At 36.4% G+C, this 72,089-nt stretch overlaps 5 protein-coding genes and 1 pseudogene across 5 annotated transcripts; 3 read left to right on the top strand and 3 right to left on the bottom strand.

The window, feature by feature from the left end:
• Positions 1 to 3,075: 3,075 nt before the first annotated feature.
• Positions 3,076 to 4,011, top strand: LOC113899458 (olfactory receptor 4F6-like). The gene has a single exon (XM_027552811.1). It carries the CDS (start codon positions 3,076 to 3,078, stop codon positions 4,009 to 4,011), a length of 936 nt encoding a protein of 311 aa, XP_027408612.1.
• An 18,591-nt stretch (positions 4,012 to 22,602) lies between these two features.
• Positions 22,603 to 23,589, top strand: LOC113899604 (olfactory receptor 4F6-like). Its single transcript, XM_027552863.1, has one exon. The coding sequence runs from the start codon at positions 22,603 to 22,605 to the stop codon at positions 23,587 to 23,589; it is 987 nt and encodes a 328-aa protein (XP_027408664.1).
• A 3,814-nt stretch (positions 23,590 to 27,403) lies between these two features.
• LOC113899603 lies at positions 27,404 to 41,102 on the bottom strand (annotated as a pseudogene).
• Positions 41,103 to 42,345: 1,243 nt separating this feature from the next.
• Positions 42,346 to 43,284, top strand: LOC113899455 (olfactory receptor 4F6-like). Its single transcript, XM_027552810.1, has one exon. It carries the CDS (start codon positions 42,346 to 42,348, stop codon positions 43,282 to 43,284), a length of 939 nt encoding a protein of 312 aa, XP_027408611.1.
• Positions 43,285 to 46,545: 3,261 nt separating this feature from the next.
• LOC113899454 (olfactory receptor 4K3-like) lies at positions 46,546 to 47,451 on the bottom strand. The gene has a single exon (XM_027552809.1). The coding sequence runs from the start codon at positions 47,449 to 47,451 to the stop codon at positions 46,546 to 46,548; it is 906 nt and encodes a 301-aa protein (XP_027408610.1).
• A 17,572-nt stretch (positions 47,452 to 65,023) lies between these two features.
• LOC113899453 (olfactory receptor 4K14-like) lies at positions 65,024 to 65,965 on the bottom strand. The gene has a single exon (XM_027552808.1). The coding sequence runs from the start codon at positions 65,960 to 65,962 to the stop codon at positions 65,024 to 65,026; it is 939 nt and encodes a 312-aa protein (XP_027408609.1). The 5' UTR covers positions 65,963 to 65,965.
• Between the last annotated feature and the right edge of the window lie 6,124 nt (positions 65,966 to 72,089).

Genomic DNA, 72,089 nt, shown 5'->3' with positions numbered 1-72,089 from the left:
AAGAACTATGAATATTTAATTCATATCATTTAACTATGAATATATTCAAGGCTGTTGCTTCCTGACATGACTGAGTGACTGAACTGAACTGAACTGATAGTGAAGGCTATGGTTTTTCCAGTAGTCATGTATGGATGTGACAGTTGGACTATGAAGAAAGCTGAGCGCCGAAGAATCGATGCTTTTGAACTGTGGTGTTGGAGAAGACTCTTGAGAGTCCGTTGGACTGCAAGGAGATCCAACCAGTCCATCCTAAAGGAAATTAGTCCTGAATATTCATTGGAAGGACTGATGTTGAACCTGAAACTCCAATACTTTGGCCACCTGATGCGAAGAGCTGACTCATTTGAAAAGACCCTGATGCTGGAAAGATTGAGGGCAGGAGGCGAAGGGGACCACAGAGGATGAGATGGTTGGATGGCAATCACCAACTCAATGGACATGAATTTGGGCAGGCTCTGGGAGTTGGTGGTGGATAGAGAGGCCTGATATGCTGCAGTTCATGAGGTCACAAAGGGTTGGACATGACTGAGTGACTGAACTGAACTGAACTGATTATCCATTGCAGACCCTAATGTCATTTCTAATTTTTCTTTTGGAAATTTTTTTCATTAATGCCCCTTGTAACTTAACTGTGAACTTATCTAGTTCCAATATCCTAAGAAAATTTTCCTTTTTTATTGAAGCATAGTTGATAGTTTTGTGTGTTTTAAGTATACAGTAAAGTGGTTAAAAGTGAAAGTGAAGTCACTCAGTTTTGTCCGAATCTTTGCGACCCCATGGACTGTAGCCCACCAGGATCCTAGGTCCATGAAATTTTCCAGGTAAGAGTACTGGAGTGGGTTGCCATTTCCTTCTCCAGGGGATCTTCCTGACCCAGGGATTGAACCTGGGTCAATCTCCCACGTTGCAGGCAGACGCTTTACCATTTGAGCCACAAGGGAAGCAAAGTGGTTAATTCATATATATATATATATATTTATATTTATATATGTAACTCTCTCTATATATATATTCTTTTTCAGATTCTTTTCCATTAGAAATTATTACAAGATATTAAGTACAGTTGGCTGTGCTATAGAATAGTTCCTTGCTATTTGTCTATTTTATATATAGTAGTGTGTATATGTTTTTACTTGACTTGAGATTCTTAGTCATAAGTAGGGAAAATTTTGAAGTTTAGTTATCTGTCTCTAAAGTATCTTCTAAACAAATTGAATTTCTTTTCTCTTTATCAGTGCATTTTATTCATAGCCTCATCCATGATTTCATCAATTTTTTAAACCTTTGAAATTAGTTAATACAGAATAGCACTCAACGCAATCTTCATAACATTTTTTTGATTACTAGTGAGAATTTTACTTTTTATAGGATTATCAGCTGTTAGGACATCTTCTGTGTCAGTAGTCTTATATTTTTTTCTCATTTTAAAATTGGTATACCACACTTATTTTCTTTATCTATCTGGAGGAACTAATTTCATAATAGAAATACTAGTCATCTGTCTGATATTTTATAACTTATTTTTCAGTGTGCTTTCAGTTTTTATTTTATTGTGCTTGTATTTCAATATAAGAGATCTCTATGTAGAAAGTGAAAATGAAGTTGCTTAGTCATGTCCGACTCTTTGCGAGCCAGTGAACTGTAGCCACCAGGTTCCTCTATCCATGGGATTTTCAAGGCAAGAGTATTGGAGTGTGTTGCCATTTCCTTCTCCAGGGGATCTTCCTGACTCAGGGATGGAACTTGGGTCTCCTGATTTGCAGGCAGACTCTTTACCATCTGAGCCACCAGGGAATCCCCATCTACATGTAGATATTTATACAAAACTAGATATAGGTAGCTCAGAGGTTAAAGCGTCTGCCTGCAATGCAGGAGACCTGGGTTCGATCCCTGGGTCAGGAAGATCCCTGGAGAAGGAAATGACAACCCACTCCAGTATTCTTTCTTGCCTGGAGAATCCCATGGACGGAGGAGCCTGGTGGGCTACAGTCCACGGGATCGCAAAGAGTCGGACACAACTGAGCGACTTCACTTTCACTTTCAGGAATATATCTGTATCTAAGTATAGTAAGAACTGAATATTGTGAATATATATTTCCTTACTCATTTGTTAATTAGAGATATTCTTTGAAAGAATTTTCTATCTTAAACATTTGCTTAAATGTTGTTTTTCTCTCTTTTGGTTTGTTGCCCTTTTAGATGTTTAAATATCCTTTTGAAACTTTATTGAGTTTATGGTGAGAGGCAATAATCTATGTATTTACAAGTTTATCTGTTATGCCAACACCATTGACTGAATAATTCACCCTCTCCACATTGATGTGATTTGATTCTTCAATAGTCTCTTGAGGTCACTCTATGTTTATTCTGGCCCTCTCCTTCCATTCTTTACATTAAGGCTTTTATAACTGTCTGAAAGCAGAGATATGATAAGCTGGAGCTGAATATCCCCACAGATTTTCTACTGCTCTTAGGGTAAAAAGCAAAATTCTTATCATGGATCCAAGATTTCATCCTGTTTGGCCTATTTCTCCAGCCTGATCTCAGTCATTCACATTCTTGCTTTTGTGTCTCAGGGCCTTTGCATATGGCCTTTCCAAAGTCTGGACTATTCTACTTACTTTCAGTGGTAACTCCTATTTTGAAGAGTCTGAAGAAGCATGATGGTGATGTGTCACATTGTAATCATAGCCCTCTGATATTTCCTTCAAATTAGTTGTCAGAGATGTATCTATAATTGAAATTATTTAATATCAATATCTACCTGTATCTACCCATCTAGATCTAGCCTGTAAAGTTTCAAAAGTCAGAATTATTGTTTCACCTCAGAACTTGACATTGGACTTAGAATATAGTGAATACTCATTAGTATATCAGTTACACTCATTAGTTGTGTTACTTGAAAAAATAAATGCATGATATTTTCATAACATATTAATGGCTTTTAGTGAAGATTTTTTCTTCATAAAATTGAATTTGATAAAAGCTTAAATCTGTTTCTTTAAATATTGACATTTGATAAATTCTTTGGATATTTTGTTTCTGGATTTTAGGTATCATCAGAAAAAGCCAATGTATGAAAGAAATGACTCTTCTGTGTCTGAATTTGTTTTCCTGGGACTTTCTGCCTCTAGACCAGTGCAGCATTTCCTCCTTGCCTTCTCTACAGTGTTTTATGTCACAATTGTTCTGGGGAATCTCCTTGTTGTGTTTACAGTGACCTTTGACCCTCATCTACATTCCCCCATGTACTTCCTTTTAGCCAACCTCTCATCTATTGATTTGTGTTTTTCTACCTTAACAGTGCCTAAGATGATCTCTGACCTGTACTCTGGGCACAAAACCATATCCTTCCAGGGGTGCGTCATCCAGATATTTGTCCTTCACACGCTGGGTGGATCTGAGATGGTGCTGCTCACTGCCATGGCCTTTGACCGCTATGTGGCCATATGTAAGCCCCTGCATTACCTGACCATCATGAGCCCACGGGTGTGCCTTTTGCTTCTGTGTGGTGCTTGGGCTATTGGCCTCATTCACTCAGTGGTCCAGTTAGCCTTTGTGATCCATTTGCCTTTCTGTGGTCCTAATGAAATCGACAGCTTTTACTGTGACCTTCCTTGGTTTATCAAACTTGCCTGTGTAGATTCCTACAGAATGGAATTCATGGTCACTGCCATCAGTGGGCTCATATCCATGGGCACTTTCTTCTTGTTGATCATCTCCTATGTTTTCATTCTGGTCACAATGTGGAAACGCTCTTCAGGTGGTTTGCACAAGGCCCTCTCTACTCTGTCAGCACACATCACTGTGGTGGTTTTGTTCTTTGGACCCTGCATCTTTGTTTACATGTGGCCATTTCCCACGGTGCCAGTGGATAAGTTTCTTGCCATTTTAGACTTTTTGGTTACACCCATCCTGAATCCTGCCATTTACACACTGAGGAACAAAGACATGAAGATGGCAATGAGGAGACTGAGTTGTCAGCTCTTGAGTTTGAAGATCTCTTAAGTAACTCATGGGTGCACAAGTTACTTCAGACAACTTCGTGTAATACAAATGGTTAAATAAATATACAAAATTTGGGGCTCTTTTTTTCTGAAGTTAAGCTGGATTAAAACTCAGCATTCAAAAGACTATGATCATGACATCTGGTCCCATCACTTCATGGTGAAAAGGTGAAACAACGCAAACAGTGACAGACTTTATTTTCTTGGGCCCCAAAATTACTGTGGATGGTGACTGCAGCCATGAAATTAAAAGACATTTGCACCTTGGAAGAAAAGCAATGTCCAACCAAGATGACATATTAAAAGCAGAGACATTACTTAGCCGACAGCAGTCCATCTAGTCAAAGCTATGGTTTTTCCAGTAGTCATGTATGGATAAGTCATGTATTGGCCCATAAAGAAAGCTGAGTGCCAAAGAATTGATGCTTTTGAACTGTGAGTTTGGAGAAGACCCTTGAGAGTCCCTTGGACTGCAAGGAGATCAAACCAGCCAGTCCTAAAGTAAATCAGTCTCCTGAATATTCATTGGAAGGATTGATGCTGAAGCTGAAGTTCCAATACTTTGGCCACCTGATGTGAAGAACTGACTAATTGAAAAAGACCTTGATTCTGGAAAAGATTGAAGACAGGAGGAGAAGGGGATGACAGAGGATGAGATGGTTGGAAGGCAACACTAACTCTTTGGGCATGAGTTTGAGCATTCTCTGGGAGCTAGTGATGGACAGGGAAGCCTGGCATGCTGCAGTCCATGTGGTTGCAGAGTCAGCCATGACAGAACGACTGAACTGAACTGAACTGACCATTTTATAATATTTAGACTAGACCATTGGTTATGAGGTTACATTCAATTATCTTGTTAAATCTCTAGATAATGATTTGTTTGTCAGCCAAATTGAAGTCCCAGGAAATATTTGGACAGTTTTGGAAAAGCAGTGATTATAGACTTAGTGTTTACTGAAAGTATGGCCTTACACATCAGACTGCCTGTATTCAACTAATCAACTGAATTTTATTAATTAAATGAATTAATTAGCGTAGAAATAATATATGCAAACTTTTCAGAAAACTATGAAATATCTTTTTTTTGATTTAAGTACTGGATATGAATAATTACATTTTCTTTCTTTCTGAAAGACAAAAATATGTATGAGGGAATATTTATGGCCCAGAAATAAAAACAGAGGGTGAGAATTGGAGTAGAAGGAAAACAGAACATATACTATAATAGAGATTGACAGTAGGAAGGAAAACAAAAAGGAGAGTCTCACAAACAGTATATTTTATGAGTTTGAAATACACTTTCTTGTTTGTCTCAATTCCAGTGGACTCAAATCATTCTCCAATTGACTTAGGACAGGGAAATTTATGTATGTGTTGGTATTTCACAGTTTTTGAAACTGTGACTTAATTTATCAATGAATATTCCTCAAACATCAGAATGTATTGATCTGATCATGGACTAGATGTTATTATTAATATACAAAAACTATTCTTTCCAAATTGTTGCTGACTATTTTCTATAGTAACTCATCTTATCTAACTCTGCTGCTGCTACTGCTGCTAAGTCGCTTCAGTCGTGTCCGACTCTGTGCAACCCCATAGACGGCAGCCCACCAGGCTCCTCTGTCCATGGGATTCTCCAGGCTAGAACACTGGAGTGGGTTGCCATTTCCTCCTCCAATGCATGATAGTGAAAAGTCAAAGTGAAGTCGCTCAGTCATGTCTGACTCCTAGCGACCCCACGGACTGCAGCCCACCAGGCTCCTCCGTCCATGGGATTTTCCAGGCAAGAGTACTGGAGTGAGATGCCATTATCTAACTCTACTGTGTCTCAAAACATGGGTTTCAAATATGTGTTAGTGTGTATGGTCTGTGTTAATTATAAAACCTATTTAATTTATAGCCGGCTTTGACAACTAGAAGACTGAGTCAGGTTCACTGTGAAGCTATGAAAGGACCCTATGTCCTGAGTATTTGTGATCCACAATTCTTTCAGGATTATGCAATCAGTTTGTAATTTTATATTTTTCCTGTTCACGATTATTTCATTGTTTTGATTTATACTTTTAGTGGATTCTTGTTAGCTACATTAAATTAGGAAGTACAATATAAAGCCAGAACTCTGAGGAATTTGCCAAAAGTATTTGAAAGTAGCAGAAGAATGGAGAAGACTGAAGTTCTAAGTTCAAAAGTTCTGAAGGCAATACTGAATTACCTGAATCTGTCAGACTGAGGAGATAAAGATCTATTAGAATCATAAGCCAAATGTGGAAGGGTTATATCCATGGCACAGGATCAAACCTGAAGTGTATCAAGTCTTCTAAAAACTACAATGCAGATTTGAATAGAGTCAGTACTTGATTGGATTGAAGGCATTATGCCTTAACATTTTATGCCTCATAGAGGAAAAGAGTAGATTATTTCTGAAGAATTTATTATATCAGAGGTACATGATCTTTTATATACATGTATAAAATAGAAAAAAGTAACTATGGAATATGCAAGAAGTGAGTACATGTGATTGATAATTAGAAGGAAATGTGTAAAGAGAAGCAGACCAAATATGGCTCAATTTGTGAAATCAGAAGAGAGCATAAAATAATTGATGTAGTTAAAAGAGACATTAAGAAGTTGAAAAATTGAAAAAATAATTATGCAGAGAAACAGAATATCTAAGAAAGAACCAATTGATTTTAGAAGTGAAAAAGAAATGTATAATATTATGAATTTAAGAAGGCTTAAAAATGGACTGAAGCCTACCTTGGAGAATTTTGAGCATTACTTTACTAGCATGTGAGATTGAGTGCAGTTGTGCAGTAGTTTGAGCATTCTTTGGCATTGCCTTTCTTTGGGATTGGAATGAAAACTGACCTTTTCCAGTCCTGTGGCCACTGCTGAGTTTTCCAAATTTGCTGGCATATTGAGTGCAGCACTTTCACAGCATCATCTTTCAGGATTTGAAATAGCCCAACTGGAATTCTATCACCTCCACTAGCTTTGTTCGTAGTGATGCTTTCTACGGGCCACTTGACTTCACATTCCAGGATGTCTGGCTCTAGGTCCGGGATCACACCATCGTGATTATCTGGGTCATGAAGATCTTTTTTATACAGTTCTTCTGTGTATTCTTGCCATCTCTTCTTAATATCTTCTGCTTCTGTTAGGTCCATACCATTTCTGTCCTTTATCGAGCCCATTTTTGCATGAAATGTTCCCTTCTACTGCTACTGCTAAGTCGCTTCAGTCGTGTCCGACTCTGTGAGACCCCATAGACGGCAGCCCACCAGGCTCCCCTGTCCCTGGGATTCTCCAGGCAAGAATACTGGAGTGGATTGCTATTTCCTTCTCCAACGCGTGAAGGTGAACAGTGAAAGTGAAGTAGCTCAGTCCTGTCCGACTCTGAGCGACCCCATGGGCTGCAGCCTACAGGGCTCCTCCATCCACGGGATTTTCCAGGCAAGAGTACTGGAGTGGGCTGCCATCGCCTTCTCCAAATGTTCCCTCGGTATCTCTAATTTTCTTGAAGAGATCTCTAGTCTTTCCCTTTCTCTTGTTTTCCTCTATTTCTTGGCATTGATCGCTGAGGAAGGCTTTCTTATCTCTTATTGCTATTCTTTGGAACGCTGTATTCAGATGCTTATATCTTTCCTTTTCTCCCTTGCTTTTCGCTTCTCTTCTTTTCACAGCTATTTGTAAGGCCTTCCCAGGCAGCTGTTTTGCTTTTTTGCATTTCTTTTCCATGGGGATGGTCTTGATCCCTGTCTCCTGTACAATGTCACGAACCTCATTCCATAGTTCATCAGGCACTCTGTCTATCAAATCTAGTCCCTTAAATCTATTTCTCACTTCCACTGTATAATCATAAGGGATTTGATTTAGGTCATACCTGAATGGTCTAGTGGTTTTCCCTACTTTCTTCAATTTCTGTCTGAATTTGGTAATAAGGAGTTCATGATCTGAGCCACAGTCAGCTCCTGTTCTTGGTTTTGTTGACTGTATAGAGCTTCTCCATCTTTGGCTGCAAAGAATATAATCAATCTGATTTCGGTGTTGACCATCTGGTGATGTCCATGTGTAGAGTCTTCTCTTGTGTTGTTGGAAGAGGGTGTTTACTATGACCAGTGCATTTTCTTGGCAAAACTCTATTAGTCTTTGCCTGCTTCATTCTGTATTCCAAGGCCAAATTTGCCTGTTACTCCAGGTGTTTCTTGACTTCCTACTTTTGCATTCCAGTCCCCTATAATGAAAAAGACATCTTTTTGGGGTTTTAGTTCTAAAAGGTCTTGTAGGTTTTCACAGAACTATTCAACTTTAGCTTCTTCAGTGTTACTGGTTTGAGCATAGACTTGGATTACTGTGATATTGAATGGTTTGCCTTGGAAATGAACAGAGATCATTCTGTCATTTTTGAGACTGCATCCAAGTACTGCATTTCTGACTCTTTTACATCTAGTTCTGCTTTATTGACTATGCCAAAGCCTTTGACTGTGTAGATCACAATAAACTGTGGTAAATTCTGAAAGAGATGGGAATACCAGACCACTTGACATGCCTCTTGAGAAATCTGTATGCAGGTTAGGAAGCAACAGTTAGAACTGGACATGGAACAACAGACTGTTTCCAAATAGGAAAAGGAGTATGTGAAGGCTGTATATTGTCACCCTGCTTATTTAACTTATATGCAGAGTACATCATGAGAAACGCTGGACTGGAAGAAACACAAGTTGGAATCAAGATTGCTGGGAGAAATGTCAATAACCTCAGATATGAGATGACACGACTCTTATGGCAGAAAGTGAAGAGGAACTAAAAAACCTCTTGATGGAAGTGAAAGTGGAGAATGAAAAAGTTGGCTTAAAGCTCAACATTCAGATAACGAAGATCATGGCATCCAGTCCCATCACTTCATGGGAAATAGATGGGGAAACAGTGGAAACAGTGTCACATTTTATTTTGGGGGCTCAAAAATCACTGCAGATGGTGACTGCAGCCAGTCCAGGTTCGATGCAGGATACTGGATGCTTGGGGCTGGTGCACTGGGATGACCCAGAGGGAGGGTATGGGGAGGGAGGAGGGAGGAGGGTTCAGGATGGGGAACACATGTATGCCTGTGGCGGATTCATTTTGATATTTGGCAAAACTAATACAATTATGTAAAGTTTAAAAATAAAATAAAATTTAAAAAAAAGAACAAGTAAAAAAAAAATAATGAAAAAAAAAGGAAAGTTATGACCAACCTAGATAGCATATTCAAAAGCAGAGACATTACTTTGCCAATAAAGGTTCATCTAGTCAAGGCTATGGTTTTTCCTGTGGTCATGTATGGATGTGAGAGTTGGACTGTGAAGAAAGCTGAGCGCCAAAGAATTGATGCTTTTGAACTGTGGTGTTGGAGAAGACTCTTGAGAGTCCCATGGACTGCAAGGAGATCCAACCAGTCCATTCTGAAGGAGATCAGCCCTGGGGTTTCTTTGGAAGGAATGGTGCTAAAGCTGAAACTCCAGTACTTTGGCCACCTCATGCAAAGAGTTGACTCATTGGAATAGACTCTGATGCAGGGAGGGATTGGGGGCAGGAGGAGAAGGGGATGACAGAGGATGAGATGGCTGGATGGCATCACTGACTGGATGGACGTGAGTCTGAGTGAACTCCGGGAGTTGGTGATGGACAGGGCGGCCTGGCATGTTGCGATTCATGGGGTCGCAAAGAGTCAGATACGACTGAACAACTGAACTGAACTGAACTGAGAAATGGACTGGACACAGCAGCAGAAAAAAAATCAATGGATTCAAGACAAATCAATAGATATTATCCAAAGTGAATACAAATATGTAAAAGAATAAGAATATCAGAATATATGTGCATATATACATACACATATGAAAATAGCAGTTATTTTATTTAAGATTTATTCCTGAGATTCTTTATTGGAAATGTTACAAACTACACAGGACTATGTCATCTTTAGAAAGTAATATGGAATTGGTAGTATATCTAGATCCATGGATTTTATATAAATGGATATAAACTTGTATAACATTTTGAGGAAGATTTCTGAAGAAAAGTTTTGTTTTGTTTAATGTAGTAATGAATAATTTGCAAACTTTAAACATAATCTAGTTCTTACAGGCTATTTGAACACTTCAGTGAATTAAAGGATTGCTGATTCCAGAGCTACTTTTTGACCTACCTGTATGATGAACTGCCTAACCCATTTATGAATAGGAAGGGAAAACAAATTCTCCAAAGGTTGTTAATATAGACATCTTTGTGTTTAATATGTATCTTTTAAAGAAATTACATTTTTGCATATGACTAAAACATGATATTGAGGGAACAAGTCTCTCTCCAGATTATGATTATGATTCAACTTTCTTTCTGAATATGATTAGGAATACTTAGATTACTTTTGTAGATATGTCTACAGAAGGTAATAGAATGTTAACTAATTGATAGACTAATTTATCATTTTGTATAGATAAATATAGCAATATAATGCACTAACTTATTAAAGAAAACTTTAGAGAAGTCTATGTGAAATGCTCTACTAAAAGAAATGCATAGAATAGTAAAAAATTTTCAGATATGGTGTCAGTGTTGAAGTAACCAAAGAAGAGTAGTAATTAATGTTAAAATTCTTATTAATTTAAAGTCATTCTTGAGAACAATAAAAATAATACTTATAAAGACTGGCCAAACTTCCCAAACAAAAACTCATTTTGACAATTCTGGAATACTAAAGAATTGACACAAAACTGTCATCAAGAGATATACAAGATTTCCATATGTGCATTGGGGAATTCTTCCCAGTCTTAAGTAACAGAATAGGTGTGACTAAAGAACTCACAGAAAACATTCTGATAATTTGAGATGATGAAATACCAACAGAAATCCACAGTCTGTCATACTCTCTTAATGGCATTTCTAATCTCTTTATTTCTGAAAGTATAAATGATTGGATTTAGTAGTGATATGATGATCTCATAAAGTACAGCAAGGAACTTGCCCACCCAAGTAGTGCTGAGTGGAAACAGATAGATGAAGATGCAAGGCCCAAAAATAACACAACCACCGTGATGTGGGTAGTGCAAGTGGAGACAGCCTTGGATGCCCTGTGCATTGATTGATGCAGACAGTAAGCAGAATAGAAGAGTAAAAGATCAGCAAAGAATGGAGCAGATGGTGGCCAAGTACCCCACTGTCAGCATTTATCAACATTTCAAGAATATCAGTGCCCATGCAAGCTAGCTTGATCACCAAATATTATAGAAAAAACTATCCAATTCTCTGGGTCCACAGAAAGGCAATTGTATAATTATAGCTAGTTGGCTTATTGAATGCACAAAGCCAATGATCCATGGTGTCATCACTAGCTGAATGCACATTTGTGTGTTCATGATGCTAGAGTACTGGAGTGGCTTTCAGATGGCCACATAATGGTCATAGGCCATAGACGCAAGCAGCAACCCCCTCCCACCCCCGCCAAAAAAAAAAAGAGGAACAAAAACAATGTGACACATGCATGCTCTAAAGGAGATGGTCTTGTTTCCTTTGAGAAAGTTTGAGATCAGTTTAGGAGTAATTACTGTTGAAAGCCATAAATCAATGAAAAAAAAGCTTGACTAACAGGAAGTACATTGAGGAGTGGAGATGAAGGTCAGCAGTAATTAGGAAAACAAGAAGATGTTGCCCAAAATGGTGATTAAATAAAGTGAAGAAAATATCTCTAGGAGGAAGGCCTAAAGTTGTCATGAGTCACACAGCCCGAGAAAAATAAATTCAGACACCACAAATTGGTTATTTCTTCCATTTATTCAATTTATTCTAATTTTATCTGAAGAAAAGACATAAAAATATTTTTTTCTGAATCAAGCAAGTTTCTTATTTATTGGTGATGGAAGCTTATTCTTACATAATCACTTTGGAAAAAAATTTGTGCTTTTCTAATAAAGCTCAATACTCACACATCCTATGGTCCAGCAATTTCAGTCCTATGTGTATGCTTGAGATAAATTCTTACAACTGCACGTATAGAGATATTTATAATTATGCATATAAACAGGACAATGAAATATTATTCAGAATCATAGCATATAAGATACAACTATATAAAATGACAGATATATAGCTTTTTGATACACCATAATGAAGAAAAAAGAAGTTAGCAAAATTTTTGTAAAGTAAACAGCAATATAAAAATGCTGTATTTTGTGGGAACTTCTATATATAACTATTAAAAATGATGTAAGTAATTCTAACTGTGGGAGGCTAAGGATAAGGAAGAGTATGCACACATTATTAGCTATATTATTAACTGTTTAGGTCATATATTAGTCATGTTTTTATAGATATAGTTTTATTATTGAATAAACAAGCATAAAAATTCAAAATCACCATTGAAAAAGATGTTGAATATACTATGAATCAAGAATTATGATCAATTCAGTGCTGTGGACCTGAGGTTTAGTCTGGGTTTACCCTCCCTGTTGTCTGTAACTGAAGCTATTGATGAGACTGTTTTTGTTTAAATCCAGAGTTATCAGGTACCAAGGATAAAAATAAAAATAGAATTAGAAAGCTATAGATGTAGGAGGGGCTTTTAATTTTTTCCAGTGTGGTAAACAGAAATTTATTGAATATTTTCTTACTATGAACTGTGATCACTTTTGCACACTTCAGTGAAAAAGAAATAGATTGTAGGTGGTGTATGCTATATCAAAGAATAAAAGCATATGCCTGCTTTTTCACCTAATACTAGCTTAATAGGCTGTCAATGTTATTTTAGTTAAATTAGAAAGGGCAACATATTGCTGCTATATAAAACTATATTAATAATACTGTTAAAATAATTATATAAAATAAGTATGTAATTTTTAACTCTAAGTAAAAGAAGTAAGCCTAAATATTCTAAGAGTATAGCTGTAAAATCAAATGAGTTAGAGCAGAACTCACAAAATAATCAAAAGTTAGGAAAATTAAAAATAAGAATTGAAAAAAAATTCATTTTATTCTTTGAACTGCTAATTTTAGGGCCATGGGAAAACTAAACATCCCTGTTTCTTTATATCTCCCTGTCACTCTCTCTCTGAATACCTCTCATATGATAGAAATTTTCACCTACATTGTCTAAAATAATCTTCACAATAACTAAATGAAATAAGTTAAATATTCTTACTATTCTGAGTTTGGCTCTCAGTGCAATCTGTTGGAGTTTCAGAGTGAGAAATAGCATGACTAAAGTGTAATCTGAATGTTCTCTGATGCCAGGCCTTCATCTATGTTGTCATTCTTTCTCTCCTGTTCAGTTCCAAGAGTATAATTCCATTTCCAGGGTAACTATTAATTATTATAGGCTTTGAGAGATTTCTCTCCATAATCTCTATCAGATTCTTTCCAGAGTTAAATTAATAACCATCACTTTTCTAAATATTTAGAAATTTCTATTAATTACAGTTATATATCTGTATCCAGAACACAGTTTTCCTTAACTTAAAGAAAACTGTAGACCCTGATGATTGTGGCTCTGTGACTACCTGAATATTACCTCAAAGAGGGCACCTCTGTAGCTGTAAGACTCTGTAGGAGTTACTCTTTTTGATGCTGTAGGGAGTCCAGAAATTTCAAAATGTACCTTGGAGAAGAAACCCTTGATATTTCTGAAAGTTATGCAAAAATTCTAAACCATTCTAATTAGTGTGCATGGAAATATAGCATTAAAAGATTGTCTTAAATATGACAGAGAAAGAGAACCAAGGGATAAGTTAAGAAGTTTACAAAATGTAGTATAGAGTGTATCTTCTTACCAGAGAGAAACCACGGGGTCACAAAGAGTCAGACACAAGTGAGCGTACATGTACGCAAAGGCAATATTATCGATATTCTTCAAAATATTTTAAGGGAAGCTTACCTTTTATTTTCATTTATACAAATTATATGATTTAGTTAAGGACAAGAATCCAATACTTTAGTGATATGAGAAGGAAATATGATAACATGTGTCTATCTGCCCATGGCTGTTACATTTTTTTCATCAGAATAAAATTATTCACATATTGGTGTTTATGGTTTCAGTTTGTTTTCTATGCAGTTACATACTTACATGTGCACATCTCTCTCTCTCTCTCTCTATATATATATATATATGCATACACACATATATATATATACATGTATGGTGGAGTTTTTTCCTTTGAGATATAGAGTATGGGAGGATATTTTAAATTCAACTAATTTAAAATAATATTATGCTTAAATATATTTCATTCAATGCAAATGGCTGTTTTAGACAAATAGAGAGAAATTAGAGAAAATTTATGCAACTTCACATTTTTAGAGTTCTCTTTGCACTTTGGGAATGAATGGCAGGGTTTGGAAAGCAGGCATGAAAAGAATGAAGTAGAAGAGTGGGATTATTACACTTGACATTAACTATGTGGATAGTGTCAGTGATGTCAATCCACCACTAGTCAACTCAGCTGATGATCAGGCATAGGAGGGTCTTCTATCTTGACACACTGGAGACAGTGAAAAGTTAGGTGCTTGTCAGGGGATCATGAATTCATGAGGATGAATGAATATGTGAAGCACAGGAGATTTTAGTGTAATGAAATTTTTTATGATAACTGTAATTAAGAATATATTGTCTTAGGCATTTTCTATGTCTTCTGTGAGGGCCTAAATGCAATGGCATTCTAGAAACAATGAGCACGTTTATTTCTAATTCCATTATCCGTAAATGGAATCAGGGATCTTTGGAGATAGGGCTATTGTTGGAATAGGAAATTAAGATACAAGATAATCTGGGAGCATCTTTTAGTCCCAGAGAATAGAATGCTCAAACATACATAAACTCACAAAATTTGATGTGGCTATACATCAAAGAGGCTTCAGAGCCAAATGAAAATATTCCCAATAGCAGTGTTTGATTATAATCCAGATTATAAAATAAATATCCATGATTTCATACTAATATAAATGATTGAATAAATTAGTACATGGGGTAGCAAAGTATGCAGGAGAATTAGAGATAAATTGCGTAGCACGCTACCCTAATCAAGGGGAGCATAGCTACTCATTCCTTAAATGTGGGCTGAGTATAGTGACTTTTCTCAAAATACAGTGCGGATAGTACGGAAAGTAAATCTACAGTGAGGGAAGCTGACATTTCAGGCAAATGATCAAGGTCAACATCAGCAGACATAAATCATGGTGATGGTATAGACACTTGATGCTGCTAAGTCACTTCAGTCGTGTCTGACTCTGTGCGGCCCCATAGATGGTAGCCCACCAGGCTCCCCTGTCCCTGGGATTTTCCAGGCAAGAACACTGGAGTGGGTTGCCATGTCCTTCTCCAATGCATGAAAGTGAAAAGTGAAAGTGAAGTCGCTCAGTCATGTCCGACTCTTAGCGACCCCATGGACTGCAGCCTACCAGGCTCCTCCATCCATGGGATTTTCCAGGCAAGAGTACTGGAGTGGGGTGCCATCCCCTTCTCTGGTGTAAAAAATGGCAGATCACCTGTGGTGTGCATCCCCTGAACCCCTAACTTTGGTTTAATCATGAGAAAATGCCAAATACATTTTAGTGGGGTGATAACCTTCCTACTTTGCCCTTCCTCACAAAGTTAAACAGAATTATCATAAAACTCATCAATTCTGCTCCTAGTCTATAACCCCAAAGAATTAAAAACAAGTATTAAAATCTCGTAATGAGTATTTAGAACTATTCACAATGGGCAAAGGTGTTCATCCACATGTTCATCCACTGATGAATGGATTGACAAATGTGGTAATCCATACAGAGGAATACCATTCAGACACAGACACATATCAGATACACATTTCAACATGGATGAAAATAGTCTGGGACTAAGTCAAAGTGATGATCCCACAATATAATGAATGCCTAAATGCCATTGGTTTGTAGCTCTCAAATGGTTGATTTTACATTATGTTAATTTATCTTAATAACATAAAATGTAGCACTAAAAAGATAAACTAGTAAATATTATTTTCCACTATGAATTAAGATTTTAGTTATCAACTTTTTTTAGCTTATTTAAAAAAAAAACATACTTGGATAATGTGTATTTTTGATGTAAAAGAGAATGCTACAATTCTAACACTAAAATTTCGTTCATTTCTTTCTAGGCTGAATGTTATGTAGAAATTAGTCTAAATTTTTGTAAAATGAGAATAATAGCAGTTTAATAAAAAGAATTTTAGTATAATATGTTGAAATGTAGCTCTTATAATAATGTTAAATTTTATAAGAATGGTGATATTTGATCTTCTGTGTGTACACATTGCTTTTCTGAGCAGTATTATAGAGTTAGAGATATTCGGTATTAGTATTAGAATTAGTTAATGAATAAAAAAATCACAGTGCTGAATGCCAAGGTACACAAATTATTTCCCCTTAACTGTGAAGTCACAGTCTTATTTCTTATCAGGTGAGGAAGAATATGGGATTTCCATTTCACTGTTTGGTTAGACATAATAAATGAGATCGTATAGGTATTATACTCAGAAAAGTGCAAAGCTTAATACACTTGTGAACTTCTCTTTAATACATCATGGCATTGATCTAAAAAATAAGCAGCATAGCTAGGGAATGAATTCATAAACTTCGAGATCAGAATATTTTTTCACTTGAATATTCATTTTGATTTTAGTATTCTGACCTTTGCCAACATATTTATTTCTGTTTTTAAGATATTATCATGGCCAAAATGGGATTGGTAATTATATTAATGAGGTAAAAGCAGGGATAGGGTTTCTAGGAATATTGCATGAATATGTTTCCATTAGAATTTGAAATAATTTTTACTAATGAGTGTGTTAATAGGCATTCCTTTTTCACTAGTATTGGGCTAAATGATATTGATCAGTAGGTATTAAAATATTAGGAGATAAGTTTCCTTGAATATATTTTGCTGTCACAGTTTATTAATCATAGCTTCCTTTTATTCACATTTACTTTTTAAATCAAGCTTCTAATATTTTTTTTTCTCTTAATGGCATGGGAATTCAGGTAGAAATCTCATAATAAACGGCCTGGGGACTCAGGTCACTGAGTCATCAAATGGCCACCCAAAACTGTTGTTAGAGCTGGACTAGTTGTAAGGAGTACTAACCACGGAGATCAAAGAGGGAAACACTTCTTAAGAGGTTCATTTATAGTGAAAACATTGTTTTCTGGGGCCTTTTTTCGGGAAGTGAGGTCAGGTAAGTGAGGACAGTATAATTTAAGTGAATAGCCTGTTAAAATTATCAGCTGCTTTCCCTCTATGGGCAAAGTATAGCAACTCTGCTACAACATTTCAAAAATTCTCCCCTCTCCACCCCACCACTTTGCCTCCCACTCTCTCTAATCTCTATTTCTGGTTTTCAATTCAACATACATTTTTTGGAACTTGTTGAACCTATACAAGTGCCAGTCTTTCCAAGGGGAAGTTTTACTTTTCAGATTGCAAGAAGCTCTTCATGTGCCTGGATTGTATCTGAATTTACAGGGAAATTTTTAGATCTGGATTATATTTCACTTAAACTAGGAAGGACCTTGGGAATTGGTTTTGATGTGAATCATCTTTGACCTGTCATTTTTTTCATGGCAATTTCTAGAATGAAAATTGCTTTTTAATTCTACTGGCATCAGTTTTCAATGAGAATAATAAAAAAAACCAGTGTGTTTACCAATAAACTGTTATCAATTTTCAAGGTATATGTACATGCATGCCCACAGACATCCAACCCCTTGTCTTCTCTCCCAAATTCACATGATTTCGTCCCTGCTCTCAAGAAGCTCATACCCTTTGCAGAGGAGACAGAGAAACTAGTCAATTGTAAATTATACTGTCATGAAAAAGTTATCATGAGAACTTCACAAGTAAGATGTGATAGCAGGGTGGAGGAATATCTCATGCAGACTGGAGGAAAGAGAGGGGTATCACTGAGAAATAACTGACAGAAATTTTAGAACAAGAATTAATCAGCCAAGGGACAAATGTAGAGAAAACTATAGGGCAGAACAAAAGTATGAGTAACCCTCATATCAATGAAAGAACAATTGTCTTAGTAGTTCAAGTGATTTGTGAGGTGGAGTTGTGAGATCAGAGGCTGGGAAAATGGGTTGTAGGCTGTTGCATTATGTGCCTTGCTGAGACTTTGTATTGAGAGAAGTTACTGAGAGTTTGTAATTGGTGAGCAGGCAAAAAAGACTCAGGAACCACTCCTAAGGTATGCTGTTCTGACTGCTTCCTTTTTAATTGTTATGCTATTCCTTCTTGCTTGCTTCTATTCTTTCCTTTTTCTTTTGACTACTGTGCCTGTGTCTTCTGTCTCCTCTCTTTTCATCTCATTCCTTACTAATATCAATCAACTAAATGATAGATAAATTTTACAGCCCTAGCAGTAGACTGCCACAAAGAGATTTTTTTCTTGGCCGTTGATTTCTTATGGACAACACTCTCTGTTAAGGAGCTATTGTGATTTTCTATGAGTAAACAGTTGTTGACACACTTGTAAAACTTTATTTCAGTTTTTAAATGCTTGATTAAGTGGTACTACCGTCATGGCTCAGAGGGTAAAGCATCTGCCTGCAGTGCGGGAGATCGATCCCTGGGTCGGGAAGATCCCCTGGAGAAGGAAATGGCAACCCACTCCAGTATTCTTGCCTGGAGAGTCCCATGGATGGAGGAGCCTGGTAGGCTACAGTCCACGGGATTGCAAAGAGTTGGACACGACTGAGCGACTTCACTTCACTTCACCATCACTACAATCTGAATTTGAAGGTTATACATCTGGGACTCTTATTCTGTATTTTCACAATAAATTTCATTTTTAAGTCAAAAGCCAATACCAGGTTGTTTTAGACCATTTGAATAATACAGAAATGTAGGTCTTAGGAGATGAAAGCCACGTGCATCCTATTTTGAGGATTCACTATTTGTAATATTTGGTGTGCAGTTTTGGAACTTTTTTCAAGTACAAACATATTTCATAAAAAGAATTCTGTTTTTGCCATTAGAGGCTCTTGATTTAATCCAGTATTTGGATGGTTGTTTTAGTTGTTTCCAGTTATTTGCTGCTGCTGCTGCTGCTGCTAAGTCGCTTCAGTCGAGTCCGACTCTGTGCGACCCCATAGATGGCAACCTACCAGGCTTCCCCGTCCCTGGGATTCTCCAGGCAAGAACACCAGAGTGGGTTGCCATTTCCAATTATTTAAATACGCATAAAAAACTGCCATCAGCATTTTACCAATTTAAGACACAGTATTGATCATCATGTAACGATTTTTACAGGAATTAATACTTGGCTATGAATATACATACCCAAATATCTTACTCTAACACTTTTGACTTCACATCTAGATGATGATAACCTTATGATTACTCATGAGAACAGTACCTGAATTTTCATGTACCATCAAATTTAACTATGTTTCTGAATTGTATGATGCCTCATGTACGATAGCATGCAGTGTTTTGCTTTCTGTGACTGGCTTATTTCACTTTCTCTATGTTTAATCGCAAGTTGCTCTTGTGCTTTTTGGAAACGGCAGGAAATTTTTGTTCTTTTAAGTTGAATATTATGTTGGTGTTTGTGTGCTGTGTGTGTGTATCACATTTGCTTTATCCATTCATTGACAAAGAGAAAAACAGGAAAAAATAATCACCTAATTTTCTTACTACTACCAACAATTTTTAATTACTACTTTTTAAAAAACTAACCTTTTATTGGTCTTTGAAACAGTTTTAAATATTTTTTACATATGAAAACAAAGTAAATACACATTGTTTTGTACACCAATGTATATTTTAAAATCTACATATTGCATGATCATAGCCTTTAGATAGAGATTTGATTATAGCCCCTTTGAAATGTCACACCCACTGCAGTTAACTCTGATGATTGTCCTGTTCATTCTCCCTTGTTCTGTCCATATCTATTTTTTTCCCAGTTATTGGCTATAAAATCCTCCATCCACTGCCCCTGTATCAGGGCCTCCTGGCAGCACCCCTGCAGTGTTTCCTTTTGGTTGCAAGACCCACTTCACAACCATTACCCTCACAATGTCCTTCCTCACTGGCCTGGCTGCCTACTTGTCTCTTCTTGGCTATAACAGTTTCAAGGGGCTCCAACAGACTTAAGCTGCTTTCCCACTGAGGCAGTGCAGAGTTGTGTCCACGGGAGAGCCCAGGCGTGGTGGTGGGGAGAGCCCAGGCGTGGTTTGGAGTGCCAAGGGAGGAGTGATGAGAGAGAGCGTGGTTGTTGGTGTGGGGCCTGGAGGAAAGCTTAGTGGTGGCTGTGCAAGTGGGGGACTCCTGGTATTTAATTCAGATGTGGAACAAGCATCAGTAATTTGGTTTGTTTCAAGATACAGTTGTTTAATATTATGTCTAAAAGAAATAGTATGTGTATTAGGTTGAACTCTATAAAATTGATATTTGATCAAATATGAACTGACTGAAAGAATAATCTCTTATGACTCAAACTAATAAATGCATATAAGCCTGGAGAGGAACAATTTAGTGATAAGAATTAAAGATATGCATTTTCTATTTTCTCCTTAGACATACAAGTTTTAAAAATGTTTCCTGTATATCTTTCTTGTGAACTTCTCAGTTTTTAAATGGCTGTTATTCATATATTTCATAGCAATGAATTTTATTCCTATATATGAGTAATAATACACTTCCAAGATGAAAGAACTATGAATATTTAATTCATATTTATTTAACTATGAAAATGCTCCATTGCAGACTTTTATGTTATTTCTAAATTTTTTTATAATTTTTTTTATCATTGATGCCTCTTGTAGCTTAACTGTTAGTTTATCTAGTTTCAATACACTAAGAAAATTTTCTTTTTTACTGAAGTATAGTTGATTATTTTATATGTTTTAGGTAAACAGCAAAGTGATTCATTAATATATATATATGTATATATATCTCTATATATACATATATATTCTTTGGCAGATTCTTTTCCATTAGAAATTATACAAGATATTAAATATAGTTGTCTCTGCTATAGAATAGCTTTTGTTATTTATCTATTTTGTATATAGTAGAGTGTATATATTTTCACTTGACTTAGTCATAAATAGTGAAAAATTTGAAGTTTAGGTGTCTATTTCTGAAGTACCTTCTAAACAAATTGAATTTCTTTTCTCTTTATCAGTGTATGAATGTGACTTTTTCCTCATAGCTTCACCCATGATTTCATCAATTTTTTTAAACCTTTGAAATTTGTTAATACAGAATAGCACCCAACGCAATCTTATTTACATTTCTTTGAGTGAGAGTTTAACTTTTCATATGACTATCAGTTATTAGGATTTCTTCTGTGTCAGTAGTCTTATATGTTTTTCTCATTGTAAATTTGGTATACCACACTTTCTATTTAATCTATCTGGAGGAACTAATTTCATAAAGAAATATTAGTCATCTTTCTGATATTTTATAACTTGTTTTTCAGTGTGTTTTTAATTTTTATTTTATAGTGCTTATATATCCATATAAGATATCTATGTAGCTATGTATGCAAACTTTGTACATATACCTATATCTAAGTATAGTAAGAACTGAATATTATGGATAGTGCCAACTATTTTTCCTCCCTTATTTGTTAATGAGATATTCTTAGAATGACTTTTAGATGTTAAATATTTGTTTAAATATTATTTTTCTTTCTTTTGATTTGTTACCCTTTTGATGTTTAAATATCATTTTGAAACTTTCTTGAGTTTACGATGAGAGGCAATAATCTATGCATTTACAAGTTTATCTGTTGTGCCAACACCATTGAATGAATAATTCACCCTGTCCCCACTGGTGTGATATGATTCTTCAATAGTCTCTTGAGGTTACTCATTTATTCTGGCCCTCTCCTTCCATTGTTTACATTGAGGTTTTTATAACTCTCTGAAAACAGAAATATTATCAGCTAGAGCTGAATATCCCCCCAGATTTTCTACTGCTTTCAGGGTAAAAAGCAAAATTCTTATTGTGGATCAAATATTTCATCCTGTTTGGCCTATTTCTCCAGCCTGATCTTAGTCATTCATATTCTTGTCCCCCCGAATTGTGTCTCAGGGCCTTTGCACACAGCATTTCCAAAGTCTGGACTACTCTACTTAATTTCAGTGATAGCTCATATTTTGCAGAGCCTAAATAATCATGATGGTGATGTGTCACATTATCATAGCCCTCTGATATTTCCTTCAAATTAGTTGTCAGAGATGTATCTGTATTTAAAGTTATTTAATGTTGATCTATCTGTATCTATCCATCTAGATCAAACCTGTAAAACTTCAAAAGTCAGAATTTCTGTTTCACCTCAGAACTTGACATTGGACTTAGAATATAGTAGATACTCATTAGGATATGAGTTACATTCGTTAGTTGTGTTACTTGAAGAAATAAATTAATGCATGATATTTTCATAACGTATTAATGGCTGTTAGTGAAGTTTTTTTCTTCATAAAATTGAATTTGATAAACGCTTAAATCTGTTTCTTTAAATATTAATATTTGATAAGTTCTTTGGATATTTTGTTTCTGGATTTTAGGTATCATCAGAAAAAGCCAATGTATGAAAGAAATGACACTTCAGTGTCTGAATTTGTTTTTCTGGGACTTTCTGCCTCTAGACCAGTGCAGCATTTCCTCCTTGCCTTCTCTACAGTGTTTTATGTAACAATTGTTCTGGGGAATCTCCTTGTTGTGTTTGCAGTGACCTTTGACCCTCATCTACATTCCCCCATGTACTTCCTTTTAGCCAACCTCTCATCTATTGATTTGTGTCTTTCTACCTTAACAGTGCCTAAGATGATCTCTGACCTGTACTCTGGGCACAAAACCATATCCTTCCAGGGGTGTGTCATCCAGATATTTGTCCTTCACACGCTGGGTGGATCTGAGATGGTGCTGCTCACTGCCATGGCCTTTGACCGCTATGTGGCCATATGTAAGCCCCTGCACTACCTGACCATCATGAGCCCACGGGTGTGCCTTTTGCTTCTGTGTGGTGCTTGGGCTATTGGCCTCATTCACTCAGTGGTCCAGTTAGCCTTTGTGATCCATTTGCCTTTCTGTGGTCCTAATGAAATCGACAGCTTTTACTGTGACCTTCCTTGGTTTATCAAACTTGCCTGTGTAGATTCCTACAGAATGGAATTCATGGTCACTGCCATCAGTGGGTTCATATCCATGGGCACTTTCTTCTTGCTGATCATCTCCTATGTTTTCATTCTGGTCACTGTATGGAAACGCTCTTCAGATGGTTTGCGCAAGGCCCTCTCTACTCTTTCAGCGCACATCACTGTGGTGGTTTTGTTCTTTGGACCCTGCATCTTTGTTTACATGTGGCCATTTCCCACAGTGACAGTGGATAAGTTTCTTGCCATTTTAGACTTTTTGGTTACACCCATCCTGAATCCTGCCATTTATACATTGAGGAACAAGGACATGAAGACAGCAATGAGGAGACTAGTAACTCATGGGAGCACAGCTTATTTCAAACAACTTCATGAAATACAAGTGGTTATATACAAATTTGGGGCTGTTTTTTTCTGAGGTTACCATTTTATAATATTTAGACTAGACCATTGGTTATGTTGTTACATTGAATCATCATGTTAACTCTCTAGATAAAGATTTGTCAGCCAAATTAAAGCCCCAATAAGTATTTGGACATTTTTGGCAAAGCAATGATTAGACACTTGTGTCTGCTGAAAGTATGGCCTTATGCATCAGACTGCCCATATTCAATTAATCAACTGAATTTTATTAATTCAATAATGTAGAACTAATACCTGCAAATTTTCAGAAAATTATGAAATATATAACTCTCCAATTTAAATGCTGGATATAAATAATTAAATTTATCCTTCCTTCTGAAAGACAAAAATATGTGTCTGGGAGTATTTATGACCTGGGGCAAAAAACAGCGAGTGAGAGGTGGAGTAGAGAGAAAATGGGTCAGATGCTGTAATAGAGATTGACAGATACGGGGAAGGAAAACAAGAAGGAGAACCTCATAAACAGTATGTTTTATGAGTTTGAATATGTGCATCCCTTGCTTGTTTCATTTCAAATGGACTCAAGTCATCTCCAGTTGACTTAGGACAGGAAAATTTATGTATGTCGGTACTTCACAATCTTTGAAACTGTGACTTAATCCATCGATGAATATTCATCAAACATCAGAATGTGTTGATCTGACTATAGCCTGGATGGTATTATTATTATCCAACAACTACTCTATCCAAATTTTTTGCTGTTTTCCCTAGTAACTCATATAACTCTCAGTTCAGTTCAGTCGCTCAGTCGTGTCCGACTCTTTGTGACCCCATGAATCACAGCACGCCAAGCCTCCCTATCCATCACCAACTCCCGGAGTTCACTCAAACTCACGTCCATTGAGTCGGTGATGCCATCCAGCCATCTCATCCTTTGTTGTCCCCTTTTCCTCCTGCCCCCAATCCCTCCCAGCATCAGCATCTTTTCCATTGAGTCAACTCTTCACATGAGGTGGCCAAAGTACTGGAGTTTCAGCTTTAGCATCAGTCCTTCCAAAGAACACCCAGGGCTGATCTCCTTTAGAATGGACTGGTTGGATCTCCTTGCAGTTCAAGGGAGTCTCAAGAGTCTTCTCCAATACCACAGTTCAAAAGGATCAATTCTTTGCGCTCAGCTTTCTTCACAGTCCAACTCTCTCATCCATACATGACCACTGGAAAAACCATAGCCTTGACTAAATGGACCTTTGTTGGCAAAGTAACGTCTCTGCTTTTCAATATGCTATCTGCTGCTGCTGCTGCTAAGTCACTTTAGTCGTGTCCGACTCTGTGTGACCCCATAGATGGCAGCCCACCAGGCTCCCCTGTCCCTGGGATTCTCCAGGCAAGAACACTGGAGTGGGTTGCCATTTCCTTCTCCAAAGCATGAAAGTGAAAAGTGAAAGTGAAGTCACTCAGTCGTGTCCGACTCTTAGCGACTCCATGGACTGCAGCCCACCAGGCTCCTCTGTCCATGGGATTTTCCAGGCAAGAGTACTGGAGTGGGGTGCCATGTCTCAATACATGGGTATTAAATACGTGTTAGTGTGTATGATCTGTGTAAATTACAAAACCTATTTAATTTATAGCTGGCTTTGACAACTAGAAGACTGAGCCAGGTTCACTGTGAAGCTATGAAAGGACACTATGTCCTGAGTATTTGTGATCACAATTCTTTCAGGATTATGCAATCAGTTTTTATTTCATATTTTTCTGTTTGCAATTATTTTGTAATTTGATTTATATTTTTAGTTGATTTTTTTTAGGTACATTAAGTTAGAAAGTACAATATAAAGCCAAAACTCTGATTGAGGAATTTGCCTTACTTTTGAAAGTAGCAGGAGAATAGAGAAGACTAAAGTTGTAAGCTCAAAAGTTCTGAAAGGCAATAGGAAACCACCTGAACTCTATCAGACTAAAGAGCAAAAGATCTATTAGAATCATAATCCAAATGTGGAAGGGATATATCCAAGAAACAGGAGCAAACCTTAACTGTACCAAGTCTTATAAAAATTACACTGCAGAATCAAATAGGGTAGTACTTGATCAGATTGAAGTGATCACACCTTAACATTTTATGCCTCAGAGAGGAAGGAGTAGATTATTTCTGAAGGAATTTATTATATCAGCACTATATGATCTTTGATATACAATGTGTAAAATATAAAAAAAAATGTGGAATATGCAAGAAGCAGGGATATGTGATTGATAATTAGTGGGGAATGAGTTAAGAGAAGCAGGCCACATAAAACACAATCTGTGAAATCAGAAGAGAGCATAAAATAATTGATATAGTTAAAAGACATTAAGAATTTGAAAAACTGAAAAAAATTACACAGAGGAACAGAATATCTAAGAAAGAACCAAGTGATTTTAGAATCAAAAAGGAAATGTGCAATATTATGAATTTAAGAAGACAAAAACAGATTGCAGACAGCAGAAGGAAAAAATCAGTAGATTCAAGACAAATTAATAGATATTATCCATAATACAAAGATATAAAAGAATATAAGAATAAATTTTATAAAAGAGTAAAAATAGCAGAATGCATGTGCATATATACATACACATATGAAAATAGCAGTTATTTTACTTAAGGGTTTATTCCTGAGATTGTCTATTGGAAATTTACAAAATACAAAGGATCATGTCATTTTTAGAAAAGAATATGAAATTGGTAGTATATCTAGATCCATAGATTTCATATAAATGGATGTAAACATATAACATTTTGAGGAAGATTTCTGAAGAAAAGTTTTGTTTAATGTAGTAATAAATTATTCACAAGCTTTGAACATACTCTAGTTCTTACAGGCTATTTGAACACTTCAGTGAATTAAGTGGATAATTTATTCCAAAGCTACATTTTTTGACCTACCTAATGATGAACTACCTAACCCATTTATGACTAGGAAGGAAAAAAGCAAAATCTCCAAAAGTTGTTGATATAGCCATCTTTGTATTTAATGGGCTTCCCTGATAACTCAGCTGTTAAAGAATCCACCTGCAATGTGGAAGACCTGGGATCAATCCCTGGTTTGGGAAGATCCCCTGGAGAAGGGAAAGTCTAACCCACTCCAGTATTCTGACCTGGAGAATTCCATGGACTGTATAGTCCATTGGGTTACAAAGAGTTAGACACGACTAAGTGAATTTCACTTCACTTCACTTGTATTTAAGATATATCTTTTAAAGATATTAAAAAAAAAAAAGTGTACTGTTTCACAAATGACTAAAACATGATGTTAAGAGAAAAAAAAACTCTCCAGATTAGGATTATGATTCAATTTCCTTTCTGAATATGATTAAAAATATTTAATGATTACTTATATATATATGTTTATAGAATGTTAATAGAATGTTATCTAATTGATAGACTAATTTATCATTTTATAAAGATAAATATAGCAATATAATGCACTAACTTATTAAAGAAAATTTTGGAGAAGGTCTATGTGAAATGCTCTTTAAGAAATGCATAGAATAATAGAAAATTTCTTGATATGGTGGTCAGCATTGAAGTAATAGTAAGAATCATAATAATTAACATTAAAATTCTTACTAATTTCAAGTCATTCTTGAGAACAATCAAAATCACACTTATAAAGACTGGCCACATTTCCCAAACAGGAACTCATTTTTGCAATTCTAGAATACTAAAGAATTGATACAAAACTTTCTTCAAGAGATATACATGATTTCTATATGTGAATTAGGAAACTCTTCCCAGTCTTAAATAACAGGATAGGTGTGGCTAATTTAGGGTGCTCACAGAAGACATTCTGATAATTTGAGATGATGAAATACCAACAGAAATCCACAGTCTGTCATCATAGCCACTTAATGGCATTTCTAATCTCTTTGTTTCTTAAAGTATAAATGACTGGATTTAGTAGTGGTGTGATGATCGCATAAAATACAGCAAAGAACTTGCCCACCCAAGTGGTGCTGAGTGGAAAAAGAGAAATGAAGATACAAGGCCAAAGAATAAAATGACCACCACACTGTGGGCAGTGCAAGTGGAGAGAGCCTTGTATGCCCTGCACCTGGATTGATGGCAGACAGTAAGCAGAATATAAAAGTAAGAGATCAGCAGTAGAATGAAGCAGATGGTGGCCAGTACCCCGCTGTCAGCATGAATCAACATTTCTAAGACATAAGTGTCCAAGAAAGCTAGCTTGATCACCAATCGAATATCACAGAAAATACTATCCAATTCTCTGGATCCACAGAAAGGAAATTATATAGTTAGTAGGCTTATTGAATGCACAAAGCCAGTGATCCATGATGTCATCACTAGCCGAATGCACATTTGTGTGTTCATGATACTAGAGTAATGGAGTGGCTTGCAGATGGCCACATAAAGGTCATAGGCCATGGACACAAGCAGCACCATTTTGCCCCATCAAAAAAAATGTCCCCCCAAAAATCTGAGACATGCATGCTCTAAGGGAGATGGTCTTGTTTGCCTTGAGAAAGTCTGAGGTCAGTTGAGGCGTGGTTACTGATGAAAGGCATACGTAAATGAATGAAAGATTGACTAATATGAAGTACATAGGGGAGTAGAGATGAAGGTCAGCAATAATTAGCAGCACAATGAAGATGTTGCCTAATATGGTGATTAAATAAAGCGAGTAAAATATCATTAGGAGGAAGGCCTATAGCTCCCATAAATCACACAGCCCAAGGAAATTAAATCCGGACACTACAGACTGGTTCAGTTCAGTCCAGTTCAATTGCTCAGTCGTGTCCGACTCTTTGTGACCCCATGAACCACAGACTTTTTACTTCTTCCTTTTACTTCAGTTTATTCTAATTTTATCTGAATAAAAGACATAAAAATATATTTTCTGAATCAAGCAGGTTTCTTATTTATTGCTGATGGAAGCATTTACTTACATAGTCACTTTGGAAAAAAATTGTCCTTTTCTTGTAAAGCTCAATATTCATACATCCTGCTGCTGCTGCTGCTAAGTCGCTTCAGTCGTGTCCGACTCTGTGCGACCCTGTAGACGGCAGCCTACCAGGCTCCTCCATCCTGGGGATTCTCCAGGCAAGAACCCTGGAGTGGGTTGCCATTTCCTTCTCCAATGCATGAAAGTGAAAAGTGAAAGTGAAGTTGCTCAGTCGTGTCTGACTCTTAGCAACCCCATGGACTGCAGCCAACCAGGCTCCTCCATCCATGGAAGTTTCCAGGCAAGAGTACTGGAGTGGGGTGCCATTGCCTTCTCCGCTTGTACATCCTATGGTCCAGCAATTTCAGTCTCATTTGCATGCTTGAGATAAATTCTTACAACTGTATATATGGAAATATTTATAATTATACATATAAACATGACAGTGGAATATTATTCTGAAATAAAACATAAAATACAACTATATAAAATGACAGAGATGTATCTTTTTGAGACATAGTATTGAATAAAAAAGAGGTCATCATAATGTTTATAAAGTGAACAGCAATAGAAAATGGTGTATTTTATAGGGACTTCTATGTATAAACTATGTATTTAAAATGATGTAAGTAACTCCAGCTGTGGGGAAGTAAGGATCAGGATGAGTATGCACACATTATCAGCTATATGATATTATGAGCTATTTAGGTCTTGTATTAGTCATGTTTTTATAGCTATAGTTTTGTTGTAAATAAACAAGCAAACAAATTCAAAATAGACATTGAGAAATTTGTGAATGTGCTATGAATTAAGAATTATGATCAATTCAATGCTGTGGTCCTGGGGTTTTACGTGAATATAATCTCCCTGTTGTTTGTAATTGAAGCTATTGATGACACTGATTTCGTTAAAAGAAAATTAGAAAGTAATAGATGTAGGGGGGGCTTTTAATTTTTTCCAGTGTGGTAAACAGGAATTTATTGAATATTTTCTTACTATGATCTGTGATCACTTTTGATCACTTCAGTGAAAAAGAAATAGATTGTAGGTGGTGTATGATCTATCAAAGAATAAAAGCTTATGCCTACTTTTTCACCTAACAGTAGCTTAATAGGTTGTAAATATTATTTTAGTTAAATTACAAAAGGCAAAGTATTACTGCTAAGGTAATTATATAAAAACTATATTAATAATATTGTTAAAATTAATTATATGAAATAGGTATGTAATTTTTAACTCTACCCTAAGTAGCAGAAGTAAGCCTAAAGATTCTAAGAGTATAGCTGAAAATCAAATGAGTTAGAGCAGAACTCACACAAAAAAATCAAATGTTAGGACAATTAAAAATTAAAATAAATGCGACAATTTATTTTCTTTGAGCTGCTAATTTCAGGTTATGGGAAAACTAAACCTTTCTCTTCCTTTGTCACTCTCTCTCTGAATACCTCTCATATGCTAGAAATTTTCACCCATATTGTCTAATCTTCACAATAACCAAATAAAATAAAATAAGTGAAATATTTATTACTATTCTGAGTTTGGCTCCCAGTGTAACCTGTTAGAGTCTCAGCGCTTGGAAACAGCATGACTGGAGTGCAATCCCGATGCTCTCTGATGCCAGTCCTGCATCTGTGCTGTCATTCTGCGTCTCTGGTTCAGTTCCAAGAGCAAAATCCCATTTCCAGGGTAACTCTTGACTATTTCAGGCTTTGAGAGATTTCTGTCCATAATCTCTATCAGGTTCCTTCCTGAGTTAAATCAATAACTATCACTTTTCTCAATATTTGGAAATTTCTGTTAATTACAGTTACATATCTGTACCTAGAACATAGTTTTCCTTAAGTCAAGAAAACTGTAGACCCTGATGACTATGGATCTGTGAGGACCTGAATATTACCTCAAAGAGGGCACCTACATAGCTATGAGACTGTGTACTCATTTTGATTATATAGAGAGTCCAGAAGGTCCACCAATACCTTGGAAAAGAAATCTTTGCTATTTCTAAAAGTTATGGAACAATTCCAACCTTTCTAATTAGTGTGCATGGAAATATGGCATTAAAACATTGTCTTCAAAATGATAAGAAAGGGAACTAAGGGAGAAGTTAAGAAATTTAGTGTGCAGAGTGTATCTCTTCACCAGAAAGGCACCATATTTGACCACACTTCTTCCCGAGAATAAAACATCGTCCATATTCTAAATAGACTCTGAAATAGAATCATTTTGCATCAAAACAAAGAATCCACTTTCTGCTGTGACCAGCGTTCATGGGGGAGTGTGAGGCATATATTTAGTATAGAGAAAGGCCTCTGGAGTAGGAAATTTTTCAAGCTACTCATGCTATGTTCTTTTGAGACCACTTCATTCTGATCTCTCTGAATTAAGAATATCATCTGGAAAGTGTGTCTTTTGTCAAGATAAGAGTAAGAACTGGTGAGGACAATAATAAAAGTTCTAATGAAGAATAGAGAGACATTTTAAAGTGTCAAAAGTTTCTTTGATTATTTGAGCAATGATCATGATTAAAAAATGAGTACAAGGCAATATTGGGGCTTCCCAAGTGGCTCAGCAGTAAAGAATCTCCTGCCAATGCAGGAGATGCAAGAGATACGGGTATGACCCATGGATGGAGAAGATCCCTAGTATAGGAAATGACAACCAACTCTAGCACTCTTGCAGGCATAATCTTTTAGACAGAGGAACCTGGCAAGCTACGGTCCGTGGGGTCACAAAGAGTTGGACACAACTCAGCACTCTCATACCCAAAGGGCAATATAAACAATATTATTCAAAACAACAAAACAGTAAGGGAAGTTTACCTCTTATTTTCATTTATACAATATTATATGATTTAATCTTATGGACAAGAATCCAACACTTTAGTGGTCTGAGAAGGAAATATGATAGTGTGTCTCTATCTGCCCATTGCTGTAACTTTTTTTTTTTATCAGAAAAATAAAATTGTTCACATATTGGTGGTTATGGTTTCAGTTTGTTTTCTATGCAGTTATATACTAAAATGTGCACTTTTAAATATATGAAAGAATCTTTTTCTTTGAAAAATATTCAGTGTTAAAGGATATTTTAAATTCCAGTTACTCTAAAATAATATGTTTAAATATATTTCATTAATGTATATGGTTGTTTTTAGAGAAATTAAGAGAAAATTTATGTAACTACACATTTTTAATGTTCTTTTCACACTTTGAGAATGAGTGGTTAGGGTTTGGAAAGCAGACAGGAAAAGAATGAAGTAGAAGAGCGGGATTATTACACTTGACATTAACTATGTGGATAGCGTCAGTGATGTCAATCCACCACTGGTCAACTTGGCTGATGGTCAGGCATAGGAGAGTCCTCTGTCTTGACACACAGTTTAGAAACATCTGTACGTTAAACTTTAGCTGACTGTGTTTAGGAATTGAAGCCAGAGATAACTCTTTAAACCATTTACTTAGGTTCCATTGTATGAATATCTCAAACATTGGGAATACAAACATTTAATGATGATAGCTACATTAAAATAACCTTGAATATGGGGTTGGGTGGAGAAGGAAATGGTGACCCATTTCAGTGTTCTGGCCTAGAGAATCCCAGGGACAGGGGAGCCTGGTGGGCTGCTGTCTATGGGGTCACACAGAGTCGGACACGATGTAGCAACTTAGCAGCAGCAGCATGGAGTTGGGAGAGGGCAGAGTCAAATACCTTTATCTCAGCTCCACATCAGCTCATCAAGAAAGGGTGGCTACAATGCAGCATATCTACAGGATGACTTTCCATTCATTTTCTTCCCTTCTTGTTGTTAGAGAGCTTTTGTTAAACAGACATTTCACTATTTCTCAGGGACTGGGGACTCTGGACGGATCCCCAGGGTTTATCTAAACTTTATGGGTACTTCCTCTCTATCTAGTATATCTATTCATGCGTTTTAGGGAGTAAATGAATCTTGTGTTTCAGGAGACACAATAATCTTGTCTCTTAGGAGACAACAATTGGAGGAGGTGGACATTCTATTCCATTAATCAAGGTGTTGATATTGTTATTCTTATACTCCTGTGACTTCTAGGACTTGGGGCTTTTAAAGAAATCAAATGGGACAACCAATGAAAGAGTAATCTAAAGAAACCTCTAGGCCAATTAAAACAGCTTTGAATAAGGACAAAGATTTGGAAGATAGTTTGGTAGAGCTTTACAAAACTAATGATCATATTGCCTTATGATAAAGTAATAGTACTGCTGGGCATTTACCAAACTGAGATAAAAATTCTGTCTATACAAAACCTGCATGTGAACATTTGTGGCAGCTTTATCCATAATTACCAAAAACTAGAGCCATCCAAGATGTCCTTCAATCTGTTAATGGTTAAATAAAGTGTGGTACACTGGTACAATGGAATATTATTTGGCAATAAAAAGAAATAATCTATCATGCCATAAAAAGATATACAGGATCCTTAAGTGTCTATTGCTACACAAAGAAAGCCAATCTGAAAAGTCTGTGTGCTGTGTGATTCCACCTGTATGAAATGCAAAATTATGGATACAGGGTTAGGTGGTTAGGTGGTGGTTAGGTGGTTGTCAGGGGTTCATGGGTTAAGGGGAATGAATGAATAAGTTACACCCAGGAGATTTTAGTACAGTGAAATTATTTTTTATGATACTGTAATTTGAAATATATTTTCTAAGACATTTGCTGTGTCTTCTATGGATGCTTGAATGGAATGACAGCCTAGCAACAAGCTTGAGAGCTCGTGAGCTTGTGAGCTTCTGTTTGTTTCTAAAACTGTTATCCAGTTAAAGGAACTAGGGATCTTTCGAGAAATGGCTATTGTAAGAATAGGAAATAAAGATACAAGATAAGCCAGGAACATCTTTTGGTCCCAGAAAATAAGGAAATGCTCAAACATACATATACTCACAAAATTTGATGCAGGTATACATCAAAGAGGCTTAAGAGCCTCATGAAAATAAAACGCCCAATAGCAGTTTTAGATTATAATCCAAATTATAAATACTCATGATTTCATACTGATGTAAATGATTGAATAAATTAGTACATGGGGTAGAATAGTAATCACCCATGCAGGAGAATTAGAGATAAATTATGAAGCACACTACCCTAATCAAGGGGAACATAGCTACTCGTTCCTTAAGTATGGGCTGAGTGTAGTGACTTTCCTCAAAATACAGTATGGATAGTAGGGAAAGTAAATCTACAATTAGGCAACCTGAGACACGTTTCACTCAGGTGATCAAGGTCAACATCAACAGACATAAATCATGGTGATGGTACAGACACTTGATGGGAGGTGTCAAAATGGCAGATCTCCTGTGGTGTGCTTCCCCTGAACCCATAACTCTGGTGTAATCATGAGAAAAATGTCAAATACATTTCAGTGGGGTGATACCCTTCCTACTTTGCAGTTGCTCAAAAAGTTAAACAGAATTACCATAAAACTCATCAATTCTGTTCCTAGTCTATAACCCCAAAAAATTAAAACCAAGTATTAAAACAAAATCTTGTATGTGAACATTACAGAACAGACTCTTGAGAGTCCCTTGGACTGCAAGGAGATCCAACCAGTCCATTCTGAAGGAGATCAGCCCTGGATGTTCTTTGGAAGGAATGATGCTAAAGCTGAAACTCCAGTACTTTGGCCACCTCATGCGAAGAGTTGACTCACTGGAAAAGACTCTGATGCTGGGAGGGCTTGGGGGCAAGAGGAGAAGGGGACGACAGAGGATGAGATGGCTGGATGGCATCACTGACTCGATGGACCTGAGTCTGAGTGAACTCCGGGAGTTGGTGATGGACAGGGAGGCCTGGTGTGCTGCGATTCATGGGGTTGCAAAGAGTAGGACACGACTGAGCGACTGATCTGACCTGATCTGATCTGATCGACAATGACTTAAGGTGGAAACATTCTAAGTATTAATCTGCTGATGAATGGATGTATTAATCCATAATGAACAATAATATTCAGCCAAAAAAAGGACTGATGTACTGATACACATTTCAGTATGGATGAAAATATTTTGGAACTAGATAGAAGTGATGATTCCACAATATAATGAATGCCTAAATGCCATCAGTTTGTAGCTTTCAAATGATTGATTTTACCTTATGTTAATTTTACCTTGATAAGATAAAAGTGAAGTGAAGTGAACTTGTTCAGTTGTGTCTGACTCTTTGTGACCCCATGAACTGTAGCCTGGCAGGCTCCTCTGTCCATGGGATTTTCCAGGCAAGAATACTGGAGTTGGTTGCCATTTCCTTCTCCATATATAAAATGCAACGCTAAAAAGATAAATGAGTAAATATTATTTTCCACCACCTTTTTTTAAGCTCATTTTTTTTAATCATGCTAAGCTAATGTGTACTTATGTAAAAAAGAATGCTATTGTTCCAACACAAAGTTTTTGCTTATTTCTCTCTAGGCTAGATGTTATGCAGAAATTAGTCTAAATTTTTGTAAAATGAAAATAATAGCAGTTTAACAAAAATTAATTTTTTAAAACAATCTGTTGAAATGGAGCTCTTATAATAATGTTAAATGATATAAGAATTGTGATATTTGGTCTTCTGTGTGTACACATTACTTTTCTGAGCAGCGTTATAGAGTTAGATATTCAGTAAGTCTAGATTTAGTTCATGAATAAAGAATACACAGGGCTGAATGCCAACACACACATTCTGTCCCTTTCCTACTATTAACTGGTAAATTACAATCTTATTTCTTCATCTAATGGGGAAGAATATTGTATTTCCATCTCACCATTTTGTTGGAAATAATAAATGAGGTAGTAGAGGTATAATACTCAGAAAAACAAAAAGCTTAATAGACATAAGAGCTCTTTTTTTTAATATGTTATAACATTGATCTAAAAAAGAAGCAGCATTAGTATAGGGATTAAATTCCTGATTCAGAATATTATTTCATTTGAATATTAGTTTTGACTTTAGCATACTGACCTTTGCCAGCATATTTAATTTCTATTTTTTTAGATATTATTATGGCTAAAATGTGTTTGGTAATTATATAAATGAGGTAAAAGCAGGTATAGGGTTTCTGGGAATATTCCATGAATATGCTTACAGTGGAATAGTAAATAATTTTTACTAATGAGTGTCTTAATAAGCATTCATTTTGCACTGGTATTGGTCTGAAGTGAAGAAGTGAAGTGGTTGCTCAGTCATGTCTGACTCTTTGCGACCCCATGGACTGTAACCCACCAGGCTCCTCCATCCATGAGATTCTCCAATGGAGTGGGTTGCCATTTCCTTCTCCAGGTATTGGTCTAAGTGATATTTAATTTATCAATAGATATTTAAATGTTAGGAGATGCTGAGTTTCCTTGAAGATACTGTTGTCATAATTTATTAACCATAGCTTCCTTTGTTTCCCATTTACTTTTTCAATCAAACTTCTAATATTTTTTATTCTCTTAATGCTATGGGAATTCAAGGTAGAGATCTCATAATTAACAGCCTGGGAATTCAGGTCACTGAGTCATCAAAGGGTCATCCAAAGCTGTTGTTAAAGCTGGAGTAACTATAAGGAGAACTCACCACAGAGATCAAAGACGGAAACAGTTCTTAAAAGATTTTATTATAGTGAAAATATTGTTTCTTGGGATTTGTTTTTTGGGGAGGTCAGGTAAGTGGAGAAAGTATAATTTAAGTGAATAACCTGTTAAAATTACCAGCTCTTTCCCCTATATGGGCAAAATATAGCAACTCTACTACAACATTACAAAACTTCTCCCCATGTACCACCTTACCTCCAGCTCTTTCTTATCTCTGTTTTTCAATTCAATATGCATTTGTTGAACCTTGTCGAATACACAAGTGCCAGTCTTTCCAAGGGTAAATTCAAGTTGTCATTTCAGGTTGTGTACAGCTCTTCATACACCTAAATTGTATTTTAATTCACAGGGAAATTTTTGGACATGGATTATATTTCACTAAGTACTAGAAAGGACCTTGGGAATTGATTTTGATGTGAATCATCTTTTACCTGTTGTTCATTGAAATTTCTAGAATGACAATTGCTTTTTTAAATATTCTACTAGCATTAGTTTTCTTTGAGAATAATATAAAAAAATTAGTGTGTTTAATGAGAAACTATTATTGTCAATTTTTGAGACATATGTATATGCACATCCACAGCCATCCAAACCGTTGTCTTCTCTCCTAAATCCACAAAACTTCATCTGGTCAGGATTTATGTTTAAGACATAGTTCCTGCTCTTAAGAAGCTCATACTCCTAGCAGTGGAGACAGAGAAACTGTGGTTAGTCACTCAGTTGTTCCTGACTCTTTGCGACCCCATGGACTGAAGCCCACCAGGCTCCTTTGTCCATGGGGATTCTCCAGGCAAGAACACTGGAGTGGGTAGCCTATATCTTCTCCAGGGGAACTTCCCAACCTACGAATCGAGCAGAGGTCTCCTGCCTTGCAGGCAGATTCTTTACCAGCTGAGCTACCCGAGAAGCCCACAGAGCGACTAGCCAATTGTAAATTATAACATCATGAAAAAGAATATGAGACTCTCACTAGTAAGATGTGGTAGCAAAATGGAGGAATATCTCAGGAAGACTGGAGGAGAGAGGGGGACATTGTTGAGTAAAAATGGACAGAATTTCTACAACAAAAAGTAATCAGCTACATGAAAAAGTAAAGCTATAGTGCAGAACAAAAATATGGGTAACCTTGATATTAAGGACAGAACAAGTGTCCTTGTAGTTCAGGTTGTGAGGCAGAGAGGTGAGATACGGGGCTGGGAAAATGAATTGTAGACAGTCCCATTATGTGCCCTGCTGAGACGTTGTGAATACATAAGTTACTGAGAGTTTGTAAGCAGTGAGCAGGCAAAAAAGACTCAGGAACCATTCCCTAGAACGCTGTTCCAATTGCTGCTTCCCTTTTAGCTGTCATGGTATTCCTTCTTGCTTGCTTCTATTCGCTCCTGTTTTTTTCCTCTGTTTGTTCTTGTCTTTTCTGTCTCCTCTTTTTTCTTTCCTTTTCCTTTCATCTTCTTCCTTATTAGTATCAATCAGCTAAACAACAGATATGCTTTAAAGAAACTAGAGACTGTGACTCAGCAACGCTGTCTCCGCTCTCGCAGTGTTCCAGAAGGCCTACACCCCCAACCCCCCACCCCCCACACACCCCCACCCCCCACCCCCCCACACCCCACCCCCACCCCCCCACACCCCCCACACACCCCCCCACACCCCCCACACACCCCCACACCCCCCCACACCCCCCACACCCCCACACCCCCCACCTCCGCCCCCCACACCCCGCAGGGCTTGTGGCCCGAGTCCCAGGCAGCTGCAGAGCACGGCTCACTCAGGAATGCACGCGGTGTCACACGACGGGACAATCGGACGGCGGACTGCTTTCGTCGTCGTCGGTTTGTTGTTTTCTCTTCCAAAAAAAAATAAAGTCAAGATTTAACGGCTGATTGGCAGGTGAAAGGGAATGAGAAAGGACTTCAAGACAGGTCAAACTCGAGGCAGAAGCCTGCTCTGTAAGAAGCTTTTCATGCTGCGGATAGGTCCAATGTCGTTCTGGTGTTTGCGCCGCGCAATGAAGGAGGTCAGTCTGGACGTGTCGAGGACGCCCGCGCCTTTGCCGTGGCCGTGGCCTGCCTGCAGCCACCGCTCCTGGAGGGCCGACGCAGCCGAGGGGCGTTTGGCAGGGTCCTCATGCAGTAGGAAGCACACGAAGTCCTTGGCCCTCTGGCTCACTCCTTGGGAAGCTGAAGTCCAGGCGGCAAATGTTGAGGCAGGTCTCTTCCACACTGTCGTCCAGGAAGGGGGACACGCCGCTGAGAAGCACGTAGGCCAGCACGCCCACGCTCCATGTGTCTGAGGTCAGGGAGACCGGGTTCCCCAGGATGATCTTGGGGGCCGTGAACTCGGGGTTCCCCAGCAATGGGTGGAGGTAGTAGGTTGTGTTGAGTTGGACGGCATCTCCAACTCAGCTGAGTTTCTTTACTCAGCTATTAAAAATAATGCATTTGAATCAGTTCTAATATGGTGGATGAAACTGGAGCCCATTATACAGAGTGAAGTAAGTCAGAAAGAAAAATACCAATACAGTATATTAACACATATTATGGAATTTAGAAAGATAGTAATTATGACCCTATATGCGAGACAGCAAAAGAGGCACAAATGTAAAGAACAGACTGTTGGACTCTGTGGGAAAAGGTGAGAATGGGATGATTTGAGAAAATAGCATTGAAACATGTTTAAAAAAAAAAAAAAGAAACTAGCAGTAGACTGTCACAAATAGAAGGTTTTAACTTGGTCATTAATTTCTTATAGAGAACATTTTCTGTTAAGGAGCTATTGTGATTTTTTTACGAGTAAGCAGTCATTTACACACTTGTAAAATTAATGTTTAATTGTTTGACTAAATGGTACTGCCATCACTACAGTCTGAATTTGAAGGGTTGTATGTTTATCTGAGGCTCTTATTCTGTGTTTTATCAATAAATTTTATTTTTAAGTCATAAGCTAATATCAGGTTGTTTTAGACCATTTAAATAATACAGAAATATAGGCCTTAGAAAATAAAAGCCATATGTAGTCCTATTTTTCAGGATTCACTATTGGTAATATTTAATGTGCAGTCTTAGAACATTTTTTCGAGCACAAACATATTTTCATAAAAATAATTTTTTGCTGTTGGAGGTTCTCACTTTAATTCAGTATTTGGATGGTTGTTTCCAGGTACTTAAATAAATATAATAAACTGTCATCAACATTATACCAATTTAAGACATAGTACTGGTCATCATGTTACAATTTTTACAGAAATCAATACCAACTATGAATATGAATACACAGATATCTTTAATACTTTTGACTTTGCACATAGATGATGATAATATTATTACTCATAAGAACAGGACGTCAATTTTCATGTAACATCAAATTTAACTAGATTAGTTCCTGAACCGCTATGGGTGGAAAGCTCTTTTTCTAGGACTGCACAAGCCCCAACAAATGATGATTAATATAGGCTTTTTCAGATAGTTTACAATGTTATTATGCAGTAACAACCTTAATGCAAGTGGCTTATAACAGGTTTTTATTTTTTCAGAAAAATTGAGGTATAATTGTCACAAATATTGTGTATATTTAAGGTGTACAACTTGATGCTTTGATTTAGGTCTATTATACATATGTATATCAAATAATTTTTGTTATATGTCTATATTATATATGACAAATAATTACCAATAATTATCAAATAACTACCACAATCAAGCTAATGAATGTATCCACCACTTGGCACAATTACCATTGTTTTGTGCGTGAAAACACTGCAGGTTTACCTCTCAGCAAATTTCAATATAAAGCACAACTTGCTTGTGCATTAGGTCTCCAGAACATATTCACCTTGATATGTGAAATTTTGTCTCTTTTGACCAACATCTCCCCATTTCACCCTCCCCTCAGACCCCGAAAGCCACAATTTCACCCTTTGCTTCCATGAATTTGACTCTTTTACATGTCTCATATGTGATGCGATGCAGTGTTTTGCTTTCTATGACTGGCTTATTACACTTTTTTCTGTGTTTAATCACCTTGTTGAAAATGGCCGGATTTTCTTTTTTTTTAGAATGAATTGTATTTTGGTATGTGTGTGTTGTGTTGTGTTGTGTGTGTGTATCACATTTGCTTTAACTGTTCATTCATCACCAGAAATTTTGTTTGTTTCCATAATTTGGTTAATGTGAGTAATGCTGCAATGAACATGGGATTGTCATTATTGCTTCAAGATACTGATTCCACTTCCTTTGCATATATAAGAAGTGAAATTGTTACATGAAAGGATAGTTCCTAATTTTAATGCTTTGAGAACCTCAATACTTTTTACAAAATGGAAGGCGTAGTGTTATTTTTATGTACTTTCTTGTGTCCCCTAAGTTGAAAATCTTTCCATATCTGTATGTATAGAGAACTATTTATTTAATTTTTATAGCTTCATAATATTGGAAATTCTTTTTCATTTTCATCTGTCTCTTTTTCTCTTTCTTTTTTCCCTGTCAGTTGGTGAAACAGAAAACTGTGAGTCTCCTCATCACTGCTGCTGCTAAGGCTAGGCGTCTATCAATACGTTCGTTGGTCACCTGTATGTGTTGTTATTGTTCCTCCTTGTCAGTGCCTGTGCACGTGTCTCCACTTTTTCAAGTTTAATCTCCTTGTGCAGTTGCTATATTGACCTTTGCATCAAATATAATCTTTCATTTGACTAATGCCAATATATTGCCTTTCCTACTGAACTATAACAAATGAAGAATGTATTATTAATGGATTTTTAATGTTTAGAAAGTTTAGAAAGAGAAAGGAAAAAAATGATCACCTAGTTTTCCTAATACTAATACAAAAATTAATCAGTATTTTTTTAAACTGAACTTTCTTTGGGTCTTTGAAACACTTTAATTTATTTTTTACATTTGGAAACAAAGTGAATATACATGTTTTGTATACCAGACAATGTATATTTTAAAATCTACATATTGCATGATCAAAGCCTTAGACAGAAGCTTGATTATAGCTCCTTTGAAATGTCACACTCACTGCAATTAACTCTGATGATTGTCCCATTCATTCTCTCTTGCTCAGTCCAATTCTATTTTTTTTGGTTATTGGCTATAAAATCCTCTAGTCACTGCCCCTGTATCAGGGCCTCCTGGCAGCACCCCTGCAGTATTTCCTTCTGTCTATAAGACCCACTTCACATCCATTACCCTCATAATGTCCTTCCTGACTGGCCTGGCTGCCTGCATGTCTGTTCTTGGCTATAACAGTTTCAAGGGGCTCCAACCGGCTTATGCTACTTTCTCTCTGAGGCAGTGCAGAGTTGTGCCCACAGGAGAGCCCAGGCGTGGTGTGGAGTGCCAAGAGAGCATGGTTGTTAGTGGTGTGGGGCCTGGAGGAAAGCTTAGCGGTGGCAGTGCAAGTGGGGGATTCCTGGTATTCAATTCAAATGTGGAAAAAGCATCACTAATTTGGTTTGTTTACAGTTGTTTAGAATATCATATATGAATAAATAGCTTATATATTAGATTGAATTTTGTAAAATTGATATTTGACCAAATATGAACTGAAAGAACAATTTATGACTCAAACTGATAAATGCATATAAGCCTGGACTTGAACAATTTACTGATAAGAACTAAAGATAAACATTTTTCTATTTTTCCCTAGACTTTGTAGGAAAATGGGTTTCCTATATATTCTTCTTGTAGATTTCTCATTTATTAAACATGGATATAAGATTCCATCCTGTCTGGCCTGTTTCTCCTCCTGAGCTCAATCATTCACCTTCCTCACTGGCTTTTGTATCTCAGGGTCTTTATACATGGCATTCCAAAGTCTGGACTACTGTATTTACTCTTTGAAAATAACTCATATTTAGCAGAGTCTGAGTAAGTATGATGGTGATGTGTCATATTGTTCTCATAGCCCTCTGTTCTTTTCCTTGAAATCAGTTGTCAGAGATGTATCTGTATTTAAATTCATTTAATCTATGTATCTACCTGTATCTACCCATCTAGATCTAGTCCATTTTCTCTCAAAGTCAGAATTACTGTTTAACCTCAGAACTTAACACTGAACTTGGAATATAGTGGATACTCATTAATAATATCAGTTACACTCATTAGCTGCATTAGTTGAAGAAACAAATTAATGCATTATATTTTCAGAATATATTCATGGCTGTTCGTGAAGATTTCTGATTTAAAACTATATTTGATAAAAGCTTAAATCAGTTTCTTTAAATAAAAATGTTTGATAAATGCTTTGGTTATGTTTTGTTTCTAGTCTTTAGGTATCGCCAGACCAAGCCAATGTATGAAGCAAATGACTCTTCTGTGTCTGAATTTGTTTTCCTGGGACTTTCTGCCTCTAGACCAGTGCAGCATTTCCTCCTTGCCTTCTCTACAGTGTTTTATGTCACAATTGTTCTGGGGAATCTCCTTGTTGTGTTTGCAATGACTTTTGACCCTCATCTACATTCCCCCATGTACTTCCTTTTAGCCAACCTCTCATTTATTGATTTGTGTTTTTCTACCTTAACAGTTCCTAAGATGATTTCTGACCTGTATTTTGGGCACAAAACCATATCCTTCCAGGGGTGTGTCATCCAGATATTTGTCCTTCACACGCTGGGTGGATCTGAGATGGTGCTGCTCACTGCCATGGCCTTTGACCGCTATGTGGCCATATGTAAGCCCCTGCACTACCTGACCATCATGAGCCCACAGGTGTGCCTTTTGCTTCTGTGTGGTGCTTGGGCTATTGGCCTCATTCACTCAGTGGTCCAGTTAGCCTTTGTGATCCATTTGCCTTTCTGTGGTCCTAATGAAATCGACAGCTTTTACTGTGACCTTCCTTGGTTTATCAAACTTGCGTGCATAGATTCCTACAGAATGGAATTCATGGTCACTGCCATCAGTGGGTTCATATCCATGGGCACTTTCTTCTTGTTGATCATCTCCTATGTTTTCATCCTGGTCACTGTATGGAAACGCTCTTCAGGTGGTTTGCACAAGGCCCTCTCTACTCTGTCAGCGCACATCACTGTGGTGGTTTTGTTCTTTGGACCCTGCATCTTTGTTTACATGTGGCCATTTCCCACGGTGCCAGTGGATAAATTTCTTGCCATTTTAGATTTTTTGGTTACACCCATCCTGAATCCTGCCATTTACACACTGAGGAACAAAGACATGAAGATGGCAATGAGGAGACTGAGTAGTCAGCTTCTGATTTGGAGGAAGGTCTCCTAAGTAACTCATGGAAGCCCAAGTTACTTCAAATAATTTCATGTAATAAAAATGCTTAAATTAATATACAAAATTTGGGGATTTTTTTTCCCTAAAGTCACCATTTTATAACATTTAGACTAGACCATTTATTATGAGGTTACATTGAACTCTTTGGGTAACAAGTTGTTTGATTGCCAGATTAATCCCAGGAATTGCTTGGTGGAAATTTTTGAAAACGTGTCAGTTATACACTTTGAATCTGCCGAGTGTATGGCCTTATACATCACCCTGCTTGGATTCAATTAATCAATGTAATTCAGTTAATTGAATTAACTTATAACTAATATTGTCAAAAGCCTGAAAGAGTTGTGAAATATCTAACTGGCCTTTGATTTAAAGCTAGGATGTGAAAAAATCATATTTTTTCTGAAAGACAGAAAAATGTGTGAGGGAGGATTTAAAACCTGCCGAAACAAAACAGGGTAATAGAAGTGGAATGGACAGAAGATGGATAAGGTAGCATAATAAAGGGAGACTAACAGATGGCAGAACAAAAGCATTTGGGAGAGCCACATAATATATTTCATGAGCTTGGCCTCTGGCTACTAATCTCACCCTAGTTAGTTAGTTAGTTCAGTCTCTTCAGTCGTGTCCAGACTCAAGTCATCTACAGTTGGCTTTGGACAGGGAAATTTATGAATATGTTGTTATTTCACAGTTTTCTGAAATTATGACTTAATCCATCAATGAATATTCCTCCAACATTGAAACATGTTGGTCTGACCATAGCCTGTTATTAGCTAACAGCCATTCTGTCCAAATCACTATTTTTCTCTAATAACTCATCTTATATAACTCTTTTGTGTCAAAACATGGGTCTCGGTTATGTGTTATTGTGTATAACCTGTATAAATAACAAAACTAATTTAATTTATAGTTTACTTTGATAACTAGAAGACTGAACCAAATTTCCTGCATAGCTGTGAAAGGACCCTATGTTTGAGTATTGTGATCCAAGATTCATTTAAGATTATCAATCAGTTGTACATTTTATATCTTTCCTGTTCACAATTATTTCATTGCTTTTATTTGTATTTTTAATGGATTCTTGTTAGGTACATTCATTAAAAAGAACAGTGTAAAGCCAGATTTCTCTTTGGGTAATTTTCCATACTTCTTGAAAGTAGCAGGAGAAGGAAGAAGACTAAAGTCTAAAGTTCTAAGCATAAAAGTTCTGAAGGGCAAAACTGAATCACCTGAATTCTTTCAGACTGAGGAGAAAAAGATCTAGTAGAATCATCATCCAAACTTGGAAGGGATATATCCAAGGAACAGGAGCAAACCTGAGCTGTACCAAGTCTTAAAATTTACAATCCAGATTCAAATAGGCTTTAGTACTTGACTGGATTGAAGTGATCACGCCTTAATCTTTTATGCCTCCAAGAAGAGAGAGTAGATAGTTTGTGGAGGAATAGTGACTCAGATGGAAAAGATTCCACCTGCAATGCAGGAAACCTGGGTTCGAGAAGATCCTGTGAAGAAGGAAATGGCAACCCACTCCAGTGTCCTTTTGTGGAGAATTTTGTGGACAGAGGAACCTGGTGAGCTTCAGTCCATGGGATCGCAAAGGGTCAGATATGATTGGGTGACTAACACACACACATATCATGCCAGAGCTAAATATTCTTTTATACACAGTATTTAAAATAGAAAAAAAATATGATATATAAGTAGCAGGGATATGTAACTGATAATTAAGAGGAAAATAATAGAAGTAGACTATGGATGGCTCAATTGTTAGCAAAGAGTATTACTCGTATAATCTAAAGCGACATGAAAAAGTTGAAAAACTGAAAAAATTTTCACAGACAAGCAATCTAAGAAAGAACCAAAGGATGTTTTGAAATAAAATTAAATATGTGCAGCTATAAATTTAAGGGGACTTGATTTAAAAACAGACTGGACACAGCAGAAGAAAGGCTCAGTGGATTCAAAGATAAGTTCACTATATATTATCCAAACTGAGTAAAGAGAGACTAAAAGAACAAAAAAAGAATACATACGCATATGCAAGTAGCAATTCTTTTATTTAAGGGTTTATTCTTGAGACTTTCTATTGGGAATGTTACAAAATGCACAGAACCATGTCATCTTTTGCTTCCCTGGAGGCTCAGATGGTAAAGAATCTGTCTGGAATGCAAGAGACCTGGATTCAATCCCTGGGTCGGGAAGATGCCCTGAAGAAGGGAATGGCAACCCACTCCAGTATTCTTGCCTGGAGAATTCCATGGAGACAGGAGCCTGGCAGGCCTTGGGGTCACAGAGTTGGACACGACTGAGTGACTAGCATACATGTCATCTTAAAAAAATAATATAAATTTGAGATGTATCTAGATCCATGGATTCAGATAAATGAATGTAAACTTGTTTAATTTTTTTTGAGGAAGATTTCTGAAGAAAAGTTTTCTTTTGTTATATGTAGTAATGAGTAACTTGCAAATTTTGTATATAATCTTATTTTTACAGGCTATTTGAACACTGCAATGAATTAAATGGATAGTTTATTACAAAACTAATTTTTTTAACCTACCTATACGATGAACTGACTAACCAATTTATGAATTGGAAGGAAAAAAGCAAAATCTCTAAAGGTTGTCAATATAGCCATCTTTGTATTTCATATACATCATTTAAAGACAATTATGGTGTTTCACAAATAAAACATGATGTTGAGGGAACAAAGCTCTATCCAGATTATGATTATGGTTCAACTTTCTGAATATGATTGGGAATGCTTAGTGATTACTTTTATAGATATGCCTATAGAAGGTAATTGATGACTATTGTTTTGTAAAAGTAAAAAGAGCAATATAATGCAGTAGCTTGTTAAAGAAAATGTTAGAGAAAGTCTATGTGAAATGTTCTGCTAAAAGAAATGCATAGGATAATAGAAAACTTCCTGATATAGTAGTCAGTGTTGAAGTAATAGAATAGTAATATAAAATATTAACATTCTTACTAATTTCAAGTCATTCTTGAGAACAATCAAAATCATACTTTTAAAGACTGGCCAAATGTCCCAAACAGGAACTCATTTTAACAATTCTAGAATCCTAAAGAACTGACACAAAATTTTCATCAAGAGATACACATGATTTCCATATGTGAATAGGGAAACTCTTCCCAGTCTTAAGTAACAGGGTAGGTGTGGCCAATTTAGTGTGCTCACAGTAGACATTCTGATAATTTGAAATGATGAAATACCAACAGAAATCTAAGTCATCATAGCCGCTTAATGGCATTTCTAATCTCTTTATTTCTTAAAGTATAAATGACTGGATTTAGTAGTGGTGTGATGATCCCATAAAATACAGCAAGGAACTTGTCCACCCAAGTGATGCTGAGTGGACATAGGTAGATGAAGATGCAAGGCCCGAAGAATAACATGACCACTGTGATGTGGGCAGTGCAGGTGGAGAGCGCCTTGGATGCCCCACCCTTTGATTGGTGACAGACAGTAAGTAGAATATAAGAGTAAGAGATCAGCAACAGAATGAAGCAAACGGTTGCAAGTACCCCACTGTTAGCATTTGTCAACACTTCTAGAATATAAGTGTCCATGCAGACTAACTTGATCACCAATGGAATATCACAGAAAAAGCTATCCAATTTTCTGGGCCCACAGAAGGGTAGTTGTGTAATTATAGCTAGTTGGCTTATTGAATGCACAAAGCCAATGATCCATGATGTCGTCACTAGTTGAATGCACATTTTTGTATTCATGATGCTGGAGTAATGGAGTGGTTTGCAGATGGCCACATAACGGTCATAGGCCATCATCACTAGGAGCACCATCTCACCCCCTCCAAAAAAATGTCCAAAAAACATCTGACACATGCAACCTCTAAAGGAGATGGTCTTATTTTCTTTCAGAAAGTCTATGATCAGTTTAGGGGTGGTTACTGAGGAAAAGCATAGGTCAGAGAATGACAGATTAGCCAATAGGAAGTACATAGGGGAGTGGAGGTGAAGGTCAGCAATAACTAGGAGCACAATGAAGACATTGCCTAAAATGGTGATCAAGTAAAGTGAAGAAAATGCCACTAGGAGGAAGGCCTGGAGGTCCCATGAGTCGCACAGCCCAAGAAAAATAAATTCAGATACCACAGACTGGTTTGCTTCTTCCATTCTGTTCCGTGTCTTCTAAATTTATCTGAAGAAAAGATGTAAAAATAGATTTTCTAAATAGTCTGTGCATCAAGTGTGTTTTTTATGTGCTACTAATGCAAGCGAGTACTTACATAATCACTGTAAAAAGCAATTGGACTTCTCTTTTAATGCTCAATATACATATATTTCACAGCAATTTCACTCCCATTTGTATGCTCAATGTAAACTCTTGTATCTGTATACAAGGAAAATTTACAGCAATGCCTATAAACATAGTGATAGAATCTTAACAAAGTACAGCTATATAAAATGACATGAATGTGTGTTAGTAAAATATAGTAATAAAGAAATAAAAAGCCTCACATAGATCCTCTCAGCATAAATTTTATAAGATGAAGAGCACTACAAAAATAACAGTATATTTTGCAGGAATTTGTATAAATAATAAAACTATGTCCCAAAATGTAACCTCAATTGTGGGAAGCCAAGATTCTGCGTGAGGATGAACACATAAGCAGTTGTCCATTATTATCATCTGTTTAGGGCTTGGACTGGGAATGTTTCATAGGTATAGGTAAGGTAAGTCACTTCAGTCGTGTCCGACTCTGTGCAACCCCATAGACGGAAGCCCACCAGGCTCCCCCGTCCCTGGGATTCTCCAGGCAAGAACACTGGAGTGGGTTGCCATTTCCTTCTCCAATGCATGAAAGTGAAAAGTGAAAGTGAAGTCGCTCAGTCGTGTCCAACTCTTAGCGACCCCATGGACTGCAGCCCACTAGGCTCCTCTGCCCATGGGATTTTCCAGGCAAGAGTACTGGAGTGGGGTGCCATTGAGTTTTATTATTATATAAACAAGCAAACAAACTCAAAATGGACATGGAAAAATTAGGAGAATATACTGTGAATCAAGAATGATGATCTATTCAATACAGCAGACCTGAGTTAAATAGTGGTTTCAAAAAAATGGTATTTGCATTTGTTAATTGAAGTATAGTTGACTTATATTAAATGACTTAAATTCTGCCATCTACAGCAACATGGATGGACCTATAAAGTATTAGTTAGTGAAATGCCAGAGGAAGACCAGTACTGTTTGATATCACTCATATGTGGAACCTAAAAAATAATACAAAAAGTGACATTTTATTAATATCTTGAAGCTGTGTGGTAAAAAGATATTTATTATACATAAATTTGAAAAACTCTTTATTTTTTTTATAATGTATTTTATTTAACAATATATCAAAAATATTAACATTTAAACATGCATTCAGTATAAAATAGAAGGAGTATATTTTACCTATTTGTTTTCTAAGTCTTGAAATCTGATGTGCATTTTACAGCTATGGCACAACTCAGTTTGGACTAACCACATCTCAAGTGGTCAATGGCCATACATGGCTGGTGGCTACTCTATTGGGTAGTGGAGGCCTGGAACATTAAATGAAGATGAATAGCTGAATAGACCAATATAACTAATTAGGTTATTTCAAGAACAACTATTTAGTATGGCAATTTCCCAGACCCTGAGTGGCCATGTAATATTTGGGCATTGGTCTTAATATTACATTGAAAGAAAAGCTGAGTAAAAATAGAAATGATATTAATAAAAAGAGGGTAAATTATCTGCTTGGCAGATATGATATTTTATTTTATTTTTTTTTCTTTTATTTTTTATTATTTTTTTTTATTTTTAAACCTTACATAATTGTATTAGTTTTGCCAAATATCAAAAACTCAATATTTAACATATTATTGAAGAGTAATAATAATTTAAATCAATGGATCCAGTAAAAAAAGAGATATTAATACTAGTTTTGATAAAATGAACAAAATTTTTTTACCAAGAAGAGCAGATAAGCTAATCAACGGTAATGTGGAAGAATACATGTTGCATGCATAAGGAGTAAATCACAAGCATCAGGAAGAAATGTATTCTGTTCATGAAATTCAAAGCTACATAGCCTGTAATTGAGATAAGAAGATACGTGCTTCCCAAACTGTATGAAGTTGCATTACTGCTCTTGGCACACATTGCTTCTGGTTTTGCTTTCCTTTAGTCTTGGTTTACTTTCCCTGTTTTCTGTAATTGAAGTTGTTGTTGATTATATGTTTGTTGTTTAAATCAACACAGTTATCACGTACTAGGGATGAAAATAAGAACAGAATTAGAAAACACTAGATGTAGAAGGGATTTTTAATTTTTTCTGATAAGGTAAACAGGAATTTATTGAATGCTTTCTTACTGTGAACTGTAATCACTTTTGAGCACTTCAGTGAAAAAAAAGTGGATTGCAGTCATTTGAGATTATACTAAAGAAGTAAAAGGTTATGCCTACTTTCTCACCTAATTTCTGTAAATGTTGTTAATATTATTTTAGTTGAATTACAAAAGATAAAGTATCACTGGTAAATTAATTATGAAAAATGAAAGTGAAAGTTGCTCAGTCATGTCTGACTCTTTGTGACCCCAAGGGCTATTCCAGTCCATGGAATTCTCCAGGCCAGAATACTGGAGTGGGTAGCCTTTCCCTTCTCCAGGGGAACTTCCCAACCCAGGGATTAAACCCAGGTCTCCCACATTGCAGGTGGATTCTTTACCAGCTGAGCTACTATATTTAATTTTCAAGCACATACTACATGGGAGAAGTAAATCTAAAGATGTTAAGAGTACAGTTGTAAAATCAAATGAGTTAAAGCAAGACACAAAAAAGAATCAAAAGTTAGAATAATTAAAGTAAAAAAAGGAGACAATTCTCATTTTTTTAAGCTGCTATTTTTAGGATCATACATAAATTAAGTCTCTCTGCTTCTTTGTATCTCCCTGTCTCTCTCTGACTAGCTCCCCTGTGCTATAAATTTTCACCTTCATTATCTAAAGTAATCTTCACAATAAGCCCATGAAAGACATCTTATTCTGAGTTTGACCATCAGTGTAACCTGTTAGAGTCTCAGAGCTGAGAAAGAGCATAACTGGAGTGCAATCCCAGTGCTCTCTGATGCCAGTCCTTCCTTTGTGCTGTCATTCTGTGTATCTTTCTGTTCAGTTTCAAGAGTGTAATTCCATTTACATGGTAACTATTGACTGTTACAAACTTTAAGAGATTTCTCTTTGTGTTCTTTGTCATTTTTCTTCCTGAGCTAAATTAATAGCAATCACTTTTCTCGATATTCAGAAATTTCTGTTAATTACAGTTACATACCTGTGTCTAGAACACAGTTTCCCTTAATTCAGGGAAACTGTAGACACCAATGATTGTGGCTCTGTGAGGACATGAATGCATCCTCAAAAAGGGAGCTGTAAGGCTGTATAGAAGGTACTCCTTTTGATGCTGAAGGGAGTCCAGAAGTCCCAGCATGTAACTGGGAGAAGAAATCCATGATATTATTGGAAGGTATACAGCAATTCCAAACCATCCTAATTAGCACATATGGAAATATGATATGAAACATTCTCTTAAATGTGATAAAGGAAGGGAACTAAGGGAGAAATTAAGATATTTATAGAGCATATAGACTATATCCTTACCAGAGAGACACCATATTTGACTACCTTTTTTTCCCAACAATAAAGCATTGTTTATATTCTAAACTAGAATCTGAAAAAAAATCATTACTTCCTCAAAACAGAATCTGCTTTCTGTTGTGATCAGCATTCATGCGGGACTGTGAGACATATATTTAGTGAAGAAAGTGGCCTCTGGGATAGGAGACTACCAAGCTATATTCCTTTGGGACCACTTTATTCTGAGTCTCTCTGAATTGAGAGTTCACCTGCAAAGTGTTCCTTTTGTGTACGTCAGAAAGAGACCTGTGGGGACAATGATAAAAGTTCTACTGGTGGAAGTTAAGCACAGTTTTAAAACATCTATTTGCTTACTGTTTTAAAAAGAAAAAATATTATTCCAGAACTAAGTTGTCATGTCTAATTCCAGATGACTTGAGTGGGTGGATAGGAGATGATTAGCAGAGGGAGATGACCTAGTTACTGCTGTCCTATGTCCACGGTGAAACAGCCTTAACTGCTGGTTTTGTTGGGTTTCAATGAAGATTAGAAATATTATGAACTATTAAAAATTTCTGACTATTTGAACATGATCTTGGTTTAGCATTGAGTAATGTGAAGGTACAGTTGTACAGTCATGTCTGACTCTTTGTGGCCTCATGGTCTGCAGCCCACCAGGTTCCTCTGTCCATGAAGTTTTCCAGGCAAAATACTGCAGGGGGTTGCCATTTCCTACTCCAGAGCACCGTCCTGACCAAGGAATCGAACCATGTCTTTTCTGCATTTCCTATATTGGCAAGCAGATTCTTCCACTGCGCCACCTGGGGAGATGCTACCATTGACTAAAGGGAAATATTATCAATATTCTACAAGACAAAAGGCAATAAAGGAAGCCTACATTTATTTTTCATTTAGGGACTATTATATAAATTCAATATTATTGACAAGATTCCAACATTTTAGAAGCTTGAGAAGGAAATGTGATAGTCTGTCTCTACCCATCTCTATTACTTTTTTCACTAGAAAAAAAGTTATTCATGCTTAGTGGTTATTCCATGCAATTACATATGCATATGTCAGCATATATGTTATGGAGGAGTCTTATTTGCTTTGTGGAATATATAGTATATGTAAGGGTGTTTTAAATTCCAATTTATATAAAATCATTTTATGCTTAAATATCCATCAGTCAATGTAAATGGTTGCTTTTAGAGAAATTTAGAGAGAAATGTATGTAACAACACATTTTTAGTGTTTTCTTCACACTTTAGGAATAGATGCTTGTGGTTTGGAAAGCAGATGTGAAAAGACAATGAGGTACAAAGATGGGATTATTGAGCTTGACATTAACTTTGTGGATAGTGTCAGTGATGTCAGTCCACCACTGGTCAGCTTGGCTGATGATCAGGCATAGGAAGATCCTCTGTCTTGACATTTAGCCTAGAACATCTGTGCATTAAAGTATAGTTGACTATATTTAAGGAATAGAAACCCAAGGTAAATTAGGAAACTACTTCAAGTCCAGTATTCTTGAACATAGGGTAGCACAAACATATAAATATGACAACTATACTAAAGTGTCCTTGAATATGGAGGGGGCAGAGTCAAAATACTTCATCTCAGCTGCATATAAACTCATTAAGGAAGGGTGGCTATAATGCAGTGTATCTGCAGGATGACTTTTGTTCATTTCCTTTCCTTCTCATTGTTAGAGAACTTTTGATAAACAGACATTTCACTCTTCCCGAGTGATGGGGGACTCTGGACAGGTTCCAAGCATTTATGTAAACTTCATAGTCACTGTCTTATCTACCCAGTAAATCTATGTGTTCTAGGGAAGAAATGAATCCCATGTTTTAGCTTCATCAAGTTTCTAGGTGACACAACAGTAGAGGAGGATGGTGACAAGATTCTATTCAGTTAATCAAGGTAGCAAGGCTGTTATTCTTGTACTCCTACAGCTTCTAGAAAATGAGGCTTTTAAGCAAAGAAATCAAATGGGGAAGCCAACCAAATAATAATATATTGAAATCTCTAGCCTGATTAATACAATTCTAAATAAGGACATACATCTGAAAGATAGCTTTGTAGTGCCTTATAAAGCTAAAGATCCTATGGCCATGTGATAAAGTAGTAGTACTCCTAGGTACTTACCAAACTGAGTTTAAAAATCCTGTTCATACAAAACCTGAATGTTTGTGGCAGCTTATTCATAATTATCAAAAACTAGAGATAACCAATATTTCCTTCAATATGTTAGTGGACAAACTGTGATACATCCTTATAATGGAATACTATACAACAATAAAGGGATGTAATCTATCAAGTCATGAATAGATATAGAAAATCCTTAATATCTTGCTACATGAAATAAGCCAATCTGAAAAGTCTACATACTATATGATTCCCCATATATGACATACTAGAAAACGCAAAACTATGGAGACAGTGAAAATGTAGGTGATTCTTAGGGATTCGGGGGGATGGATGAATAGCTGAAGCATAGGAGATTTTAGTATGGTGAAATTACTTTTTATGATGCTGTAGTTTTGGACATATGGACTTAGACATTCGCTGCATCTTCTGTGAGGACCTAAAAGGAATGACACTGTAGTAACAATAAATTCAAATTTGCTTCTAATGCCACAATCCAGTAAAAGGAGCCAAGGATCTTTGGAGAAATGGCTATTGTAGGAATAGGGAAGAATGAGGAAGAAAGGTACAAAATAATCTTGGAGCATCCTTTAATCTTAGAATATCAGGAAGTGCTCAAACATACATAAAATCACAAACTTTGATGTGGATATACATCAAAGGGACTTAGGAGGCAAATAAAAAATCTCCCAGTATTAGATTATAATAATAATTATATACATAAATAAAAAATATATAGAGAGATTATAATTAGCAGTATTATATTATAATCCAAAGTATAAAATAAAATCCATGATTTCATACAGATAGAAATGATTACATAAATTAGTACATGAGGTAGAAGAGAAATCACCCATGTAGAAGAATAACAGAAAAATTATGCTGTCCTACACAAGGAGAACTTAGCTTCCTATTCCTTAAGTACTGGCCGAGTATAATGACTTTTTTTTTTTTTTTTCAAAAAGTGCATTGTGGATAGTAAGGAAAGAAACTTTACAATGAAGCAACTGACAAACATTTCAGTCATATGATTAAGGGCAACTTTAGCAGTATAAATCATGTTGATGGTATAGACCCTTGATAGGAGGTGATGAAAATAGGACTTTACCTGTGATGTTCCTCCCTTGAGCCCATGATTCTGGTATAATCATGGGAAAAATGTCAAGTAAATGTCAATACAATGGTATCCTTCTTACGTTGCAGTTCCTTAAAAAATTAAACATACAATTATCCTACAACCCATCAGTTTTGCTCCTAGTATTTAATCCCAAAGAAATAAAAGCAGGTATTGAAATAACAACTTGTACACAAATGTTTAGAGTAGAACTATTCACAATGGCCAAGGGTGAAAACAATCCAAATCTTCATCAGCTGATGAATGGATAAACAAATGTGGTAATCCATACAAAGGAATATCATTCAGCCACAAAAAAGAACAGTGCACTAATACACATTTTGATATGGTTAAACTTGAAAACATTATGCTACATGAAAGAAGCCAGACACTAAAGGCAACATAATTGATTTGATTCTTTTTGTGTATGACATGCAGAATAGGTTAATTCATATAGACAGGAAGCAGACTAATAAGTGCCAGGGGCTTACTAGTGGACAATGATTGGAAGGAAATGATGATTGAACAGTACTGTGAATGTACTAAATGCCATTGGATTGTACTCTTCAAATGATTTGCATCACATTATGTGAATTTTACCTGTATGATAAAATAGCATAAAATTTAATACTAAAAAGATAAATGAGAAAATATCATTTTCCATTATGAATAAAGACTTTAGTTATCGACTTTGTTTTAGCTTATTTTTTTCAAAATCATACTTGGTTTATGTGTACCTTTCCCTTTTTTAGGTAAATGTATAATTCTTATGTAAAAGAGAATGCTGCAGTTCACACACTAAGTTTTTGCTCATTTCTCTCCAGGCTAGATATTATGTAGTAATTAGTCTACATTTTTATAAAATGAGATCATAGCAGTTTAACTAACAGAAATCAAATTTTTGGAACAATGTATTAAAACGGAGCTCCCTGGTGGCTCAGCAGTGAAGAAACTGCCTGCCAATGCAGGAGACCAGGGTTCAGTCCCTGAATCAGGAAGACCCCTTTGAAGAAGGAAATGGCAACTCATTACAGTAGTCTTGCCTGAGAAATCCCATGGACAGAGGAGCCTGGAGGGCTACTAGTCCATGGTGTTGCAAAGAGTCAAGCATGATTTAGAAACTAAACAACAAAATAATGGTGTTAAATAAGAATGGTGACATTTGGTCTTCTGTATGTGCATGTGGATTTTTTGAATAGCTTTAAAGAGTTAGAGATATTCAGTATGTCTAGGGATCAAGACCATCCCCATGGAAAAGAAATGCACAAAAGCAAAATGGCTGTCTGGGGAGGCCTTACAAATAGCTGTGAAAAGAAGAGAAGCAAAAAGCAAAGGAGAAAAGGAAAGATATAAACATCTGAATGCAGAGTTCCAAAGAATAGCAAGAAGAGATAAGAAAGCCTTCTTTAGCGATCAATGCAAATAAATAGAGGAAAACAACAGAATGGGAAAGACTAGAGATCTCTTCAAGAAAATCAGAGATACCAAAGGAACATTTCATGCAAAGATGGGCTCGATAAAGGACAGAAATGGTATGGACCTAACAGAAGCAGAAGATATTAAGAAGAGATGGCAAGAATACACAGAAGAACTGTACAAAAAAGATCTTCATGACCCAGATAATCACAATGGTGTGATCACTGACCTAGAGCCAGACATCCTGGAATGTGAAGTCAAGTGGGCCTTAGAAAGCATCACTACGAACAAAGCTAGTGGAGGTGATAGAATTCCAGTTGAGCTATTCCAAATCCTGAAAGATGATGCTGTGAAAGTGCTGCACTCAATATGCCAGCAAATTTGGAAAACTCAGTAGTGGCCACAGGACTGGAAAAGGTCAGTTTTCATTCCAATCCCAAAGAAAGGCAATGCCAAAAACTACTGCAAAATTGCATTCATCTCACACTCTAGTAAAGTAATGCTGAAAATTCTCCAAGCCAGGCTTCAGCAATATGTGAACCGTGAACTTCCTGATGTTCAAGCTGGTTTTAGAAAAGGCAGAGGAACCAGAGATCATTTTGCCAACATCCACTGGATCATGGAAAAAGCAAGAGAGTTCCAGAAAAACATCTATTTCTGCTTTATTGACTATGCCAAAGCCTTTGACTGTGTGGATCACAATAAACTGTGGAAAATTCTGAAAGAGATGGGAATACCAGACCACCTGATCTGCCTCTTGAGAAATTTGTATGCAGGTCAGGAAACAACAGTTAGAACTGAACATGGAAAAACAGACTAGTTCCAAATAGGAAAAGGAGTACGTCAAAGCTGTATATTGTCACCCTGTTTATTTAACTTATATGCAGAGTACATCAGGAGAAACGCTGGACTGGAAGAAACACGAGCTGGAATCAAGATTGCCGGGAAAAATATCAATCACCTCAGATATGCAGATGACACCACCCTTATGGCAGAAAGTGAAGAGGAACTAAAAACCTCTTGATGAAGGTGAAAGTGGAGAGTGAAAAAGTTGGCTTAAGGCTCAACATTCAGAAAATGAGGATCATGGCATCCAGTCCCATCACTTCATGGGAAATAGATGGGGAAACAGTGGAAACAGTGGCAGACTTTATTTTTCTGGGCTCCAAAATCACTGCAGATGGTGACTGCAGCCATGAAATTAAAAGATGCTTACTCCTTGGAAGGAAAGTTATGACCAACCTAGATAGCATATTCAAAAGCAGAGACATTACTTTGCCAACAAAGGTTCGTCTAGTCAAGGCTATGGTTTTTCCTGTGGTCATGTATGGATGTGAGAGTTGGAATGTGAAGAAAGCTGAGCGCTGAAGAATTGATGCTTTTGAACTGTGGTGTTGGAGAAGACTCTTGAGAGTCCCTTGGACTGCAAGGAGATGCAACCAGTCCATTCTAAAGGAGATCAGCCCTGGGATTTCTTAGGAAGGAATGATGCGAAAGCTGAAACTCCAATACTTTGGCCACCTCATGTGAAGAGTTGACTCATTGGAAAAAACTCTGATGCTGGGAGGGATTGGGGGCAGGAGGAGAAGGGGACGACAGAGGATGAGATGGCTGGATGGCATCACTGACTCGATGGACAAGAGTCTGAGTGAACTCTGGGAGTTGGTGATGGACAGGGAGGCCTGGTGTGCTGCGATTCATGGGGTCGCAAAGAGTTGGACACGACTGAGCGACTGATCTGATCTGATCTGGTCTGATAGGGAAAAAAATCATAGGGCTGAATACCAAAGCACACAAATTCTATTACCTATTCCTCTATTAACTGACCTATCACAATCTTATTTCTTCATCTTATATGAAAGAATATTGGGTTTCCATCTCACCATTTTATTAGAAATAATAAATGAGATAATATAGGCAAAAATACTCAGCTAAGCATAGAGTAAAGTAGACTCGTGAACTCTTATTTATATGTTCTGCAATGATCTAAAGGAGAGAACATATAGTGTAGGAATTAAACCCATGGACATTGAAATCAGAAAGTTATTGTGTTTGAATATTAGATCTGACTTCAGCATATTAACTTTTGCCAACATGTTAAACTTCCATATCATTTAATATTAGTATCACTAAAATGAGGATGGTAATTGTATTAATGAGGTAAAAAGCAGGTTTAGTGTTTTCAAGGATACTCCATGGATATGCTTGCAATGGAATTCTAAATATTTGTTAATAATGTGTTTGTTAATAGGTATTCCTTTTTCGATGGTATTGGTCTAAATGATATTTATCAATAGGCATTAAAATGTCAGGAGATACTGGTTTTCCTTGAAGATATTTGCTGTCATATTTTATTAGACATAGATTCCTTTGTTCTCCATTTACTTTTTAAACCAAAGTTCTAATAATTTTTTCTTCTCTTAATGTCATGAGAATTCAAAGCAGAGATCTCATAATAAATGGCCAGGGGACTCAGTTCACTGAATCATCAAGGGTCCAAGCTTGCTCTGCTCTTCACAGGGTACGTCAATGACTGAGAAATGAGGTGTTGGGATCAGCAAGAGACTTTATCAGGAGCTAGCTGGCTGACTGAGAAGATGGTGCTAGCACCTCAAAATAATCGTCTTGTCAGGGCCTGGTTTACAGGTTCTTTTATGGATCAGAGATGGGTGGGGAGATGAGGAGACAAAGTAAATACTATTCAATCCTTGCAAATGTCCCCCAGAATGCCAAGCCTCAGGCAGGGGAATGTGTTGGTTTCACTTCCTTATGGTCCTTCACAGGCAAGCAGCTCAGATTATCTCCTCGACGCAGTCCATAATTCATGCTTGCAAAAGTGGCAAGATGAGGGTTAAAGTTACAGAAGTAGATACAGCATAAATTCAAAATTAACCTTTCCCAGTTACAAAGGGTCACCAAAAAACTGTTGTTAGTCCTGGAGCGGTTCTAAGGAGTACTAACCACAGAGATCAAAGAGGGAAACATTTCTTAAAAGGTTCAATTATAGAGAAAATATTGTTTTCTGAGTTCCTTTTTCTGAGAGGTCAGATTATATGGGCCAGTATAATATAAGTGACTACCTTGCTAAAATTATCAGCTGTTTTCCTTTTATGGGTAAGGCAGAGCACCTCTGCAACATTACAACAAATCTTCCACTCCCTCTTTCCTCTGACTTTTCATTACTGTTTTCAATTCAACAAGCATTTACTGAACTATTACAGGTACCAGCCTTTCCAAAGGGAAGTTAGTACTTCATTCCAAGTTGCTTGAATTGCTTCATATACCTTGATTGTTTCTTGATTTACAGGGAACCTTTTGGGTCTGGTCTATATTTCACTAGGGACTTGAAGTGTTAGTTGCTCAGTCATGCCTGACTCTTCGTGATCCTATGGACTATAGCCTACCAGGCTCCTCTGTCCATGAAATTCTCCAGTCAAGAATACTGGAGTGGGAAGCCATTCCCTTCTCCAGTGATTTTCCCGACCCAGGGATTGAAATGAGTTGTCTTGCATTGCAGGCAGACACTTTACCGTCTGAGCCAAACAAGTGGAATACATATATTGGAAGGACAGAGGAGGGGATAAAAAGCCTCCAATTGACCGGGTCCAGCTTGTCGATCCAAATGGTGATTACCTCTTTGTGATGATCTTCCTCAACATCATCATGAAGTGGATGCTATCTTACTATACAAGCCTTAAAATTGAGATGCAAAAAGAGCATTTTATTTTCAAGTGGAAATCATAAGTAAGAGATTAGGTTTAGGCAGGTCCACAGGCATAGAGAAGTTACATTAATTTATGACTCAATTCATTCAACAACTACTATTGTCCAGTTGCCTTCCTTTGCCCTCTACATACACCTATAGTTAACACAGAGAATTCCTTATAATGAGTAGAATGAAAATTTAAAATTTGGGCCTGAACATACAGATGGTTTTGCATGATATGTTGGTAGCAACTAGGAGTAAAGGGCTACAGCTTTACAGCCCCAGTTTAGTGAAGTATTGTGGTTGCATATAACTTAGTTGTGGTTAGTATTTGGGCTTCCAAGGCGATGCTAGTGGTAAGGAACCCACCTGCCAATTCAGGAGACATAAGAGATTTGGGTTCAATCCCTGGGTTTGGAAGAGCCCCTGGAGGAGGGCATGGTAACCCATTCCAGCATTCTTGCCTGGAGAATCCCATGGACAGAGGAGCCTGGTGGGTTACACTCCATGGGACTGCAAAGAGTTGAACACAACTGAAGCAACTTAGCACGCACATTGTCAGTATTCTGATTATGGTCCTGAAAAACACTAATAAGAAATTCTCCCATTTGGAAGAAATACAAGCAGTATATTTGGTTTTCCACTTTGTTTGGTTAGAAGCATGCATATATACTGATTCATGAAAAGTTATTAATGGTTCGATTAGATTCATGGGGTCGCAAAGAGTCAGACACGACTGAGCAACAGAACTGAACTGAACTGAACTGAACTAGATGGTCAGAACTTAAAGTAAATAGAATTGGAAGACTGGTGGTGAAGAATTCCTAGGGGATAATTGGTGGGAATTGATCTCAGAATGGGCACAGATTATGAAAAAATCTGTGTCTCGTGTATTCTTACCAAAGGGTATCCATTATAGAGGAAACTTTAGTAGTAGACTAATAAATTCTTTGTATGCTAACCTATTTTTCCAGCCACCTCCAGTGCTTGCTAAATGGGATTTTGTACAAAATAACCATGGTCAGAAATCATGTATTGCTAAACACTGAATTTTATCAAGTTTATTTTATAGCAAAGCAATTAGCAACAATAGTTATAGAAGCAGATTTGTGGTCATGGAATTCATGGATCATAACATGTACTTAATCACCCATAAATAGCTGATCTAATAAATGGTAGAAGGGCATACTGAAGACTTCCTTATGAGAAGGAAGTTCTCTTTTGGGAGATAATATCTTCATTCTCTGATTCTGGAATCAAAATGTGGAAGTGATAGTTAATCCTTACACTCTGATGTTTCATAACCCACTCACAAAATTTTTGCATCCCACCTACCACTTTGAATGCTTCCACCAGAGTAAATGGCATTTTCACTAACTTGGAAGTTAAGACTGACTACTGGCCATGTAAGTTTAGCTAGAGAATGTATAAAACTATGCATCCCACTGATTAATATCTTTGAGGATGAATATAAAAGAAACCAGTGAGAATTAAGGAGAATTTGCCTTTCTGATAAGTGTATGAAAAATAATGTCAGATGGTATGAAAGTGACTGTAATGTTTGAGTTGAGAGCATGTGATACTTGCATTTGTTGTGGCAAATTATATTACAAGACAGTATAAGCTGCATTTTCCATCCTTATGCCCTTCTATCTTCAGAATATTAGAAAATTCATACAAATTGTACTTAAGAGGTTTATTTTTTAAGGACTGAGAGAAGTAAAAAGATACCCATTATTCTAAGTAGGATAAAAGATGCTTTAAAAATACAGAGATGACAACGCAGCAAATGAATGGGCATAGCCATGAGAAAGAACTGAGGCGACTGCCCAAGATAGAGACAGCCACGTGGTTGGCTCTTGGTCCTTTGGCACCACCTCTGTGCAGGCATGTTCTTGGTGATGTTTCTTTTATTCCCAACTTTCACTTCATGATACAATTAGCTTGCAAATCATATTACTCTCAATATTTTTATACAGTTATATTGATAGAGACACTCTAATATTTTATTCTTGGCATAATTTATTCTTTTATTCTCAGGAATAATTTTCTATTGTACTGTGTACTGTCATATAATAAATGAATAATTTTTGAAATCAGATTGACCTTTGAATCTTTAAGTGAAGAAAAAATTAAATTGTACTGTCTTGAGGAACTGTATTTCATATTTCTGAGTCTCATTTTCTTATCCATAATTTGGATAATATAATAATAGTAAATTTATATAATGAACATAACAGTGGTATAGAGCAGGCATTCAAGGATGATAAGTGCTATTTTTTTGCTAAGATTGTTTTAATTTTTTCACTTTAGTTGAAGCATAGTTGGTTTATAATATTATACAGTATTCGTTTTAGGTGTACAGCAAAGTGATTCAGTTATATATATATATATATATATATATATATACACTCAATATATGTATTCAGCTATTATAGGTTATTACAAGATATTGAATATAATTCCATATGATATATATAAATCATTGCTGCTTATCTATTTTATGTATAGTACTTTGTATCTGTTAATTCCATTCTCCTCATTTATCCCTCATCCTACCCTTTCTCCTTTGGTAACTCTAAGTACGTTTCTTTTGAGAATCTGTTTCTGTTTTATGTATAGATTCACATATTATTTTTATATTCTACACATTTCTACACATAAGTGATAGCATATAATATTTTTCTTTCTCTGTATGACTCATTTCACTTAGTATGATTTTCTCTGTATTCAACTATCTTGTTAAAAATGACAATATTTCATTCTTTTTTGTGTCTGAGTAATAGCCAGTAAGTATGTGTGTGTGTGTGTGTGTGTGCATGTGTGTATCACATCTTCTTAAATCAATCTTCTGTTGATGAGCAGTTGGTTTGTTTCCATGTCGTGGCTATTGTAAATAATTCCTATGAACATTGGGGTGCATGTATCTTTTCAAATTAGAGTTTTCATGTTTTCTGGATATATGGCCAGGAGTGGGATTGCTATACATTTATTTCTAGGCTATTTTGTTCCATTGACCTATATGTCTATTTTGTGCCAATACCATGCTGTTTTGATACTGTAGCTTTATAGTATAGTCTGAATTCTAGAAGGGTTGTCTCCAGCTTTGTTCTTTTTCTTCAAGATTGCTTGGCAACTCTGGGTCTTTTGTGGTTCCAAAAAAATTTTAGGATTGTTTATTCTAGTATAGTGAAGAATGCTATGAATGTTTTGAAAAGTATCACAGTAAATTTGTAGGTTGTTCTTCCCTGGTGGTCAGACGGTAAAGTGTCTGTCTACAATGCGGGAGACCTGGGTTCAATCCCTGGGTTGGGAAGATCCCCTGGAGAAGGAAATGGCAAACCACTCCAGTACTATTGCCTGGAAAATCTTTTAGACAGAGGAGCCTGGTAGGCTACAGTCCATGGTGTCGCAAAGAGTTGGACACAACTTAGCAATTTCACTTTCACTTTGGGTGGTATAGTCATTTTAACAGTGTTAATTCTTCCAATCTAAGAGCATGAAATATCTTTCTATTCCTTTGAATAAGTTTCAGTTTCCTTTATCAGTTTTTTATAGTTCTCAGCATATAGATTTTTCACCTCCTTGATTAAAGTTATTCCTAGGTATTTTAATTTTTTTTTTTTTGGTATTTTACTTTTGACACAATTTTAAATGGAATTTTTTTTTTTGCTTTCATTTTCTGATACTTCATTTTTATATAAGTACATCACTTTTATTCTAACATTTTTCTATTTTTGTGTCCATTTTAAGAGAAATGAAATTTCTATATGTACCATATTTTTATTTTAGGACTTTTATTGTTGATTCTTACAACTGAATTTACCTAATTTATACCTCTAAAGGAAAGTAAATTCTATTTATTATTTAAAATTTTTAGGAATTTTTAATTCATGAAAAAAGACTGTACTTAAATACCTCATGATTGATAAATTGTATTGATATTTGAATAAAAAATGGCCTTTTATATATAAATTAAAATATGTTTGTTAAATATTGATTACAAGTACTAAGTACTGTAGTTTAAAGAATTAACCAGGTAAGGCATGCTGTCTGACTCTGTGCGACCCCATAGACGGCAGCCCACCAGGCTCCTCTGTCCATGGGATTCTCCAGGCAAGAACACTGGAGTGGGTAAAGCATAGCCCCTACCATTAAGGAGTTTACAATTTCAGGACTTCTAAACCAATGGTTAATATAATTCAAAGTATAAATGTTAATCCTTGAGACTAAGATCATCAAAGGAAACATCATTTGGGTTTTTTTTTCTTTTATTGAGTTAATGGAAACCAAACACAAAACAGCTTCTGTTGTTATTCTAGTGTCCACTGTCATTCCCTATGTACTGTACCACTGTTACTCTCTCTTTATTTTTCTCCTACTGCTTTCCATTAGTATTTGGGTAGAGAGTTAAGCTAAACAGTAATTCAGTTGACAAGAGGTCAAGTGAAAAGTCTGAGGAAAAGAGTCAGTGTTACAGAAATACCTTCCAAATGGAGTTAGGAGAAAATTCTAAAGAAGTTTATTAAGATGCTATCCATCAGAATGGGTGTATAGCTTGGTTGAATGAATTTTAGCTTCTCACTTAATACAGTTAAAGGCATAGGAAAGTTGATTAGACAATTCACTTACAAAGAAGAACCATTTGTGTTGAATTTTAGGGAAACATTTTGTGGTGTTCCACTGGTTGATTAGTGAATGTTAAAATTCGATGAACTTCATTAACCCTATTCCTGTACTTGGAGACAGGCATTAGTTAGTTCAGTGGCTCAGTCGTCTCCGACTGTGACTCCATGAATCACAGCATGCCAGGCTTCCCTGTCCATCACCAACTCTCGGAGTTCACTAAAACTCATGTCCATCGAGTTGGTGATGCCATCCAGCCATTTCATCCTCTGTCATCCCCTTCTCCTGCCCCCAATCCCTCCCAGCAGCAGAGTCTTTTCCAATGAGTCAACACTTTGCATGAGGTGGCCAAAGTACTGCTGTTTCAGCTTTCGCATCATTCCTTCCAAAGAAATCCCAGGGCTGATCTCCTTCAGAATGGACTGGTTGGATCTCCTTGCAGTCCAAGGGACTCTCAGGAGTCTTCTCCAACACCACAGTTCAAAAGCATCAATTCCTTGGCGCTCAGCTTTCTTCACAGTCCAACTCACATCCATACATGACCACTGGAAAAACCATAGCCTTGACTAGACGGACTTTTGTTGGCAAAGTAATGTCTGCTTTTGAATATGCTATCTAGGTTGGTCATAACTTTCCTTCCAAGGAGTACGCGTCTTTTAATTTCATGGCTGCAGTCACCATCTGCAGTGATTTTGGAGCCCCAAAAAATAAAGTCTGCCACTGTTTCCACTGTTTCCCCATCTATTTCCCTAGAAGTGATGGGACCAGATGCTATGATCTTCATGTTCTGAATGTTGAGCTTTAAGCCAACCTTTTCACTCTCCTCTTTCACTTTCATCAAGAGGGCTTTTTAGTTCCTCTTCACTTTCTGCCATAAGGATGGTGTCATCTGCATATCTGAGGTTATTGATATTTCTCGTGGAAATCTTGATTCCAGCTTGTGCTTCTTCCAGCCCAGAGTTTCTCATGCATAAAATGTAGATATAAATTGAATGTCTAGAATTTTCAACCTCTTTTATAAGGTCAGTATATTGTCAATTTGAAGTGTTTCCAGTGAGGTTTCTGGGTATTAAATATTTCCCTTGTGATGTATGTAGTAGCTTCTGAATCTCTTTATAGCAGTTTTTATCTCTTTATTTCTCAGGGTATAAATGGCTGGATTTAGAAGAGGTGTAATAACAGAGTAAAACACAGCAAGAAATTTGTCCACCCAGGTGATGCTGAGTGGCCACACATAGATGAAGATGCAGGGCCCAAAGAAGAGCACCACCACTGTGATGTGGGCAGTGCAGGTAGAGAGTGCCCTAGATGTACCAGCTTTAGAGCTTTGGCGAATAGTAAGAAGAATATATGAGTAGGATATCAACAAAACTATAAAGCAGGTCATGGCTGGAACCCCACTATCAGCATTCATTAATATTCCCAAGTTATAGGAATCTATGCAAGCAAGCTTGATTACCAGTGGTATATCACAGAAAAAGCTGTAGATTTCCCTGGGGCCACAGAAAGGCAATTGCACAATCACAGCCATTTGACTCATGGCATGCACAAAGCCAGTGGTCCAGGAAGTCAGCACAAGCCCAATGCACTTTTGCAGGTTCATTATGGTTGAATAGTGGAGTGGCTTGCAGATGGCCACATAGCGGTCATAGGCCATTACCACCAATAGCACCATCTCACCCCCTCCAAAAAAATGCACAAAGAGAATCTGGCACATGCAGCCTCCAAAGGAAATGGTCTTGTTCTCTCTGACAAAGTCTGTTATCATCTTAGGAGTGGTCACTGAGCAAAGCCACATATCAACAAAGGACAGGTTGGCCAATAAGAAGTACATGGGGGAATGCAGATGGGGGTCAGTGATGATTAAGATTATGATGGCAATGTTTCCAAATACAATGATCAGGTAAAGCATAAAAAACATCAGTAAGAGTAAGATCTGCATAGTCCATGAGTGACAAAGTCCCAGAAGCACAAATTCTGACACTACAGACAGATTTCCTGCATCCATTTAATTCAGAGTGACATCTAAAATAAGCAGGAGAAAAAGACAGATTTTTCAGTTAGTAGAATGGGAAAGGATACTTAATCTTTAGAAATTGGTTGAAATTCTATCTCAATGAAGTTTAAATTCATTGAAAATTAGCGTCTATATCTGAAAGTGAAAATTTAATTGGGAAGACAAATATTGGGAAAATACTCATAGTATTATGACCAAAAGAGAAGTAAATCCCTAAAATTTGCTTTCCAAGATAGACTTATTATAAATGATTAATTAAGAGGATATTCCCACAAAGAATAAGTGAGAAAGGTGGATAGCAAGATGAAAGACTGAGAAAAGATTATAGTGTCACCTAGAAACTAGTTTCATTCTGCTTCCCCAGTGAAAAGAATCTGAGTGCAGACCATCAACTGTTATACTGTAATAACTATGATTTGAGTAGTCTACTTAAGAAGATGATAGTGAACAGATACTGAAGTCCAGAACAAACGCATGGCACAAAATTACAGTTTCTCTCTATTATGCATACTGATTTCTTTAAGCCTCATTTGCGTGTCTTCTATAAGACATCATTTAATTAAAATTTTACCTTATTTCTCTACATTATATATTGGAACAATCTTTAGGAGAAAAGCCATATAATAAATACAAGGCATGATAATTCACATGGAAAATCAAACACATAATTTATCATTATTTAAGATCACAAGTCAATAGAATTCATTTAGTTAACTGAATCTATTAGAAAAAATGTCTGGAGACTTATGTGAGAAAGGGAGGTTAACTCAGACGCAGGTTCTGTTTTAATGACATGTGAATGAATGTTCCTTATAACTCGAGCTTATGAATAGAAAATATTTACTTTCAATTATATCAGTAGATGTTAGGAAACCCCTAGGTTTTGAAATATTACTGTAAATGTATATAAAAAATGATTTGGGAGAATGGCATTGAAACATGTATAATATCATATGAGAAATGAATTGCCAGTCCAGGTTCGATGCAGGATACAGGATGCTTGGGGCTGGTGCACTGGGATGACCCAGAGGGATGGTATGGGGAGGGAGGTGGGAGAGGGGTTCAGGATGGGGAACATGTGCACACCCGTGGTGGATTCATGTTGATATATGGCAAAACCAATACAATATTGTAAAGTAATTAGCCTCCAATTAAAATAAATAAATTTAAATTAAAAAAAGAAAAAAAAAGCCAGTCTTGCAGATAAGCAGCTATTATCTTCTGTAACTTTAAATACATGTTATTTATACTTAATAACCGAATAAAAGATGTGAGGATTAAAAAAAAAAAAAACTTCAGAGATCATCAATTACTGACCTCTGAATAGAATAAAGATATAGTTTATATTAATCCTTAAGTACACTAAGAATTCCTCTTGAGCTGAATGGTGAAAATATAACTGTGTATCTCTGAAAGTGAAAGTGAAAGTCACTCAGTCTTGTCTGACTCTTTGCGACCCCAAAGAGGTCCCCATATAGTCCATGGAATTCTCCAGGCCAGAATACTAGAGTGGGTAGCCTTTCCCTTCCCCAGGGGACCTTCCCAACCCGTGGATCAAATCCAGGTCTCCCACATTGCAGGAAGATTCTTTACCAGCTGAGTCACAAGGGTGTGTATCTCTCTTCCTAATCTATTTATTTCCCTTGGCTTTGTTTTACTTTTTGGATGCTGCATTTTCTTTTATCCTTTGAAATCTCAAGGGTGGTGCTAAGGAGAGCAGGTGAACAATGAAAACTATTACCTCATCATGAGCACTGATTTCCCCTTCCCTTATAATGTGAACTCAGAAGTATAAAGGATGGAAAGAAAAAATAATTTCTTCAAAAAATTAGATGACTCACACATTTGCTGTGAAAGGGAGAACATGTAATAATAGTCTCAAGGTTTAAAGATAAATATATCCTCCATGATAGAGATATGTTTAATTTCTAAAGAAAATATCCTGTATTACACACAATAGACTTATGTCCCCTGAGAAATTTGAACAATTTGACCTTTACTTGGAAACTTAATTTTTGTCAAGATAAACCTGTCAAGATAACAGACCAGGATTAGTTTTCTATATATTTTTTTAAATACCTCTTGGGATAGGGATATGGAAGATAGCTAGTAGCAAAAGCAGAATTTCAACTGGGTTTGAGAGAGGAATTTCTTAAAAGATTAATATGTACATTGCTGAGGAGCCATTTACCAAAAATAAATGACAGTGTTTTTAAAATCAGTTTTGAAATTGTTAATATTTCATAATATTAGTAGACTGATTATATCAATTAATGTCAATCTAACATTTGAGATAATTAGTAGAATAACCATGGACTTTTAGATTAGTCAGATCTGGTCTAAACTCCAGCTTTGTTACCTGTTGACCTTGTGATCTTGAGCTAAATTTATTTCTACTTCCATTTCCTCATCTGTGAAAAGAGAACAGTCAATCTAATAGACAGTGAAGTTGCTCAACTGTGTCCTACTCTTTGCGATCCCATGGACTGTGGTCTACCAGGCTTCTCTGTCCATGGGATTTTCCAGGCAAGAGTACTGGAGTGGGTTGCCGTTTCCTTCTCCAGGGGATCTTCCTGACCCAGGGATCAAACCCAGGTCTCCTGCATTGCAGGCAGACACTTTACCCTCTGAGCCACCAGGGAAGCCGCCCAATCTAATAGACTTGTCTTCAAATCAGAAAACACAGAAATTACTTAAAGTTATCTGATATTCAGCATATGTTTAATAAATACTAGTTATTTCCCCTCCTTATTGATTAAAATGTAACTTAAAGCTCTGCAGTTTCCAAAGTTTTCAAGAAACAATCTTAGTTAACTGCCAACCACCTTCTATAACCAAAATATATAAAGTAAATTTTATTTAAAATAATAACGGATTATATTTTATTTAACTTACATTAAGCAACTTTATAGGATATGGATGCAAAGGAAATATCAAGAAGCAAGAATTGCTTCTTGCTTTCCATGAGCTTAACACGTTTTTCACCTTTACATCTGCTTCTATCTAGGAAGTGTTTTGTATTTTAAGAAAGCCTTCAAGAGAATAGTACATTTTTTTTTAAGTACCTTTAGAATCCTGTAACTTAGGGTCAGTTTTCACAAGAAGAGGTAGTTATAACTTTGGGATTAGTGAAAATGAAAAAAAAAAAGAAAAGAAAATTAGGGAAAGGAGACAAATTGAGTTACTCTTTTTAGAGTATTAAAATACAGCCAAGCATTTTTCATCCCCATCTAGACACAAGATCCTTCTATTAATTTTTATTATAGCAATTATAAAACTGTGATTATCAACATTTTTAATTTTACAAAGAGAAACTTGGACACAGAGAATTTAATAGATAGTCTGAGATATACACTAGGGAAAGTACACAGGGAAATTGTCCAAGTTCCTTTCTCTTCCTAAAGGTGCCCTCTTTTCTTCCTAAGGTTCTGAGTTTTAATCCTGTTAAATCCTATTAACCCTGCAGTAACTTAGTATAGCATCACTTTTCACCGGTTATATAATTATTTTTTCTTCTATCTTTATGCTGAAAGTTAACTTAGTATGTAGTTCTCTCTCTGATATAAAACTCTTATCTTTTAAATGGGAAGGACCATTTAGCCAGGATAGCTGGAAGTTGCTCATAATCAAGTAGTTGTTATAATATTCAAAGAACTGTGATCTCTCAAAGCAGACTTGAGAGCACCTCTGAGGCATGGCATTATGATGGTATGTACACTGTTGTTAAAGAGACCATGGAAATTCCAGTAGGATAACTGATTATCTCTTTAAAGGTCAGAAGCTAAACAAGTCATACTCAACTCTAAGCGTAGTGGGCATGCATGAAACAGATACATAGAAATACTTTATAAATTATTTTAAGGAAGAAAGTTCTAGAGAATATGAGATAACTTACTAAGACCAGATTTCTCTAAGACCAGATTACTTTTTACTCTTCTCTTCTGATGTATGGTTGAGATAACATCCACTGTGGAGTGGAAACAGTATCTGTGGGAGAAATTTCCCTCAGCCTGACATATATTCACCACTGGAAGGAATCCCTTGGGTGAATTTTTCCTATTACCTGTTCTAGACAGAGCAAGAATCATGAAAATAATTTACATTGTACATCTCTTAGGAACATTTTTGTTAAGAGCAGTAACTTTTGCATATTCTGGAAATCAGAACTAGGAGTGAAGAAAAATCACACATAAAGCAGCTAAGAATAGTGAAGTTTTTAAATTACTTTTAAGTTAACCTGTAAGTACCTAGATGTATTCTGCAGTCTTAATCTCTAACTAGATATAAATAATCAGATGCAATTAAGATTTAATTCCAGTTTTAAGAAACCGTATCCTGACCAGTGTGTGATATATGACCACCAATAGAAAATCCTCATGTGAATAGCAAGATTACTTGTCTATGTAGAAAACATTCAAAGAAGATTTGATACCTACCTTTTTCAAACTTTCTAAAAACTTGGAGAGATAAAATTCTCCAAACATGTTAAAGAAACCAGCATTACTCTGATACCAAAACCAGACAAGGACATCACACACACACAAATTATAGGCCAATAACATTGATGTACATAGATGTAAAATTCCTGAACAGAATATTAACAACTGAATCCAACAATTAATTAATTTAATCATATATCACAATCTAGCAGCATTTATTCCCAAAATGTAAAGATGTTTCAGTATTCACAAATCTATCACTGTGATTTATCGCATTAACAAAAAGAGGGATAAAAATCAGATGATTATCTGAACAGAAGCAGAACTGCATTTGACAAAATCCAGCATCCATTAACAATAAAAACTCTGAACAAAATTTGAAATATTTTCCTCTTAGATGAGGAACAGAACAAGGATAACCAGTCTCCCACTTTTGTTTAACATAGTATTGGAAGTTCTAGCCATAGCAGTTAAGCAATAAAAATGAAAGTCATCAAAATCTGAAGAGGGCTTCCCTGATAACTCAGTTGGTAAAGAATCTGCCTGCAATGCAGGAGACCCTGGTTTGATTCCCGGGTCGGGAAGATCTGCTGGAGAAGGGATAGGCTACCCACTCCAGTCTTCTTGGGCTTCCCTTGTGGATCACTGATAAAGAATCTGCCTGCAATATGGGAAACCTGGGTTCAGTCCCTGGGTTGGGAAGATCCCATGGGGCTTCCTCTGTAGCTCGGGTAGTAAAGAATCTGCCTGCAATGCAGGAGACCCGAGTTCGATTCCTGGGTTGGGAAGATCCCCTGGAGAAAGAAATGGCAACCCATTCCAGTATTCTTACCTGGAGAATCCCATGGACTGAGGAGCCAGGCAGGCTACAGTCCATAGAGTCACAAGAGTCAGACACGACTTAGTGACTAAACCAACCAACCAAAATCTGAAGAAAAGATGTAAAAATGTCACTATTTGAAGATCACATGGTACTATATATAAAGAGCTCTAAAGACTTCACCAAAAAACTGTAAAAACTAATAAATTGATTTAGTAAAATCAGAGTACAAAATTAATTTACAGAAGTCTGTTGCAGTTGTACACACTAATATCAAACTGTCAGGAAGGTAAATTAAGAAAGCAAACCCATTAAAAATTTCACCAAAAAGAATTTAAAAACCTAAGAATAAATATAATTACAGAGGTTAAAGTTCTATATAGTGAAAACAATTAGAAAGCAATTAGATGAAACCAATGAAAGCAATTAGAAGATACAAATTAAAAAGATGTTTTGTGTTCATGGATTGAAAGAATTAATATCGTTAAAATGTTCTTGCTACCCAAAGGAATATACAGATTCAGTGCAATCCCTATCAAAATTCTAAAGGTGTATTTCACAGAACTACAACAAATAACTATAAAATTTGTATAAATCAAAAACAATCCTCAATAGCTAAAACAACCCTGAGAAAGAATAATAAAGCTGGAGGTATCATACTGTCTGATTTTAACAAGCTGTAGTAATCAAAATATTTTGGTACTGGCACAGAAACGGACACACAAGATTAATAAAACAGAGATGAGAGTCCAGAAATAAACCCACATGAATATAAACAATTTGTGACAAGAGAAAAGGTCATACTCTGAAGAAAAATAGACTCCAATAAATGGTGTTGGGAAAATTGGACAACCACATG

The sequence above is a fragment of the Bos indicus x Bos taurus genome, chromosome 10 (assembly GCF_003369695.1).
Source record: "Bos indicus x Bos taurus breed Angus x Brahman F1 hybrid chromosome 10, Bos_hybrid_MaternalHap_v2.0, whole genome shotgun sequence".
Lineage (NCBI taxonomy): Eukaryota > Metazoa > Chordata > Mammalia > Artiodactyla > Bovidae > Bos > Bos indicus x Bos taurus.
This window is presented reverse-complemented; position numbering and strand designations above follow the sequence as displayed.

What these genes read in the sequence shown, in the direction of transcription:
- LOC113899458 (XM_027552811.1), top strand. Translation starts at nt 3,076, where the DNA reads ATGTATGAAAGAAATGACTCTTCTGTGTCTGAATTTGTTTTCCTGGGA.
- LOC113899455 (XM_027552810.1), top strand. Translation starts at nt 42,346, where the DNA reads ATGTATGAAGCAAATGACTCTTCTGTGTCTGAATTTGTTTTCCTGGGA.
- LOC113899454 (XM_027552809.1), bottom strand. Translation starts at nt 47,451, where the DNA reads ATGGAAGAAGCAAACCAGTCTGTGGTATCTGAATTTATTTTTCTTGGG.
- LOC113899453 (XM_027552808.1), bottom strand. Translation starts at nt 65,962, where the DNA reads ATGGATGCAGGAAATCTGTCTGTAGTGTCAGAATTTGTGCTTCTGGGA.
- LOC113899604 (XM_027552863.1), top strand. Translation starts at nt 22,603, where the DNA reads ATGTATGAAAGAAATGACACTTCAGTGTCTGAATTTGTTTTTCTGGGA.